The sequence below is a fragment of the Petaurus breviceps genome, unplaced genomic scaffold, assembly GCF_028583685.1.
Source record: "Petaurus breviceps papuanus isolate PSGF00001 unplaced genomic scaffold, PetGlider_PUasm1.0 38, whole genome shotgun sequence".
Classification (NCBI taxonomy): Eukaryota; Metazoa; Chordata; class Mammalia; order Diprotodontia; family Petauridae; genus Petaurus; species Petaurus breviceps.
The window spans coordinates 55146667-55218755 of NW_027186304.1; positions in this window are offsets into that span (position 1 = coordinate 55146667).

The following is a 72089-nucleotide window of genomic DNA, read 5'->3' on the forward strand; positions in this document are numbered from 1 at the left end:
TTAAAAAAATTTTAATCCTAGGAAATTAAAGGATTTGATATGTAGAGAAATGAGAAACTACCATTGGGAGAGTTCTCCAATTCATAAAATAAACACTATATACAACTATAAAATGAAAATAAATGATACATATATAATTAAAATGTATTGAGGAAGCAGTTCTGAGATTAGTTAATTAATTGAAAAATATGTTGAATTTTTATTAATTAATGAGACAATATCCAAATAAACCCTAGAGTATGGAATAATAAGATCAAATACAGTAGTAATGAGTCAAACAATATTCTTTTTTTTTTTTAAGCAATTGGGGTTAAGTAACTTGCTCAAGGTTACACAGCCAGTTATTTCTGGGTGTGGTGCTGAGTATCTGAGCCCAGATTTGATCCAGGTCATCCCGACACTGGAGCCGGTGCTCTTACTCACTGAGCCACCTGGCTGCCCCTAAGCAATTGGGGTTAAGTAACTTGCTCAAGGTTACATGGCCAGGTGTTTCTGGGTGGTGCTAAGTGTCTGAGCCCGGGATTCGATCTCCAGGTCTTCTCAACACTGGAGCTGGTGCTCTTACTCGCTGTGCTACCTGGCCGCCCCAGAGTCAAACAATATTCTGAGGGGTGATTTATAAGGGAATGTGGTCAATCCTAGGCAAGCCCCTCCCTTGACCTTGCTACATTGTTGTTACTTTAATATTTTTTATAGTCATCTGATCATTCTAGACTTTAGGCTTTCTGGCACTGTTCTTGTACATCATGGGGCACTGATTCATATTTACCTTTGCTTACCTTTCCAGAGGTTAAAGGAACCAGAGGAAGTCCTTCAGTACATTTTATAAGTTTTAAGGAAGAAAATACAAAAGAGTCACACAGGATAAGAAGGTATAAATGAAATGTAATCCTTCTATAAGCATTAAGTATTTGAATTGATGAAATTCTTTGAGGTGTAGAAGTAAGCAACCAGGGGTGGCTAGGTGGTTGCAGTGAGTAAAGCACCGGCCCCGGAGTCAGGAGGACCCGAGTTCGGTTCTGGCCGTAGACACTTAACACCCACACAAAAAAAAACTAGCCATGTAGTTACTTAACCCCAACTGCCCTCCAAAAGGCAAAAAAAAAAAAAAAAAAGTAAGCGCCCACCTCTGTTTTCATCTTTTGTCCGTGTCCTTTTAAAATCTGACTTCATCACAGAGTCAAATCAATCTCTTTTTAAATACTACTCTCACTATGTGCCAAGTACTAGGTGCTGGGTATACAACAACAAAAATGGATCACCCCTTGCTCTCAAAGAGCTTATAATCAATTAGAGGATACACACATGTAAATATGTACAGAATAAATTAAAAATGAATACAAGGTAGTTTAGAGAGGGTACTCTCAGTTGTGGGGGTGGAAGAGGGTGAAATCTCAAACAGATCCATGTAGAAACTGATGTGTGATCTGAATCCTAAAGGGTGACAGGTCAGGCATCACCCTGAAGAGAGTTCAGTGAGATCGAGATGAGGAGGGAAAGTATTCCAGGTAAAAGAGAGATGTTTGGCCAGTGCAGACAGAGGTAGGACATGGAAAGTCCTGGGTGAGAAACATTGAGAAATCCTGTTTAGCTAGAGCATCATATAAGGAAAGAATAGCAGTATGTCATGATGCTGGAAACATAGGCTTTGGTCAAGTGCTCTAAATGCCAAAAGAACAGGATTTTACAGGGAATCATTGGATTTTATCACTCATAATTGAATTGGTAGATTTTTTACTCTTGAATCTCCCATTCTTCATGAGTTATCTTCCTGTTAGGCTACAGAATCAAACATCTTTCTTCTCCGAACTTTTTGAAACAGATTTCACTAAAATATAAATTCTATTTAACCATGCCTACTGCTCCTCTTTGTGGCTATCATAAATTTAAAGGTGACATGATTATGTTTATCCAAAGTTACTCTCATTTTAATTTTACCAACCATTTCCTGCTTGTTTCTCAGAATTAAGTACCGAAGACCAATTCCTTCCTTTGCATCACTTAGTTTCTTAAAGATCATTAACAATGTTAGCCAAGTGCTTATCAGATGGTTTGCATTTTAGCCCAAAGAGAACTCCAATAGACTTCAAACTGATGAAGTAGCCTGTCACTGCAATGACATGTGTCAGAAATTTATCATCCATTTCTTTAAATTCATTGGGTGGATGTAATATGTGTCTATGATAGAACACTTTCTCTCATCTTTTATCTTCACCTTAGAGATCTCCATCAAAATCCCATGCATTTTCAGACTGGCAGGGCCATTGTACTTCTCTTTCTCTAATATCCATCTGTTTTCGAGCTCTATTCTTCCATTGCCATATTCTAGTTGTAAGTCTCATTTCACCACTGTCAGTGACACCCATGAGTTCACATTTACTCCATGTGTTGGAATTTAATTATTAGTTGCTTAATACTCGATGTATAAACATAGCTCTGAATGCTCATAGACCCAATTTCTCATTTTGGAACCTTGCAATTTTATATAGTTATCTGAAGCCATTCACAGGTATTTTTTTTCCACTTTGTTCACTGTTATTATCTCCTGAATAATCAGATGGAGGTCAATAGGTTTAATAAATGCAGTTAGGCTTTTTGTCTCATCTGGGATACATTTCCAGGAAGATCAAGGTAGTATGCAGTGAAAAGACTACTAAGTTTAGAGGCAGAAGAGTTCGTTTTGAATGCTGACACTTTAGCCTTAGGCAAGTCACTGTTTCTCTGGAACTCAGTTTCCTAGCCTGTAAAATGACCTTGAAGGCCCTTTCTAGCTCTTACATAAGATAGCATACCCCTAAATTGACTGTGTCACATTTACACATATTTGTCTTCATACTCCTTAGAAGGCATTAGCCACTAGATCAATCAATCTTTCTCCCAAAACTTTTTTTTTTTTTTTTTGGAGAGGGGAGGAATGGGAAAGGGAACAGTAGGAAGAAATGACAAGTTTGTTTTTAAATGTTGAATTTGAAGGGTTGTAAAGTTAATGGGATATAAGATCTTTTTTGCACATTAATAGGCTTCACTTGGAGCCTATTAAGGGAAGCTTGCTTAGGGGAGGCTTGCTTGTAAGAAGGCTTTCACACCTTTTGTTAATTTCTAATTAGGCACCGAATCAGGAAGGTTGCAATGCCCTCTGGCTCTAAAAAGGGTATATATACTCTGAGGTTAGCATTTTGCTTTGGGGCTCATTCATTGGAAGAGTATTCTTGTCATTTGACCAGATGAGACTCTGGGTAACCTTTAAGGAGCGCCCTAGCTTTGAAAAAACCAGGTGCTGGTGCTTTTCTCTCCAGTAACTATGTATGTATTGCTTTGATCAGACAGTTGGATCTGTCTGTTGATCTATGCTAATTTCTCAGACAGTGGGTTTTTATTTCTCTACTTGTATTTTCTCTATTTTCTTTGTTTGGATTTTCTCTGAAATTTAGGGTGTTGTTTTTTCCCCTGAACTAATGAATGTAGTTAAAAAAAAGATTGTTGACCCCTTGAACAGCTATCTTTCCTAATAAAGCAGATCTAAGAACCTGTACTAGCAGTCATCCTGGGTATGCCTGTGTGGTTGCTATTACAAGGGTTAATGGCACTTTTAAGTGAAAATATTGTAGGCATTCAGAACTCAGGAGATAAATTGGGCTTGGAGACTTGTATCTGAAAATCATTCACATAGAGATGATAGTTGAAGTTGTAAGAATAGATAAAAATTCTCAAGGAGAGAGTACATTGAGAAAATAGCAGAAGACTAAGGGCTGAATCTTAGAGAATGTTCATTATAAGAGGGAGGAAGGAAGACAATGAGCCATCTGAGAAAGAGAAAAAAAATAGAGACACCAAGTACATGCCAGGACAGAAGTGCCACAGAGGCCAACGATAACTGACATTTGTAAAGTACCTTAAAGTTTTCAAAGAATTTCAAATGCATTATCTTTTTTGACATTCAAAATAAACTGTTTAGTAGGTACCATTTTATATATGAGGAAACTGGATTTCAGAAAGTTTACACGATGTGTCCATGGTTAGTGAATGTAAGAAGCTTAATTGCAACTCAGGTCTTTCTAACTCCAAGTCCAGCACTCTAGATAAAATACCATAAAGGGAGAAATGTTTTTGTTCTGTACTTTTTGGAAGGGTATATGGAGACAAAAGTCTGGGAAATGTATTGTTGGCTGGAGAGGAATCTCCAGGTATCTCTAGGTTGCCCAACAAAAATTGGACATCTTTTATTTCAGTCCATCAATATATTCCTTTAAATGACTGCTTTGTGTGAAGTACTGCAATTGGAGGGGGAAAAGACATACAGGGCATGGTTCCTACCTTCAAATGGCTTCAGGTCTTCCCAACAAAAGTCATTTGATTTGTTTGTACAAACATTTTCAATTGAATGTAATCAAAATTATCCATTTTGCATTTCATGATGTTTTCTCTCTCTTGTTTGGCCATAAATTCTCCCATTCCCCATAAATCTGACAGGTAAACTATTCCTTGCTCTCCTAGTTTGGTAATAGTATCAGCCTTTATATCTAAATCGTGTACTCATTTTGACCTTATCTTGATATATGGTGTAAGATGTTGGTTTATGCCTCATTTATGCCATACTGCTTTCTAGTTTTCTCAGCAGTTTTTGTTAAACATCATTTGAAATAAATAATTTTCACTGTAGTGGTAATGAACAGGTAAGAAACAATAAGATAAAATGACATAGTGGAAAGAGAACTGGCTTTTGAGTCAGTGAACCTAAGATCAGATCTTTTTTCTGTTACTTCCGGTGTGACAGTTATTTAACCCTCCTAAGTCTCACTTTTCTCAAAGAAGAGAATTGAACTATAGGGTCCTTTCCAATTCTAAAACGATTTTATGAGTGGTGGTATAAAGTAGAAGAGATTTGGAATCAAGAGATGCTAGGTTAAAATCCTATCTTATTATCTGTTTTAGCTTGGATATGACATTAATCTATTTAGGACTGATTTTCCTCCTCTCTAAAATAAGTGGATTAGACTAGCTCAGGTTTTTAACCTGGAGTCGATAGGTCCATTCAGGGGTCTTTGGATATACTTCAGGGAGTCTGTGAATGTAGATGGGAAAATTACATCTTTCTTTCAATATAATTAATTGATTTCTTTTGTAAGCCATCATGTCTCAAAAGCTTATGGCAGTTTTAAGCTCTGATGGCTTAGAATGACACTAAGATTTTTTAGAACACCCTGTATTTTGTGTATTTAAAAGCATGCTGTTAAGAGGGGGTCCATTGATTTCATGAGATGATAAAATGGGTCCATGATACCCCCCAAAAAACATGAACAACACCTGGACTAGATGATTCCTGAGGTTCCTTCTAACTCTATTCTAACATGATTCCAATTTCAGTTCCCTTCCCTTGAGGGTTCCCCTCATCAGAAATAAGACATCCCCTCTATCTTAATAAGTGATCACTAGGAATATTTATCTACCTACTCTGAGGATATGCTCCCAGCTGAGGAAGTATAGTATAGACTTTCTGCCTCTAATTAACTTTTTTCATCTCTTGTTTAGTTTAATGTTATTTAAAAATAGTGTTTGTGGTTTAATCTTTTTTTTTAAGATCTTGCTACTAGACTTTTAAAATCTATTACTAGAAGCCAAGATAATTTGTCCATATAATTGTTCTTGAAACAGATATTATGCAAGATATTTTGCATTGGAAGAACTGTATTGTGCATCTGCTAACTTGTGGCCAAGACCAAAATGGACACTAGCTGATTAACAGAGTTATACCCTTTCCAGTGGTTGGATATGAGGCAACATGTGGCCTTACTCATGACTCAGAGAAGGTTGGAACTGAGATCTTTGTGGTTCCTATGGGCAAAAGGCCTGCTGAATAGGATGGGATGGTAATTTTTTTCAACTGTGCTGAGATAAGCTTTTCTTCCCTATCCTCTCTCTTCTCTCCCTCCTGCCCTAGCAACCTTTCCCCTTCCTCCCTGTTTTTGGGTGACCAATGGGATATGAAACATCTTGCCTTGCAAAATAATCTAGTAATAACTTTGCCTCTCTTGGATTTCTGCCTGTAGCTTTAATAGAAGGATGCATCACATCTTGACATTTATGTAAGTGCTCACCTTTTCAGTTCTATTCACATTTTAATTGGGTCAACTGATTTGTGAATCAGGCTATTTAGGAATGACTAGGACTGAGTCACTTGGATGGCTCAGGCCCTTCTTAGCTTAGTGTTCTAGATGTTAAATTTTCTTATATCCTTGAATTTGGCATCAGGAAGGAAAAAATTATTTTAATCATTAGAATTACTGTAAAATTAAAAGGTTTATTTTTTGTTTTGTTTTTTTTTTAAAGCAAGCACAGCTATGGTCAGCTTGAAGCAGGGTGACTGGTCTGAACTTGTTATTCTTAAAAAAAAAATGGTTCCTGTCTTATCCTTTTTATTACAACTCAGCTAGCAACAACTGTGTAGGCGGCAGGCTATACGAAATAAATATCTAACTTGGATTGTGCACAATTGGGTTCTGCTCCAAAGCACACTGCCTGCTCACTGAAACGGCTTGTGTCTCACAGTCACAGCAAAGAGGTAGAGCTTGCGAAATAGCAGGAAATCCTACAGGATTGCAGGGGAGGGAACTTGCTGCTTTGCAGGTCACCTCTCTGAAGAGAAGGTCCCTAGCTTTCCTCGGCTTCCCCATTCTAGTCCACAGCACAGATCCAGTTTCTTTTCATTTTCTTTCCTGGGGCATTTTTATCTCTCAAGTCCCCCCCCCACCCCCCTTCTCTGCCCCTCTTTTTCTCTTTCTCTTGTTTTTACAATCTACATGTAATGACTAATTGGCAGTGTTTTCCCAGATATTTTATGTTTCTCTTGCTCTGGTTACAAGCCGTCCTAACCCAGTAATATCCACAGGGACCTATAGACAGCCAACATTTCCAAATGATATACAGCATTCCCCTTTCTTTTAAAGTGTAAAACATTTACAAGAAAATTTACAAACACATTAAGAACATTTCCCTGGTTGGTCATTAGTGCTCTTCCCTCCCCCACTTCTATGGGGAACTAACACCTTTCACCCCGTTACCCACCCCCATCCCATCTCGCCCCCCTCTCGGGCTGCCTCCCTGCCCGCCCCCCACATCCCCCTTCCCCACTCCCCCCCCCCCCCCCCCCCCCGCCCCTGCCCCCAAGCAGCACACATTTCTGTTTGTGCCAGTGGGGCGGCTGGCGAGACCACAATTGCTCTGCCCCACAGATTGACGAGTCCTTAGATGCCGATTTACTGTAAATGGCAGCCACTCTGGAGCCGCCGCACATCTGGAGTGGAGTAAGCTTACTGAGAAACAGGGGCCAGCCTTGGCCGGAGCCAGTGGAACCGAAAGAGCAGCCGATGAAAGGCAGGCTCCCCCACCCCCACCCATCTCCGCCAACACTCCAACCCCAAGGCGCCCCACCATCCCCCCCAGCTCCCTCTTCCTCCCCCCTTCCTCCTCCCCTCAATCCCTGGGTAGATTTCCTAATGTAAACAGAGTGGACTGGGGAAGAACAGAGTCACTCTTTTGCTGAATGTTGTCATTTAATGTTCTTTATCTGTTTGAGGTCAAAATAGTGACTTAGAAAAACAGAAGCATTGCTTTGAATCGAAATAGCTAAAAAGCCATAGATGTTACTGTTATGGAGTCAGAGGGGCATAAAAAAAAGTAACTCCTGCTTTTGTGTTTACTTGTTCTACTTTATGGTAATTCGGTGGCTAATTTCATTATCTGCAGCCAAATTGGAAGCAAGCTGTTGTCTATGCTGATGGTGCCAAAGCTGATGCATTATTTTATACAGTAGGTGTAGGGCTTTTAAAATTCCAGTGAACCAAGTTCCTTAGCACTATGGCCTGCACTTCTGCTGTGGGGGATGAAGTCCAGGATTGCAAAATGTGCCTAATCTTTAATTTTCTTGAAGTGGAAGGAGACTCTTGCATTTCAGTGGACAGTGAGTGAGGGCATATTTTTCTATCCCCTGGTACATTGGGCCCTCATGTTTACTTCTGGGTTCACAGAGAATGGCTATGGGGGGCTAAAGGAAGGATTTTTCTAATCCACTTAGTTGGAAGTTTTTCCTCTCTTACTTCCAAAGGAATGGGAAATATTTACTTCATCCAGTTGCCAAATATAAGCTGTCCAAAGGGGTAGTCAGTATCTTTCCCCTTTTAACTTGATGTTTCCTCTCCACACTTTGTATCAGGGGATGAGATCTTAAACCTTTTGGTTCTGAACGTTTATTAAAGCAAAAATCAGCCAACTGTAAACCATGACAAAGTAATTTTGAACTGAATGGTAGAAGAAATAGACAATGGTGGGGGGGGGCTTATGTTGTCATCATCAATAATTAAAATGAAATATATGTATGGATATGTATATAGATATATAAATGTTTTTATGTATGTATATAGTTTTCAGTTTAGTCACAATCCATTTAAACTGTTGCGTCTAAGAAAATTTCAACTGACTGCATCATCCTTATATACTGGCAGATCTTCCCTAACACTCAAGTAGCAACTAGTCAGAAAAGCCAGTGAGATGTTCACATCTTTAAATGGAAATCAAGATGAGCCATGTATGCATATCTGAGGACAGAAGTTGGCAAAAAGACAGATCTTGAAAAGTGCTCTGATATCAGTGTAAGATTTCAATAGCGTAGCTTAATGAGGATTTGTCAAATTGCTTTCTGTTTTAAATGTCCTCTCATAGGACATCAGCTAATAATACTAATAGTTGGTACTTCAGTGGTGATCATATTTCAAGAAACTCAAAGTAATTTACACACATCATTACACTTCACAGATATTAGTGTGGGGGCAGGAAAGAGATGGGTATAGCCAATTCAACTGTATTCAATAGTTAATTATCCAGTTTGTGGATTATTAAGACCTCCCTCATCCCTCCCCAAATCTACCCTTTGGCCATTTTGCTCATTGTTTGGACCTTTACCAGACAGGCCAAAAGTAGGAGGAAAAACTTAAGTCAGTTTGTTTGGTTACTTTTTAGAAGCTCTGGATGAGGTTTCTTGGGGAAAATGAAACTGGGGGATCCTCGGTGTATGGAAATTCCATTGAAGATGATAAATTATTAGGAGTAACATCTTCATTTTACCATTCAATGATCTAAAGAACAATAAAATCCGATGACATCCCAAGGTTAGGTAGTAATCACCCTATTCACCAATCTAGGTGAACTGGAAAAGAAGCTACACGTCTGGGCTTTCAGCTCACTGCTCCCCAACACTTTTCTGGGACTCAGTTTCCTTCTAATCACGGTAATCACCACTAAATAAAGAATTTTTGAATTGGTATTGTGGAGGATTTCTCCTGTCCACGTGCTTTAATTTCATGTCGTTTTTACTCTGAATTGAAATGAAAATTTCGGATGCAGACATTATTGGTACTTCATAGAAGCATAAGGTTTGAAGGGATTTTGATAAATTCCTTATTTCTCCTCATATAGGAACCCATCAAAACCATTCCAGACAGATGAGAAACCACACTGTGGTACAACTCCATGTATTCAAATTGGATATGGATATAGGGGGAGAAAAGAACCATCCAGAAGAACCTTTCTCCAACATGATAAAAACATCAGGGGTTCAGAGACCTGGATTCTAGCTCCATTTTTACCCTGAGGTCAATCCTTTCAACTCAATTTTCTCGACTGTGAAATGAGGGATTATATTAGATTAACTCTAAAGTCTTCTAGCAGTGAAACTGTGTATTTATATACAGTACATCTAACAAATAAACTTATAGCATGGAGGTCTTCTTTAGCCCTGTTCCTGTGTAAATACATGTGTCAATTTAATAATATTGTAAAAAATATAATTTCTTCCATATAAAGATGGCATCAGTAATCCACCATAATATATACATTTTGAAATTCTTTTCCCCTGGTGCTGTTGGAAACTGATCTATCTAGGTATATCTTGCTTAGTTTCTCAATTCATTTTACATTCGTAATGTATCTACACTTTTCAAAGCTCTACAATAGGTGCTGAAAAGATTAAAGACGGTACAATTCTTGCCTATGAGGAGGTTTAATAATAGGTAAAAGACATATACAAATAAGTGTGTTCCTTGTGATTAAAAGTGTTCAGTAGTTCACTGGACTCCAAGGTAATGTATTAGCCTCAATGTTCTGCTGGAAGGCAGTGGCAAAGGGGCATTTCAGACATTTACTGAGAGAAATGAGGAAAGAGCACCTTGAGGGCGGGGTGAGAGGAATCAGACAGGGCATCAGAGAAGAAGGTGCACCTGAGTTTGGCCTTGAAGGAAGGAAGGGGTTTTAATAGGCAGAGATGGAAGGAATCTATAGAAGGAATAACTGATCTGAGCAAAAGCAGGGAGACTAGATAGGGCAGGATGAATATGAGGGGATGAGTGGTATAGCTTCGGCTAAAACATGATGAGCAAGTCAAGGGGAATGATGGTGTGAGTTAAGACCTGTAAGGAAGGTTGATAATAATATTTAAAGGATAAAGAATTTGTAAGTTAGTAGGAAGGAGGGGGCAGGGCACTTTAGTTTATTGCTCAGGACGGTGCCATGGTCAGAGCAGTGTGAATATAGGGAAGATTGCCCGACAGTGGGGTGAAGGATGGATGAAGGAGGAGGGTTTAAGTCTGTTCTTATAAAGCCAGGTTTCGTGAAGCTGGAATTGCACAAACCAGTCATAGATTTTGTACAAATGAGAGGGCCTGGAGAGGTGCTGCTATAAAAGTCAATACAGCTAAACAGTTGGGATTAACTGGAGAGCCAAACAAATAGGAGCTAAATAAGTGAGGTTTCACATCTGACTCTTCATGACCCTATTTGGGGTTTTCTTGGAAAAGATACTGGAGTGGTTTGCCATTTCCTTCTTCAGCTCATTTTTACAGATGAAGAAACTGAGGTAAACAGGGTTAAATGACTTGCCCAGGGTCACACAGCTACTGAGTGTCTGTACCACCTAGATGCCCTGATGTTTCCTAGATTGAATGAGGTATTTACTATAAAGAGTTTTTCAAAACCTTTAAACATTATGCAAATGTAAGCTACCACCATTGTCCTTATTATTACATGTCTAAAAAGAGAAAAAAAAAGATTGAGATGTTTTAGGAACTTTGAGTACTGTCTTCTTTCTTATGGTATAATAGTAACTGTTAAGGCAGCATTTTCTTCATCTGTGGATTCTGGAATGATGGAGGTACATTCTTTGACATACTTCTTTATATACACTGAATTTTTAGTAAATGTTTATGGAATCGATTTAAATTAAATCTAACTTTGACATTTGGCTGGTAAGGACAGGGAGAGGGACTGACTGGACTTGTGATTTCATTAATAAAGAGAACTCCCCAGTGAGGAACCTCAGTGATGCAGATTGGTACCTTCACTACAACAAAGGGAACTTAGAGAATTATCTAGAGCACTGAATGATTAGTTGACTTGTCAAGGGTCGGAGAGCTAATATATGTTTGAGATGGGACACACAGAGGTATCTGATTTGCTGATTTAATGAAATAATTGATGAAGATGAACCTTGTTTGACATAAAAAGGAATTGCATGGGTTTCACTTATTTGGAGAAGGACATAACTACAAGTCTGAAGTAGAGAGACATTATAGTAGATGGCTTTCAACAGCAAAGATGATTTGACATCATCTGGCACACTGTAGCAGTAAGACTCAATTCTGCTCATGGGAGCAAACATTTGGACAAAATTTTTATTTATTTTTCATGCTGTTGATTCATAGTTTTTCATAATAAATAATAAATAATTTTTGTTGGTGCCCATTTGAACTAGATTCAACTGCTGGCTTAGCACTATGGCTTTTTAATATCAGAGAGGGAACATGTTTACTGCCTGTTTACTCTGTGACCATATTCCAGTTCTCTTTAATGACATATACTATAATGTGGACAATGCAAGTTATACAAAGGCATGTGCCAGCAGCAAAATGATTCCTTTTTACCTGCGTTTTCCTGCCAGTGAATTTCCTGTCCATATGGATAACTCTCATGAAAAGAAGAGTTGCTGGAGATTTGCCATTGCTTACAATTCTACTCTGTTGGAAAAGATTGCTGTTTAGGACAAATGTAACATAAAAAGAAGTCTTTAGAAAATATCTCTTTAACCTCTGTTGAAGGATTGGAAAAGTTTGGGGATACATGGAAATCCAATGGAAATTTTGAGCCAATATCCTTTGTTAATATTGAATAATTGGCTGTCTGTTATATTAATTTTTAATAATAATGGGTGATGTGTTTGGGTATACAATGTGTTATGTAGGTGTTTGTCAATTAATCTGAGGGTTTTTTTTTTTTAACTTTCATGATTTTTTTTCCCAACTGAAAGTGTTCTCCACTAAAATTTACATCTGGTACATCATTATGTCCTCATGGACATATGGATTTAGAACTAGAATAGAACTATCCTAAAATAGAATGGACTATGTTGGGGGATAGTAGGTTCCCCTTCATTTAAGGTTTAAAAATGGAGGCTAAGTGCCCACTTGTCTGCTATGTTTTAGAAAGAAACTAGACTCGATGATCTCTTACCTCAGAACCTTTCCAAGTCTGAGATTCTGTAATTCTATAATTTGATGTTCTTGAAAGCTCTGCTCACAGAGTTGTTAGTTGTGGCAATTCACAAGCTGGAAAAGGTTTGAGTATATGTTCTATACTGGGGGCGAGGGGGGGAGGGGAGGAGCGATGTCCAAAGACATCTGAAGACTTAGCTAAGTTTGGAGACACTCATCATCACAATGTTGGTTATAAAGTGATGTTTTGGGTTGTGTTTTTTTTTTTTTCAGCCACAGTAGCTTAAGAAGATCACTCATCTTCCAAGGCCTAGAAGGTTTGTGATTTTCACCAATGGAGGGAGTTTTAACTCCAGTGAAATGACAGATTCCTGAAATATTAAGGAAGATAGCTATCTTGGAGGTATTGAATTAACTATGAAAGCTTATTTAATTTGAACATGTCTCTTTCAAACTATGACCTATATAGCCACAACGCACCTGGCTAAAATTTAAGCTGCCTTCGAAGACCTCAGGAAAAATAAGCATCTAACAGCATTCATTAGAAACTCTAGGTTTTTCCCTTCTATAAAAATTATATTTCTGGGTCATTCATGGAAGAACATTGAGACTATAGTAACAACTAAAATGTGTGTTAGAATACCTGACTCAACAACTTTTTCATTACTTCTAATCAAAATGTGTTTTTATATTTCTTCATTTGACATTTTAAAAATTTCACATATGAGTGCGCATCATTGACCAAGCTTTTGTAATAACTTGGTATATTTCAGTAGAAAAAGTTCATTGATTGTGGACCCCTTCCATTCAAACAGTATACTCTGCATTCCAGTATTCAGAATTCTACTCTATGTATATGTTCCCTAAAAATAAACCTTAAGATTGACCAAAGACATATGAAAACAACTAAGAGGAGAAAGCTGAAGGTAAGGAAAAAAGAAACCACAAAAATGTAACTATGGGTATAAAATAATATGGAGAAGACAATAAATTTTCAATATCCATAGCTTGGAAATAAGGAAAACCAAGGAAATTCTTATCATGACCAGAGTTTTAATAACAGTAAAAGAGCTCTTGTTCATAAACACTCTGGCCACAGACAAAAGAGACTTGATAAATCAATTTGTTAGTTCATCACTCTATGGATTCATTTTTTCTTTACAAGTGAATTAAATAGTACATGGAAGGAGAAGATAAATATTAAGATCTTGTATTCCTGTAGCTACACAGTGAACAATCCAAACAAATTAATAGCCATTGATTTTAATTAACTTTATTAAAGACAAACCCCCGTTATAAGAGGAATGTGTTTTTCATTAGTAATAACACCATACTATTATTCTTCCAGCAGTACACTGAGGCTATTACATTACTTTAGAGTCCAGTGAACTACTGAACTAATACTTCCCACTGCAAGCAGAGTAGAAGAAAAGCAGAAATGTTAAAAAAAATTCTCATGAAAGTAGCAGGAAATTATATAAAATAGTGATATTTTCACATCCTGTATTGGAAAAGTATTACTGTAATACCTTATAGGCTAAGCAATTCGTAATTCCCTCCCTCCTTGGTAGAAATGCTATCTTTACTAAATCCAATATGACCAAAGGGCCATTTTTGTTTAAGTCATTTGAACCACATCATCACAATGACCTTGATTCATCTGGTCAAGAACAGGATGTTTAAAGATGTTAAAAGAATTTTGAAAGTTTATTTCACTTATTTTAATTTTTCTAACTTACTAATCTCTCTAGCATATAGGGGAGGGCTTTGAGGGCAAGCTTGAGGTTAAAACAATTTAAAATGTCCTAAAAAATCTAGCCCTGGAGCAGCTCCTGGGAAGGGAATGTAGCAGAGGAGAGTATCGGCTAACCAGTTTTCTTTTCTAGTAAAAGTAAAAAAAATCAACACATTTTTAATCTACCATTTTTAAAAGAGAAATTTTGAATATAAAAATTTGGAGTAACATTCAGATTTTGTGCTATGAAAGAAGATCATTGATCTGTTTAACAAAAGTCACAGATTTTCATTTTCTCTTTTATATTTGGAAAGGTGCCAACTCTGGGTTCCTCTGCCTAGTGAAGAGGAGAGGTCTGCTTCTGCCCTCTCCTGCCTTGTCCTGTTCAGATGAGCCAAGCTTAACTGACTGCCTTGGCTTAACCTCTTCATTGTTATTCAGTTGTTTATGGTGTGTCTGACTTTTTGTGACCCCTTTTGGGATTTTCTTGGTAAAGATACTGGAGTGGTTTGCTATTTCCTTCTCTAGCTCATTTACACATGAGGAAAGTGGGGCAAACAGGGTTAAGCTAATAAGTGACTAAAGCCAGATTTGAACTCAGGTCTTCCTGACTCACGCCTAGTGCTCTATCCACTGTGTTACCTAGCTCCCCAAAACTAAGACTCCTTTGGGTGTCATGGTTCCACCATAAACTTTCATTACTTTACCATTTCAGCCTTATTTCACATTTCTACTCTTCATGAAGTCTATATTGCAGTCCAATTTGACTGTCTTCCGTGCCTTAAATAATTCTGTTGCTCTCTAGCAGAAGCCTACCTTTGTCCTTTATGTGCTCCATGGATGTCCCATCATTCTCCTCTGCACCTATTTTTGTTGTTCATTTGTTTTCAGTCACCTCTAACTCTTTGCAACCCCATTTGAAGTTTTCTTGGCAAAGACACTGGATTGCATTACCGTTTCCTTTTCCAGCTCATTTTATGGATGAGGAAATTAAGGCAAACAGGGTTGAGTGACTTATCCAGAGTCATACAGCTAGTGAGTGTCTGAGGCCGTATTTGAACTCATGAATATGAGTCCCATCACTCTCATCGGTTGAGACACCAAGCTCTCCTTTTACTATGGTTCTAATTTCAGGAAAGTAGATTTGTTATGAATCTTTTTTTTTCTTTTTAGAGAAGGAAAAGTGGGACAATTGGGATTAAGTGACTTGCCCAAGGTCACATGGCTAGTTTTGTGTTAAGTGTCTGAGACCGGATTTGAACTCAGGTCCTCCTGACTCCAGGGCCAGTGCTCTATTCACTGTGCCACCTAGCCACCCCTGTTATGGATCTTTAAAAAACCTGTGGCTGGACCTACAACTTTCAGAACATCAGAAACCCCTATGTAAATGGGAGGCATGATAATACAATAAAACTTATTACTCTTAAGTGTTACTTTCTTCCTCCCTGAGGATGATACCATTAGCCGACTATGATGTAATCTTTTGGCCAGTCACTTCATATCTCTGTGTCTTTGTTTCTTCATATCTGAACAGAAAGTGTGGGTGGGTAGGGGGGACAGGTTAGATTGCATGATCTCTAACGTCTCCTCTAGTTCAGAAATTCTGCAATTTTGTGGGAGCATGATGGATGCATAAGAGGCAAAGTTCTGTATGGTGTCCAAGGGGAAAATAGCATTACTAACTGGAGGGACTCTGGAAGACTTTAGAGAAGAGATGGTATTTATTTGAGTTGGGCTTTAGGACATGGCACCAGCCCCCTTCAGCAGAAGGGGGCTTTCATGAAAAGGGACCTCTAGGAAATTAGATCCTACAACCTAGTGCTATAGAGTTCCCGTAGCAGTAGCAGTCACCTAATGAAAAAAGCTCTGCTTTGGTCTTTCCTCAACCCCAGCCCCTTCCTAACTTTAAGATCCACCCTCTCAACTCTTCTCCCTCCTCCTATGAGAATACACTTGGGAGTAAATTTATTTAAGTAAATAGAAGAACTGTCTTTAGGGTCAACCTGGCAAACATGGGAAGAAGCTTTTTCATAGAGAATATTGAAGAAATGGAGTTCTTTCCCAATCCTGGAGATCACATTCAAGTCCAACATCAGAAAATTCAAGGCATCCTGGAAATCCCCAGAACTAGCTGTCAGATACTCACCCAATGCCTTGGACTGATTTTTTTTTTCAGTTGAAGGTAAGAGATTTTTTAAAATTTTTGTTCCCTGCTTACATTCCTTCTAATATATTGTTTGAAAACACAAGTTGCACTGAGTTGTTAGAGTTGACTCCGTGACTTTGAAGGAATAACAGGGGAAACTCCCACTAAACGTATAGTGGACATACGTTTCTAAAGTAGGGCAAAAAAATCAGGCCCCTTTTTCCTGTGGACACTGCTTTCTCCATGTTTAGCTGGAGAATGTTCAAATTCTCAAGCTACCAGTTTGAGCAAAGAGAGAATGCTATGCCCCATGCTTTCTGGGATGCTTTCTCTTTTGAATTGGGCTTGGAGGTTAATATCGATTTGGAATGTGTTGAACTTTTCTTCTCATGGTTTCCTCTTGTTTCAAATTACTTCACTTTTCCTAGATTTGACCTATCTTGTAAAGCAAGATAACACATGTAAAGTGCTTTGCAAACCTTAAAGTACCATGTAATACTAGCCATTAGCATTATAAAGAAGTTAATTTCATTGCTAGCTTTTTAAATTTCCTTTAAAGAACCTATAAAATGCATGTCTGCTTTTTAGGAAGCTACTATTGTTTATGCCATACCTTTCCAATTATTAACTGCTCCTCCAAAGGGTCCAAAGAGTCAGGTCTTGGAGTTGAAGTCAGGAAGACAGTTCAAATCTTTCCCACGGCACTTAGTATTTGTGTGACCATGGACAAGTCACTAAACCATTCTGAGTCTCAGGAAACTCTCTAAGACTTATCTGCAAATATATGGATGGATTTAGATTTATATCAGTGGAGAGAATTCCAGTGCCTTCAAAGTCACAGATCCTTAATATATCCCAATCTGTAATTTTTTTTAACACATAAATTGAACGGATTTTACATACAGACAGGCCAACTCCAAGCAAAGGTATTCTTTTACAGTTTTCTGCTAAAAACAGCTGGCTCCAATTCCATCTTTTTATGATTACTCAATGAATATTTGAGTTTGAACTCTTACCTAAAGTATTAATTCTCTCTATGGCACACTTGATAAGTGGTCATTTATATGTTGTTTGAATATGCTCCCCTGGAAAACCCCCAATAACATGGAACTCATGCACCATGGTAGCCCATTCTATTTTCAAGCAGCTTTAATTGCTAGTTTACCCTTCCCTATATTAAAATGAAATCTGTCTCCTTATATCTTCCACCCATTATTAGTTCTGCTTTTTCCTTTTGGGGCCATTATTTGTACATATTCATATATATCAGACCTTAAAATATCCAAGGACAGTTTCTGTGTATTCCTCCCTGTTCCACCCACTTTCTCCCCAGTTCTTTGTATCATGCCTCATATGACATCATCTGAGTCTTTTTGCATTCTAGTTATTCTCCTCTGGATGTGCCATTTGATACTCCTCCTACAGAATGGCAGCTAGAACCGACATATTTCAGATTAACTGCTTTGATTCTGGAAACCACATTTCCATTACTCAATATGGCAATGACAATGAATTGTTTATTCATCCTGAGTTTGTAGTCAATTAAAGTCCCTCATAGATTTTTTTTTAACCCCATAGAACAACACGAAGAATTCAGCTGTAAAAGGCCCTTTTCAGAGCTCTAACTTTGTTGTTCAGTCATTCAGTCCTGTGCAACTCTTCATGACCCTGTCAAGATTTTCTCAATAGAAATATTGGAATGGTTTGCCATTCAATGACCTAAGGTAAATGGAGATTAAATGACCTGTCCAGGGTCACACAACTGTTAATTGTCTGAAGCTGAATTGGAACTTGTCTTCTTGACTCTAAGAACAGTACTCTATCCACTGAGCCACTTAACCAACCACCTCTTAAACATCTCCTTCTGTTGTTATGTAGTCTCATGTCTGACTCTTTGTAACCTATTTAGGGTTTTCTTGGCAAAGATACTAGAGTGTTTTGCTATTTCTTCAGTCATTTTATAGATGAGGAAACTGAGGCAAATAGGGTTAATTTGTCCAGGGGAGCTCTAACTACAATGGGGTAAATGAGACTTTCCCTCCAGGATGCTAACATTAAAGGAGATAGGATTCTTCCCTAGGAAAAAAAATTAATTTCTCTCCCTATAGCAACCACCACCCCTAAACTTTTTATTTTGCTGCTTTACTGGCTTATACAACCATAGCATAACTGCTAGGCTGCTGCCCTTAGGGTTCAATCTCTATTGTGACCCTTTCCTAAGGTTTGCCCTCCCCTAGATTCTACAGGGGGTAAGGGCCAGACTCTGTGGAAATGGCTACTTAGTCCCTCTTCTAATATGCCTGAACTTGTGGTAAAATTGTTCTAGCTGGGCGTGGCTAGGTTGCATTGTGAATAGCGCACTAGCCCTGGAGTCAGGAGGACCTGAGTTCAAATCTGGCCTCAGACACTTAACACTTACTAGCTGTGTCACGTTGGGCAAATCACTTAACCCCAATTGCTCAGCCTTTCCCCCTCCAAAAAGCAAAACAAATAAGAAACCCAAAACCGTTCAGGTGAAAACATTTCTAATTATAGATCTGTTACCTTTGTATTTTTATCTTGTGATACTACCAGCTCTCATTCCTGAGTATTTCCATATTAATAAGGGATTTTTTTCATTGGATTGTGTTTCTAAACATTTTTTTCCTCCTTAGGCCACTATATTCAATTCACCAAACATTTATTAAGCAACTACTATATGCAAAATATTGTATAAGGTGCTAGGGGATACAACCACAGACACAATGGTCCTTGCCCTCTAGGAGCTTACATTTAAATGAATCCATGGGACATATATACAGTTAAGTATAATAATGCAGATCTGATCACGTCTCCCTTCTACTCAGTAAACTGCAGTGGCACCCTATTGCTTTGAGGTTCAACTGCAAAGCCCTCTGATATGGCATTTAAAGTCCTTCATAATCTATCTCCCTCTTACCATTCTAGTCCTACACTTTACTTTGAGGACAGTTAGGTGACACAGGGGATATAGCAATGGGCTTGGAATCATAAAGACTCATCTTCATGAGCTCAAATCCAGTTCCAAACGTCAGCTGTGACCTTGGACAAGTCACTTAATCCTGTTTGCCTTGTTCCTTATCTGTAAAAAGAGCTGGAGAAGGATTGACAAAAATTGATTGACAAAATTAGGGAGTGACCAATGGAGAGTTTAGGAAGAGATTATCTAGGAATGTTTGAAAAAGGAAAGAATACTGAGATGGGAGGATCATGGAAAGTTGCACAATGAATTATCAGTTGAGCAGAGACTGCAGGGGCGGGGAACCTGTGACCTCGAGGTGACATGTGGCCTTCTAGGACCTCAAGTGGAGTTCTAATTGTTCTGTGAAGTTTAGATTCAGTCAAAGGGCCACAATTGAGGACCTAGAGGGTCACATGTGGCCTTGAAGCCACAGGTTGCCCACTGCTTGTCACGAGTAAAAGCTAGGGCTAATGAACAAAGAGAGAAAAGGGCAAGACTGGGTTAAGGAGTGAAGTGCCCACCAGAAATTATACACCAAAGCCCCCTAAACCTGCCAGAAGGGGCCCCTACCAGGGTCTCTGGAAACCACCTGATAGGCCATAATAGTGAAGGAACTTTTCACATGTGTTGTTAGAAACATACCCTAGATACAAGTCTGTTCTTGTTAGGTACCCAAGACTTTACTAGAAATGGCACCCCCCACCTTGGAACCAAATTTTGTTGTTAGCAACATATTACACTATAAAAATGCATCTTTCAGGAGACTCGAGGCTGGCTTCCTTACTGGGGAGGCAGTCACCAGCTGGTTAATAAACACTCCTATCAAATTATAATTGGCTTGGTTGTCATGTCCATTTCAGTAGTAGACCAATGGGGTCCACAATGTAGAGTGTGTGAATTTTGGGGGAGGGGGTAAACACCTCTCGATTATTATTCATCCTGTTTTGGTTATACAATTTTAGTTGATTCTTGATTAAAGAAAATTTACTCAGAAAGAAATAGAATTTGAAAATCCTGCACACAAATACTTTTAGATATTTAAGACACTTATCAGACACAAGTAGAACACCAGTAACTTCTAATCCTTTCCAAATAAAATAACTGTTCAACTGGAGGAAAAGTTTACTTTAGTGCCATGACTAATTTTAATTAGGTTATTCACAATTTAGTTTATTTCCTAGAAACAAAATCATTTATAGGACAGTTTAGTAGATTCAGAAACCTATGTTAAGTTAAAAAAAAATTATGGTTTCGTCCTAGTGACAGGTTTACTGTGGATGGGGTTACTGTCTGATAGGGAGCAAATCAATAGTAGGTGCCATTCAGAGATGACATGAAGACATTAGGGTGTAGAAAAATTACTACTGTGGTACCCTTATCACGTTGATGAGTTCTTCCTGAAACCCTCCATTTTGCAGAAGGACCCCAGATCAGCCATCCCTTGTTCTCCAGGATTTGCTACCACCTGCCCCTTTCATGTGCTATCTCCTTCCATTAGGATGTAAGGTCCTTGAGGGCAGAAAATATTTTTTGAAGGGGGGAAAGCAAGGCAGTTGGGGTTGTGACTTGCTGAAGGTCATACATCTAGTAAGTGTCAAGTGTTTGAGGCTGGATTTGAACTTAGGTCCTTTTGACTCCAGGGCTGGTGCTCTATTCACTGTGCCACCTAGCTGCCGCAAGCATCTTTGTGCTTTTATGTGTGTCCCCAGTACTTAGTTCAGTGCCAGACAAATTGTTAACTTTTAACAAATGCTTATTGACTGACTGTTAGGCATGAATATGTAGCTACAAATGGTAGAGTGTTGTAACTGCTTCTGCTGGAGTCAGAACCTGCGTTCAGATCTTACCTTAGAGGAGATTAAGTAGGACAGTAGATAGAATGCTGGGCCCAGGAGTCAGTAAAAACCTGTGTTCAAGACCAACCTCATATTAGACTTCCTAGCTATGTGACTCAGGGAAAATTATTTGTGTCTGCCTCAATTTCCTCGATTATAAAATGGAGAATAATAGCACCTATCTCCCAGGGTAGTTGTGGGGATCAAAAGAGATAATATTTGTAAAACCTTTTAGCACAGTGCCTGGCACATTTTGTTGTTGTTGTGTTTGTCTTTTGTTTTTGAAGAGTTCCATGGCATCGGGGAGATGATGACATGACTTGCAGTTGACTTTGATTTAAGTGAGGGAGGACTGTGCAAGGTCACAAGCCTCACTTTCTCCTCCAGAGCCATCTGAGTCCAGTGACCAGATATTCATCAGGATGGCTGAAGGTGGCCCAGGATGCAATGGGAGACCCTGGCCCTTTTAGTCTAAGGCCTTTTCAGGTACTCACTTAGGGTGAGGCCATTCAGTGAACAGGCCTCTTTAAGAATCAAGTTAAGGTTGGGGGCATATAGTACATGTATAAGAATATACAAATTAAATACAAGATAATTAGGGAAAGGGGAACACAAGTAGTTGGGAAGATCTCGAAAGGTTTCATATTTAAGGTGTTGCCTGAGTTGCATTTTGAGGGACATAAAGGATTCTTTGAAGTAAAGGTAAGGAAGGACTGTGTTCTAAGTTTGGGAATACAAAAGCAGAAAAATCTGAGCTAACGTTGGGTGAGGACATTGGGGGAAGGCCTGTTTGTCTAGTCTGTAGAGTGTGGGAAAGGAGCAGTGTGCAAGACCTGGACTTTAAATTCAACCAGTCAATTTAACAGGCATTTATTAAGCACCTGCTATGTGACGGGTCCTCTGCTAAGTTCTGCCAATATAAAGAAAGGTAAATCCATCACCACAACAACAAGACCAACCAACCAAACCAAACCCAAGAAAAATCTCTACTGTCAAAGAGCTGTTTAGTAGATGGAGAGGAATGGGGAGAAACTTGAGTCAGGGCGACCCATTAGGAAGACATTGCATTAGTCTAGGTGAGAGGACTAAAGTGTTGACTTTGTGGGAATAGAGGAGGGGTTGGGTGTGAGAGATGTTGTGAAGGGAGAAATGCTAAGATTTAGTAACTAATTATATAAAGGAGGCAAGAAAATGAGAAGTCGAGGATAATGCTAAGGTTAAAAACCTAGGAGGCTAGAAAAATGGGAGTGCTTATGTAGAAATAGGAAGTTTGGTTAAAGGGTAGGTTTGGAGGAAAGGTAAGGCCTAGACCAAGGTTAGGGAACCGTGGCCCTCTAGGTCCTCAAGTGTGGCCCTTTGACTGAATCCAGACTTGTTTTGTGAAGTTTGGATTCAGTCAAAGGGTTGTACTTGAGGACCTAGAGGTCACATATGGTCTCTAGGCAGCAGGTTCCTCACCCCTGACCTAGACAAATAATAATGAATGATTCATTGTCACCTTGGAAGGCACTGTCTGGTAAAGCCTCTTAGGGAATTGTGCTATCTTGTAGTTTTGTTAACAGATTAGATAAAGACAAAGCCCATCATATCTGTAGATGATACAAGGTCAGAAGGGATACGTATTAATTTGAATGTCAGGGTTAGGATCCAAAAAGGTCTTTGCAGACATTAGTACAAATCTAGTAAGATAAAATCTAATTGTCATAAATACAAACACATCTCATACGTGTCCAGAAATCAGTGCCACAGGTGCAAGATGGGGGGAGATATAGCTAACAGATTTTGTGTACTATAAGTTCAGTATAGATCAATGAGGTGATATGGCAGCTCTCCTTTTCTCTCCTCTCCTTTAACCTTACACCCGAAAAAAAACAAACCCAAAATGAAACAAAGAAAGGAATAATGTCTAAGTATAGAAAGTATAGGCACTCAGCCCTGTACAGACTTAGTGTGAAGTACTGTGTTCAGTTGTAGGCATCTCATTTTAAGAATGACATTGATAAGTTGAAGGACCTATAGGAGCAGGTGGCTAGAAATTTGAAATTCCTTGAGGTTGCATCGTATCAACCAATCAATAAACATTTATTAGGCAGCTATTATTTTCTAGGCACTGTGCTAAGCACTGGGGATACAAAAAGAGGCAAAAGACAGTTTTGGTCCTGAAGGAACTTAAAATCTAACGGGGAAGAAAACATGCAAATAAACATATGCAAAGCCAGCTAAATAAGGGATAAATAGGAAATAATTAATGGAGAGAAGGCACTGGAATTAAGAGGGGTTGGGGAAGGCTCCCTGTAGAAGGTGGGACTTCAGCTGGAATTTGAAGGAAGTAAGGGAGGTCAATAGTCAGAGCAGGGAAGGAAAGCATTCCAGGCATAGAGGACGGCTGGAGAGAATGCCCAGAGCTGAGAGATGGAGTATCTTGTTAATGAAACAGCCAGGAAGACTATGTCACTGGGTCAAAGAGTATGTGTCAGGGAGTAAGGCATAAGAAGACTAGAAAGGTAGGAGGGGCTAGATTATAAAGGGCTTTGAATGCCAAACAGAGCATTTTGTATTTGCTCCTAGAGACAATAGGCAGTCACTATGGTTTATTGAATGGGGGAGAGGGGTGGTGACAGGATGGGACTTGTGTTTTAGAAAAATCACTTTAGTGACTGAATGATAGATTGGAGTGTGGAGAGACTTGGGCAGGTGTAATGTTAATGAGATAAAAGATCTTCCCACCCATTAATAGGCCTTACCTGTAGCCCATTAAGGGAAACTTGTTTAGAGGAGGTTTGCTTGTAGGAAGACTTTTATACCTTTTGTTAATTTATAATTAGGCACTGAGACATGAGGGTTGCGATACCATCTGGCTCTAAAAGGGGTATATATACTCTGAGGTTAGCATTTTGACTCACTCATTGGAAGAGTCTTCCTGTGATTTAACCAGATAAGACCTGTTAAGGATCTCTTCCACCCAACCCCCTTTGAAAAACCCAGATGTTGGTGCTTCTCTCTCTGGTAACTATGTATGTATTGCATTGGTCAGACAGTTGGATCTCTCTGTTGATCTGTGCTAATTTCTCAGACAGAAACCCTGTCTATTGGTATTTATTTTTCTTCTTGTATTTTCTCTATTTTATCTGTTTGTATTTTCTCTGAAGTTCAGTTCTGCTGCTGACTTTTCCTCTGAACTAGTGAATGTAATTTAAAAAGATTGTTGAGCCCTAAATAACTATCTTTCCTAGTAAAGCAGATCAAAGAATCTGTGCTAGTAGCCATCCTGTGTATGCCAGTGTGTTTGCAAACATCATCAGGCAAACCCATGAGCAGGCTATTAAAATAATCAAGGCATTAAGTGATGAGCATCTGTACTAGATTGGTGGTAGTGTCAGAGGAGAGAAGGGGGTGTATTTAAAAGAAATTGATAGGCTTTGGCAATAGCTTGGATATGAGGAGTGAGAGATAGGAAAAAATCCAGGATGATTCCTAGGATGCAAGTTTGAGGAACTGGGAAGATGGAATTGCCCTCTACAGTAATAAAAAAAAGGTGGCAGTGGTAAGGAGGGTTAAATTTAAGAAGTCTACTGGACATCCAGTTCAAGATATCAGAAAGGTAGTTGGAAATGCATGATTAGAGGTCAGCAGATAGATTAGGACAGTAAAAGCAGATTTGAGAATCATTAATAGAAACATGATAATTAAATCCATTGGAGCTGATAAGATCATGAAGTGAAGTAGAATAGAGATAGAAGAGAAGAGGGCCCAGGACAGGATCCTGATGGACACCTATAGTTAGAAGTCATGATTTGGAGGAAGATTCAGCAAAGCAAGCAGAGAAGGAGGGCTCCGATTGATAGGAGAGAAACCAGGAGAGAATGGTGTACTGCAAACCTAGAAAGTAGAGAGTATCAAGGAGGAGAGAGTAAGTCACAGTGTCAGTGGCTACTGAGAGGTCAAGGAGACTGGGGATTGAGAAAAAGCCATTGGATTTGGCGACTAAGAGATCATTAGTAACTTTGGAGAGGGCAGGTTGGGTGAAATGAAAAGGTCAGAAATAAGATGGCAAGGAGTTAAGAAGAGACCATTAGAATCAATGGAAATAACCAATGGTGTTTAGCCTAGAGAAGAAAAGACTTGGTAGTGGGAGGTAGAATATCATAGCTGTCTTCAAGTGAAAGGCTTTCTTATGGAAGACTGACTAGTCTTTTTCTGCATGGTCCTGGAAGAGCAATGTCTAGAAATTGAAAAGGATAGAATTTTAGCTTTGATATAAGGATGAACTTCCTGACAAAAGCAAAATGGACTTCTTTGTAAGGAAGCGGGATCCTCTTCATTAGAAGTTATTAAGCAAAGCATATATAGCTGCATGTGAGGTATCATATAAAAGAAATTCTTCTTTAAGTATGGTTTGAATCATAAGGTCTTTTAATTCCCTTCCATCTCAGAGATGCTGTGGGTTTTTTTTCTTGGTCCAAGTTGTTTGTTTTAGTTCCCTAGGAATCCTATAGTACAGAGATGTCAAACACACTGCCTAAGAGCCTCATGTGGCCCATAGCACTCCTGAGTGGAGCCCAAACCAGATTAAAATATGATTAGGAATTATGTAACAGAGCAAATGAGAATGCAATAAACCATAGATAATATTACCTTTTAAAACCAAGTCAAGATGCAGACTGCTGGGATCCTTATGTATGTAGTTTAGTGGGCCCTGTTTCTATTTGTTTGACACCTTTGCTATAGTAAATGAATCTTAGCTCTTGATTCCATAGTAAATTACATTTCAGCGTGTAGTAAATGATATAATTGTGACTGAGCTAATACACTCTTTAGAATCATGGATGGATTTTCACCAACACCTCTGTATGTCAGTTTCCTCCTCTGTAAAAGGAGAGAGTTAAATTAGATAATCTCTAAAGACCCCACCAGTGCTAAATCTTGTGAATCTGTTAATTTATAAAAGATGGAAACCAACTGGGAGACTTGCAGTTATTCAACGTCAAATTTTGGAGCTTAGTAATTTTGTTGTTGTTCAGTCATGTCTGACTTTTTGTGAGCCCATTTGGGGTTTTCTTGGCAAAGATATTGGAATGGTTTGTCATTTACTTCTCCAGCTCACTTGACAGATGAAGAAACTGATTGCAAACAGGGTTTAAATGACTTGCCCAGGGTCACACACCTAGCAAGTGTCTTAATCTAGATTTGAACTCAGGAAGAGGAATCTAACTCCTACTCCAGGACACTCTCGCTATCTACTGCACCACCTAGCTGTCCTTTAACTCAGTAATTAACACAGACACGATTGGTAGAATGCAATTGCTTTCTTTCTCATTGGTCTTTCTTCAACCTGATATTCACACTATTTTAGTAATTTCTTATAGATCTTCTGGAGACCTAGATTTTAACTGAGAATAATGCTGTAGCTGGAGGGTGGGAGGGTTGGGAGAGGCTGGGTACTGTTACTATCAGTCTCCAGAGAGCAGTGGATTGTGGGTAGTGGTATGTGGGGTTCTCAGAGGGCAGTATGAGGTGACTGACTCTAGTGGTGGTGATGTTTAGATTCCAGCATCTATGGGGCTGAATGAGGCAACTGTATCTAGTTGCTATTATTGTTCGGGCTAGAAAGAATCAGAAAACAGGGAAGGAGTGCCTAAAATAAAGTGATGATTTCTTAATTTTTCTGTAAGTGGAACCTAGTTAGTAACTGATTCTTGATCCACTAGGGGGAAAATATCATTCTTCAGTATGTGAAGTGAGGCCTTGAAGACCTCTTTCTATTTGCTCTGTGTAGATTGTAAAGATTTTTTTTCCCCCTTTCCAGAAAATGGATTGGATTTAGTGCCTGGACAAATTCCTGAGGAAAAGTCTTAGGCAACTGATACTAAAACTTTAGCTAAAAGAATTGTGTCCTAAAGTCCCCAAATATCAATTGGTCCTTTAAAATTTATTTTGTATATTTAAAATTATATGTAATTATTTCCTGTCACAATTAAATTTCAAGTATTAAACATCAACCTGGATTTACTTTAGGGTTATGTCTAAATTTATCTGGTCATGTGGAGACACAGCTTGAAGATGATCAAGTTTGTAATTCCTATTGCTTTTATTGATAATTCACTATGGGATTATAGTTAATGAAGGTGAACGATCATTTCTCAAAGGTATTATTTACCATTGATTCAAGGCATTATCTCACTGGGAGTTTCCTGCATCTATGAAATCACCCATCTGGTTCCTTGTCTCCCCCCCCATCCCCACCCTGCAAATGTATGCATTACTACATGATGCTATGTCTGCATATGTGGTACTCAACTTCTACAACATAAAATTGGCCACATCTTGTTCAGATTTTATAACAAAATACTTTAAATTCACATTAATTATCCTCATATCATGCAAAACTAGTCCCTGAAGTCAGGAAAGCACATTGGCAGGTTACATTTCTCTGAGGTAAAAAAGCAAAAGAAAATGAAATTATTCTAAAATCAAACATTTGAAAAATTCTATTAAAAGTAAGAGCTTCTATGAAAAAAGAAGGGCTTCTAAAAGGGAGACAGGTGAACAAACCTGCATTATGGTACTTTTAAAAAAGATAAACCTGACCATAAAGTACATTGTTTCATAAGAAGTGTCCATTTGAAAAGCTGTATCATTTTCTACGGTATAGCATGAGATCCTTAATTGTTCCGTCTCCTTCCACAGATAGAATGATTACTGGTGCTGGTTGGGGTTTTGCAAGGGATTAGTTGTATTGTTTTGAGACAGTCTGCTTGCTCTGTTTTGCTGACTTGCCCTTAGTTTCAAAGAAAAGGCTTGAATTCCTATTGGTTACTATTAACCTCGACCAAACCTATATGTTAGTTATGACTAAAGGCAGGATTTAGTAAAGACTTAGTAAGCTTATTTGTTGATAGTAACATGGTTCTGCTACCTAAGGTAGGAGTGTTATAAAACTCAGACGTTTGCTGGTGCACTGGGATCTCTGTCTAATAATATTGTCTAAGGAAGGATTAGTTAACAGCACTAAGATGAATATAAAATGCAGACATAGTGATATACTGGGACACTAGGGCCTTTGTCTAATAAAAATATTGTCTAAGGAAGGATGAACTTTTTAGTATGGTGAAGAGAGTGGAAAGTTTAGATGGATTAATAAATACTGTAAAGATGAAAAGGAAAAAAAGGATGTGCTTATCATAAACACTTTCTAAATCTTTGATTTTGAAATGTGGAAGTCTAAACTTGGCAATAATAAATAATCCATTGTTAGTAAATTTAGGTTAAATCACTACAGATAGTTTGCTTGGCTCCTTCAGCATTTGGAAATGGTATTTCTCACCTCCTCCACACTGGTCTTTTCTGTTGCTTGCCAAGTTCTTTAAGGAGGGAAAAATCTCTTAATTCTGGTTAGAGGTGTTTCAGAAGTTACATAAAGAGAAGCCTTGCAAGAACTTTACTTGCAAGAACATTAGCTCAGCAGTGTGGCTCACTTCTAAATAAGCTTTACTTCAGGAAGTATTTATGCTTGTCCTGTAGAACAGAGCTGCTAGTAAACACCCATGATTTAAAGGCCTTTCACACTGTGAGACCTCAGCATACCTAGCCCACTCCTTCATTATACTGCTTAAACAACTTAAGGATGTATAAAATAAATTTGCACTAAAAAACCACATTAACCTATATCAAAAAAGACAATACATTTCAAAAGGAAAAGTGGTGTTCTCAAATGAAATTTTTTTGCATCATTTTGTGTTTTTGCATATAAGCCTTTTTTTTGTTTTGAGTGAAAATCAAAATCAAATTGGCACATTGTAAAACCAATACTCCCATGTGGTCCAACACTTCTAATCCTAAAGTATAGACTGCTTTCATATATCAGAATTAAGAAAGGATCCTCCACTGGTTATTTTGATGAAATGCCAGATGTTATCATTTGACATAATAGCATCCTTGTAACTTGAATATGCTAAGTGTGTCAGTAGGGGGATTGAAAGCAATTGCACCGTCTCCTGGTTATTGAGGGACTTTCTACAAGCCCTTAGCCATTTAGTTTGGTTAGTCTTGTAACTATAGTTCCCAGGAACAAATTGCATAGGTGTATTCTGGTCCATTCAGGTAATAACAGAATCTCCTATTGCTTTATAGTTTGGGACCAAATCTCACATCCAGAAAGCGTACAAATTGGGGGAAAATTTCCTCATAAAATGAGTAGTCAGAGTAGAGAACTTGGCTTTGGCTTTCAGATTAATTGAGGTTATTGTTGAAGTGTTTGACCTTAAAAGCCAATTACAATCTGACCCTAACCTGTCTTTCTAGATCTAGACAAATTTCATATTATTTCCCATATACTTTCCCAAAGACACACACAATTCCCAATAATTGTCCTATTTACTGTTCCCATAGCAGTATATTCACATCTCCAGCTTCCATACATTTGTAAAAGCTCTCACAGCAGAGTTTTCTCTCCTGTCTTCCATTTCTGAGAAGTCCTAAAACCCTGGGCAGCTATGCAGCATAGTAAAATCTGGCCTCAGGTACTAGCTGTGTGACCCCAGACTAGTCACTTAACTCCATTTGCCTCGGTTTCCTTATCTGTAAAATGATCTGTAGAAGGAAATGGCAAACCAATCCATTTTTTTTTTTTTGCCAAGAATGAAGAGTCAAACACAAATGAACAACAACAGCAAAGCCCTTGTGGACATTTCAAGCACTACTTCCTACATATCATCCTTCCTGATGCCAGTGCCCCTCCTGCAACTACCTTGAATTTACCTTGTATGTATTTTCTATTGACCATACTGTGTATATGCATACAACAAAATGTAAGGTGCCTGATGGCAGAGACTCAATTTTTTTGTTGTTTATGTCTTCTGTTTTTGGTGTTTGTCACTTTTGAGAAAGGCCAAATTTCTTTCTCATGTGCTCCATTGATTTGGGGTGGGCAGCATTGCTCCTAACTATAAAGATAGAAAAACAGAATACCTTAATTTTTATAAGTGAAGTAGTTTTTCTGTATTTATAAATACAATATGGATTATCAGGGTCCAAATGTGGGCTACTTATTACTAGTAATAACATTTTTCTATGAAATTTCCAATATCTTGCTCATCCTTCTTCCCTAAAATTCTAGCAACATATATGGAAGTGGCGAATTAAGGTAGGAGCTGACCAAATCATATTACTTTGAGAAACAGGAACTTGTATCAGATATTCTGATTTATGCAAATATGCAAATACAGAAATTATCTGTGACTTTATCAGGGTGGGAAACTTTTTGGTGTGAGCTCCCTCCATCAACATATATTGCAACAGTCTGTGACCTAGATGATAAATGCTAGGAAGCTTCCTGAAGCATATAGTGAGAGGTGACAAAATTTACCCAAGTTCACACAGCTATGGAGATACATAAAATATGAATTCATGACTTACTGAATTGTTGAATGAACACATTCTCCAGTATACCATGCCTACCTCTGCTTTGATTGTTACAACTTATTAAAATCCAAATTTACTACTGTTATTTCTCCCTGACCCTTTCTTCCCTTTGTTATCTGTGCCTCTTCTGTTTTCCTAATCACAACCTCCTTCCTCATCTCCCCACCTCCGCTAACTCTTCCCTTTCCCCATCCCCTTGTTTATTTTGCTCTTGTTGCTTTAAGGAAATGCTTCTTGTTTAAAAGTTCCTTGTAGGGTACTTGGAAATCTTCAGAGGAAAGAACTACAATAAATAGTAAATACTTAGATTCATAAAGGTGAACACGATGCCATTGTAGTTTACTCTAGGCTACATGGACAACTAGATTTCCATAATATGTAGTATTTCTTATACTTCAAACCTCTGCATTTTGTAAAAATTAAAAAAAAAAAACCCTTAAGCCAAAAACCTGCCTGGTCACAGTACATTTTAAAGTATGCTGACAAAATGTTTTAAGAATAAATTGATCTTTCCCTATTCATTCATTCAGTATTTTTTAAAGTACCTACTCTATGTAAAGAACTGTGTTAAGTCTAAGATGAATAAAGCAGAGTTGCTACCCACAGAATTATCTGGGGTATATGCAATGAAGATTTATAAAACGTAGCCCCCAGAAAGCTATTTCCCCTTAAGTACTTTGCCTGCAATTGGAATATGCTGCCACCAGGTGGGCAGTGGTGCTGGGTACGGAACTATGTACGTCTGATTAGCCAAGAGGAATATTGTCATACTTTTCAGATACATCAATTGAAACAAAATAAATACTTAAACTAGGCAAGTGTAAACACTATAGAACAAAGTAGTTCTAAAAAATGTTACTAAAGAAAAAAAAATCTAGCTACACATTGCTACTATCTTCATTGATTTTTATATGAATCACCTAAATTTTCAGATTTAAGTCACTTTTCTTACAGCCATGTGCCCTGTGTTCCAAATATACTGGATTATTGACCATTTCTTGAAGGTGTCTTACAATATACTTCCTCTGTGCATTGCAGAGATGTCATGCCTTCCTAGAACGGACACAGTCCTCTCCAGCTCTTAGAACCCTTAGCTTCCTTCAAGGCTCATGGGCCACCCCCTCTGGTTTTCCTGGTCCTAGTTTTTTTTTTTTTAAATAAATTTTTATCGATTCTCTCCCCGCCCCCCGCAATTACAACTACTTCCCACGTATCCAGATTGAACCCTCCTTTGTAATAAAGAAAAACTATTAAGAGAGAACATCCAATGGAGAAATCTTCTCTGATAATATAAAGGGCGTTCTGTCCTTGTAGCCCCCCTCTTCTCTTCCCTGAACGAGGGTGTTTGTTTTGTTATTTATTCTCTAGAACCTTCATTGATTTTGTTTTTACTCAGAGTTCAGCTTCTTTTTGGGGATCTTTTCTTTTACAGTGTTGTAGTCATGGCTTATATTGTCCTTTTGATTCTCTTCATTTCACTTTGCATCAGATCATGCAAATCTTCCCATGTTTCTCTGAATTCCTCATTTGTAATTTCTTGATTCATTCACATGGAAGTTTCTTTTTGTCATTCCCCATGGTGTTCTTTGTTGTTTTGCTCTTTCCCCCTCAACTTTTCTTCCTTTTTCACATGTTGTATCTCTCACAAGCTCCTTGTAGGAAGTGTCTTTTCTTCATTCTTATCCCTGTGTTCCCAGTGGCTGGCATAATGCCTTGTACTCTACATGTTGAGAACTTAAGAAATAACAGTAGATAATATTTATGTAAATTATATTACCTCAGTTGATCCGCACAAGAGTCCTGTGAGGTACGTGTTATTGTTATTCTCATTGTTCAAATGGTGAAACTGAGGTTGAGAGATTTTGCCCAAATAACAATGAGTGTCTGAGGCTGCATTTGAACTCAGTCATTCCTACCTCCAAGACTAGCACTCTCTCTACTGTGCCACTTAGCTGTCTAACTATTTGTGTGACTTTGGTTGTTGATGAATTTATTTAGATGAGTAAGAACCAAGATTATGAGGAATCTGGGAAAACAACCTAATTTGAACTCTAGAACAGTTAGAAAACATGATTTTTATATATTTTTATTATTTTTTGGCAGGTAATTTAGTTTTGTGGGTCAGCAATTTTAAATCTGCAATCATAATCATTCACGCAACAACACTATCTTGGCTTTCTGGCTCAAATCAGACATGGTATCAGTTTAATCACTCCTTCATCTGTTATCTGGAGTCTCTTTGCTGGTCTGGCAGAGGACTTGTTTCGTGATCTCATAGCTCTTTTCTCCCTCTAACGAGAATGATCTAATGTATTCATCATGCTTCTATTGTATGGTCTTCTGGTTAGGCCTGTATCCATGGGGGGACAATGTGATAGCTCATCTCGCAATATAACATTTTATTTATTCATTCATGTATAATCCTGTTATAAAGTTTCTCAATCACTGTAGTAACTGCTGCTGCAATTCTGTGCTTAACTGAAGTCATCTGGAGCCTTTGTACCTATTTACTAAAGCATTTCATTTCACTTCATAAAATAGTTGGCCCCAACTTGGCAGTCCTTTCCCAAAGCAACTCCCCCCCCCCCAGTTCTAGCCAAAGGAAATTTTGCTGTAGAAAAGGCTTTGGGGTGAGGCTGCTTTTGTTGTATTTGATCAGTTCAGTTACCCAATTTACAACATGAGTTTGCTCCCTTCTGTTTGGACTCCTCAGATCTCCGAATGGGACTTAGGCCTATGGATTTACCTCCATTTCAGAGGACTAGCAGACAGTTCCCAGAATGCATGTTCCACAAGAACAACACCACATAGTCCCAGCTACTGTCAATTCCCAAGCACTTCTGAACACTCAGAAAGTGGGAAGCAGGATGAGGGAGGAAAAAAAAAATTCAGAACAGCAGCATTCTCCAGAGTTTGGGCGGGGAGTAGGAGAGTCCTGGAGACTACAGAGGAATAATAGTGTCTGGAAAATTAGGGAGAGCCTTCGGGACCCTTTGTGAAACAAGCCTCCCTGGGCTTGGAGGAGAACATGGTTGCTGCCAGGTATCTTCTCTGTGCTCTGGGGCCTTTTTTTGTATGCATGAATTCACAGCTGCTAAGGGCCAGACCGATTGGTCCATCCTCCCTGTTTTCTTACACAAAGGTATCACATTCAGGCTCTTTGCTCCTCTCCGGCCAACCGCACCCAGCTTTCTAAATGGGAGCTCTTTTCCCAAAGACAAATAGATGCATCACCTTCACAGCAAGAGGATAAGACTATATGACCAAGTTGAATGTGTGTGTTTTAAGGGAGAGAAATCCCAACTCCATCCCCACCCCACCCCCTAGTCCTTTCCTTTTAAATATTTTGGAGATCTGCTAGCGGTGGCCCTGGTGGCTGGAGTGGGGGAAAAGTAGGGGGAAGAAAAAATGGAGGGAGTAAAATAAGTGTCAAGGAATTCATTGTCTGTTCTCCACCTGTTGTTATTCTGGTCCCAATCAACCTGCTAGCCAGGCTGGAGCCAGTGGCCATCTGGAAACACTGCTCTGTTTATAAACTTGGCATGAAGCAGCACTCCCGGGCCCTGACCTCCCACACAAATCTGGAAACAATTAGAGCAAGATGATAGGCAGGCAGGCAGGCAGGGAAAGAGAAAGAGGGAGGGAGGGAAGGAGGGAGGAAGGGAGAAAGAAGAGAGAGGAGATTGTAGGGGAGGGGAGGACAAGCAGACTGAGCGTAGGGGGAACCCAAAAGGGAGGGCTGAAATCCAAATCTGTAGGACACAAATATTTATGCATGCCTAATTCTGCTGCCTCTCTGGTAATTAGCACTGTTGTCCCATTAAAGGGATACTTGAGACTCAAAGCCTTACTGCTTCTTCTCATCCTGGAACTCAGCCTTTCCAAGTTGTATTTGCTCATTACAAATCCCGCCTCCCTCCACCCCACTATCCCTTTCAATCTTCCAACACCAGGAATGATTTCTTTTCCTAGTTTCTTCAAGTCTTTATTATTATTACTGTTATTATTTTTGGTTTGCTTCTCTGTCGGTCAAAGCAATGTCCTTAGTCTCATACTTTTAAAAAATATTCTAATTACGTTTAGTGTGATTACTTTGGGGGTGTAATAAAGCAAGATACCACCCCTAGGTTTCCAAAACATACATACACACACACGCACACATACACATACAGATACATACCCACAAACCTCTTACACACTTATGAATAGCTGATTCATATTCTAATGAAGAATAAAGGGATGCAACATATTTTCAGCAATATTTTACAAAGAAAATGAAATTAAGGCAGAGCCCTCACCTGGTACAACTGCCATCTGGGTCATGATGGACAGTGAGCCCTACCTCTGAGAATGTGGGGGACAAGGATGTTTGGTTAAGATAACATTCATTTCAGTCCTGTGCATACACCTTTTCCCCAGAGAGGAAGCAGATACTGAATCGCCCTTACAGCTTTGAGCTTCACAGAACTTTTTCATCCAGTTTCCCCAGACCTCAAGAAAAAAATAGGCTTAGGAAGAAATTCCCTTGTCTGTCCTTTCATTGTAAGATGTGTGTGGTGAGGCTATATGGGGGAAGCCTTTTTTGGTCTCTGTAAAAAGCCATTATAAAAATTTAAGCCATTTTTATTAGTCTGAAATATATATTTTCAAAAGGTGCTTTTTTAAATCATTGGAAAGTCACAGCACATATCATTTGTCAAGAAGAAACAAAGAAATACATGTACGAGGGGGAGGATAATTCTTTAAAAAGATCACAAAGCAACATGTACACTGTAGTTAGATGTCATGTTTTTATGTTTGAGCAAACAGATTTGGGCTTCCAACATATATGCATTTTTTAAAGAAATGAATGAGTATCTTCCTTTTCTCTTTACTCATGAATCAAATACTCTTTTTTCTCCTCTAAAGTTTTGAAATTTGATCCCTTAAATCTGAATGGATACCATTTTCCTGCATAGACAGAGGTGTTTTTTTTGTTACTGAAATATTAATCTGTGGGAGTCACTGCCACCCCCATAATTGGCCCTAATTAACAAACTTACTTGCCAAAGAATGAATGAACTTGAAGATTCAGCTTCAAGGTGGTCCCTCTGGCTTTGTAAGGGAGCAAAGTAGAGGTGGAGCCAAGTGATAGACACTATGCTATTCTCTGGCTTTTGTCATAGTTGGAGCTGCTATAGACATATGTTTCAGTGCTGTTGATTTGATTCATTTCATTCCAAATGAAATTATTTGAAATTTTGATCCATCTCCTAGAAAAAACAGTATGGTGTAGAGGATAGTGAGATGGTCTTCGAGTCAGAAAGGCCTGGGTTTAAGTTTTGAGTCTGTTGCATGCTGGCTCTGTGACCCTGGGCAAATCACCTCACCTCTCAGTGTTGTCTAGAATCTCAGCTACAGAAAAAGTGCCTGTAGGGCACTAGGAGAGGGAGCTCCCTAAACCACAGAAATCATGGGTCTATTCCTTATCCCTTCCTTTAAAAAAAATCCCCTTACCCAAATCAAAATACCTTCTACTCTGCCATGAGTATCATAAGTGCTTTCTCCTCATATTTCTTTTTATGACTGGATCTTTCTATGCCCCTATTTCATTCTATCTTGCATGTAAATAGCTACAATATATTTCTTATCTTGTTTATTAAATAGGTAAACCCTTTAGGGGCAGGGACCGTATTAATAGTTTTATCCTTATTTTTCCAGCATCTAGCATACAGGCTTAATAAATATTTGATAATTTGAATTCAAGCTTTTCTAAGATCACAGAATTTGTATCTGGAAAGGACCTTAGGATATTTTTGGATCTAATCCACTCCTTAAACACAAGAGCAAACTGAGGCCTGCAGAGCTTAAGTAACTGGTCTAAGGTCACACAAGTAGTAGGTGGCATGACTGCAAGCCCTTCTGACACCCAATCTAACATTCTTTCCTCTACAGAAAGCTCCTCTTCTTTACTTAAACTCACACCCACAGTTTCTGGAAGACAGGTTGCTAAGATTCAATTTGAGAAACATTTAAGCCTATAGAATGAATGCTATAAAGTGACTTTAAAAAAATACAGAGAACCTCACAGGCAGCTGTGGAGCAGAGGCTAGAAGTGACTCTCCTCCAGGACCAAGAAACAAGCCTTTTCTTTATGTGGTTCTGGCTGCTCAGTAGCTATACTTCAGAGCAATGTAATGGGTTTTAATGTTCATAAAAATATTCAATCTGGTAAACCAATTTTTAGACTCTTACTTAGTCTTGTTGGAATTGGATTCATTTGAACTGTAATATAAAATATTGTGTTTACTTAACCCCTGTAAACTGATCTCCTTTGTCTTTGTGAACTTGCTGGGCAGCAAAGGACCCACATTCCTTCCACAGTTAATAAAATTTCATATTTTCCCTGTATTCATAAATTTAATTACAGTCAGACCTGGTTAATCTACATGAGTTTTGCAAGTTTCGTTTCATTCAAATTAAGAAGGGAAAAAAAGCCTTTTGACCAAAGGAGAAAAAAAAAAACTCACACACAATATAATAGTCTTCTGATTAAAAGACATCATTTGCAAATTCATTTTGCAAGCCCTTTTCCCTCTTAAAAAAAATCCCTGCTTGTATCTTTTTAATTTCCCAGACCTACAAATAACACAAGTATGGATTGACTAGGTTCTGATTGTACCCAAGATAATAGATGCAAACCAGTGCCTAAGCTTTTCCAATATTAAGAAAGAATACAAGCCAAATCCAAGTAGTTTTTTATACAGTTTTTATGCAAGACTCATATATCTCAGGAAATGTTGTACTCAGAAAAAAGTTAAATTCTCAGTTTCAGAATTCATCCTTTTTTATAATCTAACCAGTAGGTAACAAAAGACCTATCTATGATCAATTCCATTCCTTTCAAATGTGACTAGTAAGGGATCATTCTTTATTTTTTTCTTTCTTCCCTCCCTTTTTTTTTAAAAAAGTGAAAATCAATTGAATGACTATTAAATGCTTTGTTTTCTCTATGAGAAATAAATATAGCTTGCCATTCTCCAAAATATTTTCTTGTGTTTCATGTCTCCCCAGTAACTAAAATAATAAATGAAAACTGAATTCCCAAACCTATCTTGACAGTTTTTCTGAAATTAGTAGCATTTTCCATGTTAGCCTCTTGTTTCTTTTGATTTCTGTTCCTTCTAGATTTATTTATTAAAATGGTGTTTTAAAAGTATTCCTCTCTTTTGCCATTCAGATTTTTCCACTCTGATTTTTCATTGATTATTAGTTGCCTTCATCAAATTCAGATCACTCTTCATTTTTTAAACTTTGACATTCTCTTCCTTCTGCTTACTTTCCTCATCTCATCATGTGGGTGAGCCTACCTATGTAATAAATACTTCCTTAAAACCCATCCAGTTTTAAAATGAAGTATTTTAAGAATTCTATTACAATTTTTAGGAAGTTGATGTTGATATTCAGGGCTCCATTCTCAGTTGGCAGCAAGTATTACCATTAAAAAGCCCAGCAACTTTTTATGTTTATGACATTTTTTCTTCTCATATTTCTAAGAAGTAAATAATAGAGAAAATGTGATATGGTGGGAAGAGTGTCTGTTTGAATCCCACCTCTGACCTTTCTTACCTGTGGGACTTAAAGCAACTTGGGCTTCAGTTTCCTTATTTGTAAAATGAGGAGGGTAGATTAGATGGCCAGCTATTAGGATTTTTGTGACCACTTCTAGCTGTAGCACTATGATCCTAGAGGGGCATATGATTTTAATTGTTTATCCAAAATCACTTAGGAACAAATTGGTAGCATTATGGAGATTAAAAATTAGGATTTGCATGTAAGCCTCATGCTTAAAACTAGAAAGCATCTCAGTTTACTAGTAATTGTACACCAATGAAAACCTTAAATTCTGGGGGCAGGGAAACAAAACTTGTGAATTGCAAGACATCTAGTTTTAGAGTGGAAGGAACTTTAAGGTTTTCTAATTCAAGCATCATTTTACAGATGAAGGAACTAAGCTAAGAGGTAGTGTCTTGTTCATGATCAGATACTAGTAAGTTCCTGCATTAGGATTTGAACTCAGATCTTAACTCCAAGTCTGGGGCTCTATGTCTATTTTCTGTTTTCAATTTGTTTCCACAGCAAAGTATAGAGCTTCATTTAAAAGACGGCAAGCATATGTTTATAAGCTGGTCAGGTGACTGTTGTGTTGCTTTGGATCACTTTTTCATGCTGATTATTAAAAAAAAAAACTTTACTAAAATTTATTTGTAATATGTAGGGCCTAGAACTCAATAAAGAAGAATCAAATCTGTTAAGTTTAAAAGTCAAACTAATTTATGAGGTAGCAAGGGGAAATCAATTAAGAAGCATTTGTTATGCACCAACTAGGTGCTATAGAGGATAAAAGACAATGGTCCTTTTCTTGATGGGCTTATCTTCTTTTCTTTTTCCTGTCAGTTGAAAAATGGAGTCACAAAGTGGACAAACATTTTGCCAAGGACATACGATGCAGTGGCAACAAGTCCCAGTCTTTTTCTAATAGGAACACTTCCTTTTTAAATGGACATAGTATATTAAGCCCTCTTCTCACCTCAATCTTTTCTACTCCTATTCTATTTATGAAAAATGAAAATATTATGAAAATTTATGAAAATGCTAGAGGTTTAAAATAAGGCTATGTTTATGTAACTTTGGGTTTTCCACTATCCCCAATTATGATTCCTTCTATACCAGCAGAAAGGAAGCTCAGATAGGGTCTACTGATTTCAAAAGACCCCAATTATTGGACTAATAGGAATATTTTGAGGAGTCGCTGAGAGAAATTCAGTAAGTTTTATCACCAAAAGGGTGATTACCTGGTGATGAAATTTGACCTGCATTTTCAGGAACCATTTGCTATGTTATGGAGAGATTTTCCTGTGTTTTTGGATGGAATGTCCACACTGATGAACTCAAAGAGTTTTTGAATTTTCCAAACTAAGTATTCTTTTGTAACTTCTGCCCTTTGTTGCAAACTTAGAGTGCCTAGCACATACCAATGAAAGATGGTATACCACTTTTCCACTTTGTATCTGAAAAATCACCAGCAACTTGCTTTGCTAGAAATATAAAACATGAAAACTCTGCCTGATTTCCTAGAATCCCATCACTGGAAGGGACTAGCAAGAGACTATCTCTTACTTAAAACATCAATCTCTAACAAAAAGTCATCTCATTTTCATCTTGAATACCTATAGCGTAAGGGAACTTCCTGCTTATTTAATTTTTTTTTGATCACTGTACTTGTTTTATTGATTTTTAGTTTACAACATTCAGTTTCACAATCCCTTGAGTTCCAAATTTTTCTCCCTCTGTCTCCTTCCCCCTCCCCCGATGGAGGAATGCAATCCGATATAGGTTGTACGAATACCTTCACATTAAACATTAGTCAAGTTGTAAAAAAGAGTTATAACCAATGGAGTGAACAATGAGAAAGAAAGAACAAAACAAAACACAAAAGAGAGAGCAAGTAGTTTGCTTCAATCTTCATTCAGACTCTAGTTCTTTCTCTGGATGTGGATAGCCTTTCCATCATGAGTCTTTTGGAGTTGTCTTCCAACCTTTCATTGCTGAGAGGAGCCCAGTCTATCAGTTAGTCATCACAGATACAGTGGATTACTGGATTTATTAAAAAGTTCTTCCTTATAATGAACCATTACTGTCATTCTGTTCAATTCAACGAGCATTTATTAAGTGATTATTAGGTGCCAGGTGTTAGGCTAAGTTCTAGAAACACAAAATCAAAAATGAAGTAGTTCTTGCACGAAAATAAAACCACCAACCCAACATTTTTCTGAGGAGCGGGGAACAACACGGATAGGGAATATGCATAGTGATTTTGCTATGAGCTATGCTTTGGGGGATCAGAAAAGGTGACACCTGAGCTGGTACTTATAGGAAACCAGGGATTCTAGGAGGTGGGGATGAAGAGAAAGAACATTATAGGCATTAAGTTCAGGTTTGAAGGCAGGATATGGAAGTCTGAGTTTGGAGCAAGTATCTAGGCCAGTCTGCCTGGAATGTAAAAGACCTTTCCAGATCCTCTTTAATGCCAGTAACTTCTTATTTTCAGTATCTTCGATACCTTGTTTTTTTATAGTTGTTTGCATTTCCTTTTCTCTTTTAGACAGTGATTTTATTGAGAGTTGGGAATTTTTGCCTTTCTTCATATACTCAATGCTTTGCAAAGTAGCTGGCACAAGAGTAGGTGCTTAATAAATGCTTGTTGACTTGAATAATGACTCTTTATTTTGTGACATGGACCCATTTCACAGACTGGCAAAGACTATGGATTACTTCTCAGAATAATATTTTTTTAAAGTCAAAATCCAAATATATAGTTCTACATAGGAAACAAGTTATATTGAAATAAAGATGTACTTTTTTCCTTCCCAACTTCAAGTACGTGCTCTGTTCTCTAGAATACTTTTTCCAAGTTCTATTATCTCCTCACCTCTCTTCTCGTCTCTGCTCTCCATGCCAACAAATAGCCCCAGTTCCTTTTCCTCTTGACAGCTCTTCAATTATTTAACAAAGTTCATGTCCATAATAAAATTTCTGTTCTCCAGGCTAAAATCTCCCCTTTCCCTTCTTGGATTCTTGCAAGGCATGGTTTTGAATCTCCTCACCAACCTGCTCCCAATTCTACATATTTGTTCCAATTCAGCAATACTTCAAAACTATGTAGGTTGTAGCCTATATTAGAGAAGTATTATGAGATACTTTGGAACAAAATCAGTTTTTACTGTACTTACTACTGAGTACCATGTTGTTAAATAATATTAATTCCAAAAATCCAACCCTGATTCTTCATCATGGCAGGGAGGAAGTCTTGGGTTCTCAAAGCACAGAATAAGCTCTGATAGCACTTTGCCAATCTGGAAAGTTTTAGGCCCAGTGTTGCACTATTGTTTTAGGACCAGCTTAACTAAGTTATGAAAGACCTAGTGTTAGATCAGCCATGGGAGGATCAAGTTTTTGCCACAGCAATTCTGTAAGGCCATTCCAAATTTTGGTGCCTATCACAGTACTTTGCACAAATATAAACTGAATAAATGTTTATTGAGTTGAATTGAATTGGGTTACAGTCTATTTTGGGGGCGGGAGCACCCACATTGAGATAATACTGTCATCCAATGTAGTAAACCATTTTTCCTAGCTTCGTGTTGTCTGCAAATCTGATAGTTATGCTATGTATGCCTTCACCAAAGTTGTTGATAAAAATGTTGGACAGGTCAGACCAAGAATATATCACTGGCACACTCCAGTAGACACTCCAGTAGAAATCCATTGATTCAGCCATTCAATCAGGTATGAATTCACTTAGCTATATTATCATCTAGCCTATACCTCTTTCCATACTGTATGGATATTGGGAGACTTTGTCAGATGTCCAGCATCTTTATGTTGTAGTAACACAGTCAATAGTCAGTAAAAAATAGTTTAAGCACCTACTATGAGCCAGGTGCTATGCTATACTCCGGCAGAAGTGAAATGTGCTAACTTGGATATGACTCATTTTTAATGAACCTATGGTGGCTCATAGTGATCATTGCTCCTCTTCCAAATATTTGCAGAGCTCCTCCTTTAATAAGCAGCTTAGAATTTTTTCAGAAATTGACCAGAAGCTTTCCAGTCTATGGCTATGGGTTTCACCTTTTCCCTTTTCTTTTCTTTTTAGAAATTGGAACAATATTTTTTATCGTTAGTTCTGTGACTCTTTTCTAATTCTCTATGATTTTTCCAAGATTGTTAACTGTGTTTTTATGATCATATCTACAATTTCTTTTAGTATAACGACCAAGTCAGCTACTGTGGAAAGCAACGATTATGGCAAAGAAGGGAAAAAAGGACAGTATAATTCACAGGAGAAGATAACAGGACAGAGAGACATAAGCAATATGTGTGGACTCCTTTACCTTGTTACCTTGTTATGTCTATGTGTAGAAATCTGTAATCCTAAAATGGGAGAAACACGGTGAAGAATAGTCGGGCAAATTTAAAAGAAAGAAGGAACAGAAGTGATATCATGGATAGAATACCAGATCTCTTGGCTAATATGAAACAATGAATGTGGAATAGTGGGAATAACTCTGGATTATGAGTCAGAAGACAGGACCAGAGTTTAACTCTACAATTGCAAGGCATCTTTCAGAAGGTATAGTAAAGGATGTTAGAAGCTGTTTTTGGAATCTGGTTCAGAATAACTTGGAAGTACTGTTTGGTGAACTGTGGAAACTTTGGGAGAAAGCAATCCTGTCTTCTTAGAATTTATGATAGACGAGGAGGGGAAAGCTAAACAAGCCTAATATGAATTCAGTATCATACATTTCAAAAAGTTCAAGGAAAAGTGGGATCCTGTCAGCTCAAGAGTGATGGAGACAATCAAGAAAATAACAGACAATATAGTCACAAATTATCCTATTGAGGAAAAAAAAAAGAAACTGATGTGACTACAAAAAGAACTCTCCAAGGAGGTCATAATTTAGAAGGTCATATTCAAAATATACAAAGAGGGGACTATAAACAAGGATGAACCCCAAAGTGGCATGAGCCAGTAAGAATAATGAAGGAAAGGCTAAACCCACTATATAAACTGAAGACTGAAAAATGCTAAGATCAACAAAAAGGGCCTTTGTAGCAATTTGAAATGGAAAAAAAGTAACAATGAAGGGATAGGTCCACTTCTTGGGATATTTGGGATGATGGCAGCACATCACAGAGGGATGGCAGAACTATTCAACTTGTTTTACCTTTTTCTATCTAGGAGAATGTTCCTCCGATGAGAGAGGTGATGCCAAGATAAGTAAAGAGAAATTAAAAGAGAAGTGAAGCAATTATAAAACTAACTTAACTAACATCAATGAGTTCAAGTCATCTCATCCTGTGGAAGTACATTCTTGAGCAACTTACTTCTGCTCTTTGAGCCTCAGTTTCCCCATCCATCAAATGACAATGGTAATATTTGCCTAATCATTAAGCCTCCAGGAAGGTAAGTAATTATTTTATGAAGACGTATGGGTGCATTCATATGGTGTCTATCTTCTCTGCTATTTTCTCTTGTGAATTATTAGATGAGCCCACTTTTGTTCTCTAGATGTTCTGGGTTGGTAAGCATAGTATCTGAATTAGCAGGTATGTGGATGTGCTTCCCCTTCCCACTAATAGCATCTAAAGGATCTAATATATTGTATATTACATATATATAATATATATACTCTCTCTATATATTATATAGAGGATCTAATATCATGACTTGTTGGGAGTGGTAGTATTCCTTGGCCTTTTATTATTCAACAGAATCATTTTTGTGATGTTTTTAAAGTGGTAAGGATCACAGAGAAACAGTGCTGGCTACTGGTGAAAGATCCTTAATCCTGGTTTCCAATATAGTCTGAAATACTAACCCTATTCCCTTGTATACATTATTCTGGACACCTTTCTCTCCTTCCCCCCCCACTTTCTCCATGCTTCTCCTTTTCCCTTACTAGGCCTTACTACTAACTAGATACGGGATCTTGGGGAAATCATTTTACATCTCCTCTCAAAGTCTCATAAAATCAGCAAGTTGAGTGAAATGATTTCAAAGACTTCTTCCATCTCTAAAATTCTATGTCTTAGGCTTATATTTTCCTTTAGTCTTCCCTTAGCTTCTTCTCCCCCCCACCCCCCTCTACATCTTTTGACCATTTTCCTTCATTGACTGGCAAAGGGGAGAGAGGCACTTAGGGTTGGAGGTACTGGGAAGAATAGTTTTGGCTCCTTTTTTTTCTGGCCCTTTTAAGTACTGAGCCCAGGGCTTAATTCAGCTTGTTCCTCACTTTGCAGGATCAAGAGGATGAGAGGACCCTGGGGGCTGGGAATTAGGCCCACAGTTTGTATCCTGATATTAGTGAAAAAGTCAACTAGAGAAATTGTGCTGCTAATATTTCTTAGAAATGATATTATTAGCTTCTCTGACATATGATATAGTATTTACAATTATGGTAGGTATATTATAGGTATAATTGTAGGTATAAACCTATCTTTTTCAACTAGTCTTTTCTCATATGTTCCAAAGGAATGAAAATAATGTATTTTGCATACCATGATTTGGAAATTGGTTCATTTTTGTGTATACACAATTGGTCTGTGGAGTCTCAAGCTGCTCTCTTGATTAGAAATGGCAGGCATGAAGTTATGCAAACTTGTGACTAACTGAGGAGTTCCTGAAATATTGCTATTGAAGTAGGGGGAACAAAGGCCATGAGAGGCTGTTTGTAAATTACTTGCTCAGGATGGCTCAGCCTAGTTGTTCCATCTGTTTTTAATTAAGGTGCTACCTAGTTTAAAAGTGAGGCTAATTGTCGCACCAGAAGGTCAGTTGTCCTGCTCAAGGTCACACAGCAAATTAGTATTTCAGACTATATTGGAAACCAGGATTAAGGATCTTTCACCAGTAGCCAGCACTGTTTCTCTGTGATCCTAACCACTTTAAAAACATCACAAAAATGATTCTGTTGAATAATAATGAAAAAATATACTGAAGATGATGACACATATTCCATTATCATCATAGACCACAGATTTAAAGCAGAAAGAGACCTAAGGAGCCATTTAGTCTAATACCTTCATTTTACAGATGTGGAAACTGAGGCATAGCAACTATGACTTACCATAGTTCACACAGCTAATCACGGAACTCAAATTTTGCTTTTTTATGCATTCACTCTTGATTCCTAGTATAGTGCTCTTTCCAATACTCCACACTGCCTTGTGAATCTTGCAAGAATCTCTGAACAGAAAGGTCTAGGCCAGGAGTTCATAACATTTTTTTTTTGTATCATGGGCTACTTTGGTAGTTTGATAAAGCCCATCCCTTCTCAGAATAATATTTTCTTGCTTACATTCATAATTGAGGGGAAAGTTGAATTTCAGTTAGAGGTTAATGAAAATAAAGAGATATATTTTTTTCCACTCAAGTTCATGGACCTTCTGTAATCTATCTGTGAACCTCTTGGGAGTCCATGAACTCCAGGTTAAGAAACTTTGAACTGGGCTGAACAATATGGGAGGCTTTCATGTTTGCCCTAGAGTCTAAAAAGTTGATGTCTGACTCAGTTTTTCCCTTTAGGACCATGCCATAGATGTAAGGTAGCTCCTTAACATTAGGATCGAAATGATTCATTGGTCAAGAAAACATTTGCTCAGGTCCCCGTCAACTGAAAATCTGTGTCCTGGACCTCCCTTCTTTGGTGCTGGAGGGTTCTCTTTAAAGAAGGAAACTTTACTGTCAAGTGTATAATTCCATTTCCTCCCCCTATGGAAATTTCACTTCAGGTTATAGTAAATTTTGGTTATGTCTCAAAAGGGAGTATTGAGGACAAGTATAACAGACGTTACTTGTAATTCTAGGATCTATAATACATTATCACACATGTAACATTATATTTAACAAGTTCAACTTTATTACCACGAATGTATTAACATATCTTTGTGATATATGATAACATATATCATTTATGTTATCAGTTTGGATGCAATGAAGGAACCCTCTTAAAGTGGGCTAAGAACAAAGTAGGGGAAGCGCTTCCTCCAAAAATATAATAATGTGTTCACTTTGAATACGAAACCGTCCCATGACTCAAACCCTTCCACACAAACTGCTCTGCAATAATTATCCCCAAGCATCCTGTTTGAGAGCCAGTGTTAGCTCCATACAGAACTTTCCTTCTATTTTTCAGCAACATAGTATGAGGCAAAGGCCAAGGGTTAAAGGCAGGATCTGTCCAAAGTGTTTTTTGAAGAGGCCTGTTCACCGATATTTTTGAAGTGGCAGAAAGGAAGCACCGGGGCAGTGTCCTTCCTGTCTCTACTCAGCTTCCTGTATGCTTCCCTGATGGAATGTTAGTCAGCGGGACAGTTACAATTCATGCTAAGCCTCCCACGCCATCCTCTGCCTGGCTTGGATTTTTTGAGTCTGTACTATCTGTCCTCTAGTCGGTCCGGCTTTCTGACTACATGGTGAGTGTACAGGTGGCAGAGGAAGTATGCGTGAGGCTCCTTGCTGTGATTCAGTCAGGGAGTATGAAGGCTGATAGACCCAACTTTGAATACACCTGTCTAATTAAATGGGAGCAGACAGGATTGCATAACCCAGGAAGATTACAGTCTGTGAATGCCCCAGGATGAACCTTTTGTGGTTTAAAATTCAGAAACAACTATTTGCTTGCTGACTAATACATTTTTATTCACAAACACACACATAAACACACACATACACACAGAGCTCTAGTTCCCTTAATGATATATCCCCAATGTCATTTCACTTGTGCTACAGTGAAAACACAAGCTCCCTGCACAGCAATTAGACATAAAAAAAAATAAACATCATACAAAGTTGCATATCCGACTTCCTGTCAAAGTGGTAAACCTTAGGAGACGATATTTATTTTGGTGGTGCTGCTTTTGCTCAAAATATGTTCTAAACTCTTAGAAATCAGATTCTGAGTTATGTTATGAGCCATCAGAGAAATTCAGTTTCATTATTTTATGGGGCCTATTTTTTTAACTTGCTTGGAAACGAGGAAAGAGCATCATCCTTGTAGTCATAGGACCTAGATTTTTAATACCAGCTCTACCACTTCCTAGCTATGTGACCTCAGGAAATTAATTGGATTTCTCTGGATCTCACTTTCTTCATCTGCAAAATTAGGGGTTGGGATCTGTGTTCTCTTTAATACGTTTTTGTTTATTTCAATAAATATTTACCAATTACATATAAAAATTTTTAGTTTTCATTTTTAAAAATTTTGAGTTCAAAATTCTATCCTTCCCTCTGGCCCCTTCCCTACCACTGGAAAGACAAGCAATAAGATATCAATTATACATGTGAAGTCATGAAAATGTATTTTCATATTAGCCATGTTGCAAAAGAAAACACACAAACAAGAAAAATAACAAAAGTAAATTTAACCTTTTTTGACTGCCTTCTCTCCTACTGCAGAATCTTCATCATCTTGATCTCTCTGCAGCCCATGACACTGTCAACTGCCTTCTTCTCCTTGAAACTCTCTTCTCTCTGGTTTTTCGGAACACTACGCTGTTAAATCTCCTCCTTTCTGATCCCGCGTCCTTTGGTGGATGTTTATGCAAGACCAATCTACTAATCATGGGGATCCCATGGAGCACTGTCCTGGGCTTTGACAGCTGAATAGAGAATGGAGTAGAGTGGGGAGAGACTTGAAACAGTCTATTCCAGTAGTCCAAGTGAGGAGAGATGAGGACCTGTGCGAGGGTGGCAGCAGTGTCAGAGGAGAGAAAGAGGCATTTTTGAGAGATGCTGCAAAAGTGAAATCTCCAGGCCTTGGAAAGATTGACTGTGTGTGTGTGTGTGGGGGGGGGGGGGAGGGTAAAACATGAACCTCTTCTCCCTCTATACCATTTCACTTATTGATCTTATCAGTCCCCATGAATATCATCTCTATGCTGATCATTCTTAAATCTTTTTATCCAGCCCTAATCTCTCTGCTAGTCTCACATCTCCAGCTGCCGACACCTCAAACTCAACATATAAAAAAATGAATTAACTGTCTTTCTCCCCGATCTTCACCCTTCCAGACGACCCTATTACTATCTAAGGCAGCACTGTCCTACCAATCCCCCAGCTATGCAACCTAGGTATAGTTCTTGACAGCTCACTATGTTTTGTTCCCTGTATCCAATTTTTTCAAGACTTGGAGATTTCACTTCTGCAATGTCTCAAACATACCTCCTTCTATGCTTTGATGTTGCTGCCACCTTAGTACAGGCCTCTCTGATTTCCAAGGAAAGTTGACTGCAGGTAAGTGTTTTACAGTGCAAAGGGCGCTGGTTCTAGAGGCAGAGGACCTAGGTTCAAATCTAATCTCTGAATTCAAATCAAAGAGGGATGGCAATAAGAGTTTTAGAGGATCTAGATAGCCTATCTCATGTATTTTTCACAAAATAAAACCAACCTCAAATATGAAGAAAGGCATTTTCTTTTTTTTATATTCTATTGTATTTTTACTTTGTTAAATATTTCCTGATTACATATTAATCTGGTTCAGAACACTGGGGAGTATTGTAGGCCTCTGGGCATCAATGGTGGAGTGTACAGGGTATCGGATTTGAAGTCAGGAAGACCTGGGTTCAGGTCTAGCTCAGATACTTAACAACTGTGTGACCCTGCATAAATCATTTAACCTTACCATGCCTCAGTTTCCTCATCTGTAAAATGAAGGTGTTGAACTAAAAAGCCTCTAAAGTCCTTTCCAACTTAAAAACCCATAAGACATTAATAAAATTAGAATACTGGAATAAAATTAGACATTCAAGCACTATTACAAATTCAAATGTTAGTACAACAAAAAATAAGCATTTTCATAGAATATTGCAAAAATGGTGATAGGAGGTAAGTTGGAAACCATTTAGTCTGATTCCTATTTTTGCAAATGAGAAAATTAAATTCAAGTAACATGAGATACTCAAATTCTCAATGTGAGTGCTCAAGTTACACATGAGTAGAGTCAGGGTTTAATGCCATTTAAAAGCCATCTTCTCTATATAATCAGAAGAAATTATATTACTAAAGTCAGAGGCAGAAAAATTTGATTTTATCTGTGAATTTTTGAACCAATCCTAGCTGGAATAAGGGGAAAACAGCCAATCCAATAATGTCCTTAACAATCTTCAAGTGATATGATGACGATACTGATTTTCCAAAACAAATTTAAGTCTATTTCAATCAGACTAGCTGGTGCTTTGTACTTGTCTATCATGGAATTTTAAAGTTAGCAAAGACCATAATCCAAGCAACCCTAGTCATCTAACCCCTTCTTGCCACTTCTAGCAACAATGAATAAATTACTTTATAAAGTAGGATGTTCAATAATTGAACAGCTCTAATTGACAAAAAAATTGTTTGTTCCATGATATAATTCTCAAATCAGTTGATTGGTTTTAGAATCTAAAATACATTATAAATTTGTCTTGTCATTCAATGTAGCATTTTGAAATGAAATGACAGTTAATGATAAACATTTCAAATGGACATGCTTCCAAAAGTTTTATTAGAGTTCAATGATATATGGAATATAGCTAAAGATTATATAGATGGGAAACATGGTTTCATTGAAAGATCATGAGAGTAGGAGTTAGAAAATGTCATTCTATTCTCAGCTCTACTTTTTACTAACCATATGACCTTAGGGAAGTAATTTCATCTTGTAGTACCAACAGCGACAGTAAATATGCTAGCATAGTTCTCAATCACAAAATATAATAGACTCTCCATGTGGAAGACAGAAGCATAACATTCATTCAGACACCAGAAAACCAAATCCCCAAACAAGAAAGCTGAATCCATTATAGTAGCAAAGAAGTTAATACACCATAACACCACAGAGAACTACACCATCCTTTAGCCTTCCTACAAACAAACACTTACAAGCCTAACTGTCTCCCTGGGTGTGTCCCCCCCCTCCCCAACTCCAGCTCTAACTGCTTTGACTCCCAGCTTCCTGTGGGTTCTGCTCTATCCTTCAGCAAACTCCTCTCATGATAGGTTCCATGTGATTACATTCAGCCTGTTTCAGGACAGGGAAGATCTTCAAATCAGGGAAGGTCTTCAAATTTCCTTAGGCTTATTAAGGGGCAGGGAAGATCTTCAAATTCCCATTCCCATTACACATCTCTGAACTTTAGCTCCTATAGTTGTAAAATTGGGATAATAATACCCATTCTCTCTATTTTATAGGGTTATTGTCAGGATCAAATGAAATAATTTATATGAGCTTTGAAAACTAGAAAATTCTATATAAATGTACAACACTCCCTTTTTCTTTCCTTCCTTCCTTCGTTCCTCCCTTCGTTCGTTCGTTCCTTCCTTCCTTCCTTCTTCCCTTCCTTCCTTTCTAGAATACACAGAATGTTGTCTTTGGTTCAGAGGTTCAGAACACTATGGTGGAAAGACTGTGGAGCTGGTTTTCAGGAAAATTTGACTGATGCTGATTTTACTATGCAACCTTGGGCAAGTCACTTAAACTTTTTGAGTTTTGATTTTTCATCTATTAAGGGGGGGAGAGGTGGTTAATAATAGCAACAACAAAAAAAAACAGCAATTTAACTGATTTAGAATCTGTTCTTCTATTTGGCATTCAGTTTTGACTGAGTAGAGAGAATAACAAAAAAACAAAACTTTTACCTTTCCAGAGCAGAGCAAAGCAAAGCAGAGGCTTTTTAATTTTTTAAATCATTTTAATGTTATTGGTAAAGATATTCATGAGTTCATTAAATTTATAGCAATGCTTTAAGGTATAAGAAAATGCTTTCCTTAAATTAGCTCTAGTAGGTAAACAGTGGACTCACCATTCCTATATAATCCTAGAACTGGAAGGGATCTCAAAAGGTATCTAGTTCATCCCACACTTGGACAGGAATCCCTTCTACAATATGCATGACAAGTATCAGACACAAGATTTTGGTTTCTTGACCTTTGCTCTTTCTATACTGTCTTATCAACTTAGCAATTGTGTTTCAGTTGATCCCTCTATGACAATTAATTTTTTAATTGTTAAAGAATTGAAAAAATATAATTCAGTCTTTGAATGAATAAAGTCTATGGTTCTTAAAGACTCATCATTCCTAAGTACTGATATAATAATGTCAAGAAAATATTTTTAAGCAATCTTTAAATTATAAAATTTAAAGAAATTTCAACTTGAATTAACAGTATTTTCCCCTCAACTATAGAATGGAAGCACAGACATATAGACTCAGACTAAGAGGAAAGTAAAATTTCCTGCTAGAGGATGATTTATTGGGCGTCCCATGGGTCAGCCTGCCTGTGGCTAATGGCTTAGCATTCCTCTTTGCTTAAGGTGATAATTTATCTAGACCAGTTAATAGCCCATGGTCCTATAAAATGGCTGGATTGGGATTTTAACCTCATCCCATGAAGACTCTGAAGAGAGGCCCTTGGTTCACAATTGGGGGGATTTGTATGATTTTCTCTGTGTCCATATGTTGGTGTTCATTCCCTGATGTGAACCTAACCAGCTAGTTTACCTGAACAGGTTTGATGAAGGAGCAGAAGAAGCACAAGCGTTTTTCTATTTTCCCAATAAGCTCTAATTCACTTTTTAAGCCACTTGTGACCATTTCAATGACTTGGGGACAAAGTGTCTGATATCAGCATGAAATTCCATTTACAAATGTAGCTTCATTCTTTTGCCTTTTCTACTTAAGATCACAAGATTTAAAGCTGGAAGGAAACTTAGAGATCATCTAAATATAAGTTGATATCACAGGATTTAGAGTGATAAAAAGTGTAGATAGATCTAGATGAAAGTCCTGATTTTAAAGAACAAACTGATGCCTAAGAGAGGCTTAAGAGGCTTGACTGGCTAAGATGATATTTTAATTTCATTGTCCTGACTTCAAATCCAGTGTTTGGATTTTTTTCCCCCTACAACATATTTTCTAGTCCCTTTCTTTTACAAATTAGGAAAATGAGGCTCAGGAAGGTTAAGAAAATTACTTAGACAGATAGTAAGTGTTCAGAATTAAGTGTTATGAATTCAGGATTCCAACTTTACCCTCTGATTACAAACTATGGTTCTGTCTCTCATACCATGATACTTTGTTCTTTTCATTTTATTCATTTAAAAAATTTAAAAATAGTCTTGATCACCTTTCTTGCCTTCTTTTCAGAGATGGGGTGAGTATGGGCACCTGGTGTCATATATTTAATGTATTGGTTAGTTTTATAATTTTTTTTCTTCTTTTCCATTATTATTTGTTATAGGTAGCAGTGAACTTTCTGCTGCCTTGCAGAGAGGAAAAGAAGGACATATTAGAAAATATAGGTGATGTAAATACTAAAGATATCAATAAAATTTATTTAAAAAATAAAAAAAGAACCTTGGTGAGAAGAAAAGGAAGTGGGCTGTTAATGTAGCAAAAGTGATAGATAAAAGATGTACAGCCTAAGTGATCCACTAATACTTATAGAATATAAAAAGACATGATGGAGGGCAGCCAGGTGGCACAGTAAGAGCACTGGCCCTGGAGTCGGGAGACCGGGGAGCGGTTCCGGCCTCATATACTAAGCACCCACACAAAATAACTGGCAGTGTAACCTTGAGCAAGTTACTTAACCCCAATTTCTTAAAAAAATGAAAGACCTGATGGGGAGCCACTGACATGCCTGCTAGATATTTTAATGGGGTATTTACCAGAGGTATTGAATAAGAATCCCATGGGATGAGGGGTAGCTGGATTGATACACAGAGGGGTAGATACACAGGCACATTAATGAGATCTTTGGTACATGTAATCATTGAAGGAATCATATAAACATTAATTATAATTATTCATGCAGTTACAATCTCTTTTTAAAAAATTATATTTAATTTATGGAATAAAACAAGCATTTCTGTAATGTGGTACAATAAAAAAGATGAATGTAAATGAAACTGCAAATCTGATATTCACAACTTGCTATTTCTTTCAAATATATAACAAAATTATCACATAAATTTCTTTTTTTTCTCCCCCTAGCCCTAGAGATGGCTACCCTACACAAATATGTATGTATATGTATGTATGAACAACACATGAAATTATTCTATACATACTTCTATTTATAAGTTCTTTTTCTGCAGGGTGGCTAGGTGGTACAGTGAATAGAGCACCAGCCCCAGAGTCAGGAGAACTTGAGTTTAAATCCAGCCTCAGACACTTAACACAAAAAAACTAACTGTGTGACCTTGGGCAAGTCACTTAACCCCAATTGCCCTCCAAAAAGCAAAAAATAAAATAAGTTCTTTTTCTGGATGCAGATTGTGTCTTTCATCATCTGTCCTTTATATTTAATTTGAGCATTTATAATAGATAAAATAACTTGCCCAGTCATTCTTTTTTTTCATAGTTTGCCATTTTAATGCATTTCATTTTTTTCCATTTTTCAAATGCTTTATTAATTTCTGATTTACATCATTCATTTCCGCCAGATTTTGAGTTGCAAATTTTCTTCTCGTTTTTTCCCTACCCACCACCCCAAAATAGCAGTCCCACAGGATATCCCCTCCTCCAACCTTCTCTCTCCCATATTTTCTCCCATACCCCTTTTGATTTTTCCAGTAGGTCATGGTATATCTCTATTCCCCAGTGCCTGTATATCTTATTTCCTAATTCATGTAAAATAGTATTAATAATTGTATGTATATTTAAACATTTGATTTGAAAACTTTGAATTCCAGATTCATTCCCTTCCTCCCTTGTCTGGGAGATAAGCAGTTCAGTATAGGTTGTACATGTGTAGCTAATGCAAAACAATAACATAGTAGATATATTGCAAAAGACTATATTTCCTTCCCTCCTATCCCACCTCCCACTTGTTCTATTCTCTACTTTGATCCCGTCCCTTTTAAAAAGTGGGTGCTTCCAACTTCCCTCCCCCCCAGCCTACCCTCTCTTCCATCATGCCCCCTCTCATCCCCTTTCCCCCTACTCTCCCATAAGGTGAGATATCTTATTTAGCGTGTATTTCATTCCCCCCCCAAGCCAAATTTAATGAGAATAAGGTTGACCCATTCCCTTTTGCCTTCCTATTCTTCCCCTCCATTGTAACCATTTTCTCTTGCCTCTTCTTTACGGGATAGTTTACCCCATTCTGTCTCTTCCCATCTGCTCTCATTATATTACTCTCTCACCTCTTAATTTCACCTTTTTAGTATAATCCCTTCCTATAAAATTGGTCCTGTGCCCTCTATCTATAAACATATATACACATATTCACATATGTATTCATATGCCCATATACCCTCATATATAGACACACACACACACACACACACACACACATATATATATATAATTCTATTCCCTTCAACTATTTTTATACTGAGAAAAGTTTCATCAGTTACAATTATTGTTTTTCCATGTAGGAATGTTAATAGTTCAACTTTGATAAGTTCCTTATGATTTCTTTTCCCTGTTTACCTTCTCATGCTTCTCTTGCTTCTTGTATCTGAATGTCATATTTTCTATTCAACTCTGGTACTTTCAGCAAGAATGCTTGAAAGTCCTCTATTCCACTGAACCACCATATTTTCCCCTGAAACATGATACTCACTTTTGCTGGGTAGTTGATTCTTGGTTTTAATCCCAGCTCTGTTGACCTCTGGATATCATATTCCAAGCCCTTCGATCCCTCAGTGTAGAAGCTGCCAGATCCTGGGTTATCCTGATTGTGTTTCCACAATATTCAAATTGTTTCTTCCTGGATGCTTGTAATATTCTCTCCTTAATCTGGGAATTCCGGAACCTGGCTATAGTATTCCTAGGAGTTTTCTTTTTGGGATCTTTTTCAGGAGGTGATCGGTGGATTCTTTCAACCTCTCTTTTGCTCTCTGGTTCTAAAACATCAGGGCAGTTTTCTTTGAGAACTTCCTGGAGGATGATTTCTAGGTTCTTACTTTGGTCATGGCTTTCAGGTAGTCCAATAATTTTTAAATTATCTCTCCTGGATCTATTTTCCAGGTCAGTGGTTTTTCCCATGAGATATTTCACATTGCCTTCTATTCTTTCATTTGTTTGAATCTTTTTAACAGCATCTTGATTTCTCATAAAGTCATTAGCTTCCATTTGCTCCAATCTCATTCTGAAGCAATGATTCTCCTCAGTGAGCTTTTGAGGTTCTTTTTCCATCTGGCAAATTTGGCTTTATAAGGCATTCTCCTCCTCATTGCCATTTTGAGCCTCTTTTGCCAGTTGAGTTAGTCTATCTATTTTTTAAGGTGTTATTTTCCTCAGTCAGGCTGTTGACTCTCATTTCATAATTTTCTTGCATCGTTATCATTTCTCTTCCCAATTTTTCCTCCACTTCTCTTATCTGCTTCTTAAGGTCCTCTATGGCCTGTAACCAGCTTGCATTTTTCTTTGAAGCTTTTGGTGCAGGAGTTCTGACTTCACTGTCTTCCTCCTATTCCATGCTTTGCTCCTTTTTGTCCCCTAAATAGGAGTCTAATGTTGTAATCTTCTGTCTGCTTTGTTTCCTTTGCCTGGTCATGTCGCCCCTCAGTCACTTGACCCATGGGCTTTTTGCCACAGTAGGACTCTGCCACCACACAGGGTAGCTTTTGTCCCAAATGCTGGGGTTTTCTTAGCTGCTGGAGGTATTATATGGGTGCCCTCTCTGAGGCTTCCACACGCTCTGGCAAGCTGGACACATACCCCAAGACCTCCACCCTAGACTGCAATCCATATCCAAGTAGGTTAAAGCAAGAGCAATTACCCCTCAGACTGGTCACTTGGTCCCCCTACATTCTGCAGGCCAGGAGCTGAAGCTGCCACATGGAGCTGGCTGGCTGTGCGGGGTGTCTCAGTGGCTTCTCGCCCCAGGAGCAAAAGCTACACACTCCCACTTACTGGGTCCCAAAGTCCAGACTGCACTGACCTCTCACTTTGTCCTTCACATCTATGTGTTGATAGATCTGAAAACGGCTACAGATGCTGCTGATCTGGAGTCCCTCCGGCCGGCTGCTGGTCAGGTGCACCTTGCCCAGTCATTCTTAAAACAATATTGCTGTTATTGTACACAATGTTCTCTTGGTTCTACTCATTTTGCTTTTCATTATTTTGTGCAAGTCTTTCCATTTTCCCCCCTAAAATCATCAAGCTCATCCTTTCTTATAGCACAGTAATATTCCATCACAATCATATCACAACATATTCATTCCCCAATTGATGAGCATTTAAAAAATAAAGAGATTCTGTAGAGATGAGAAAGTATGCACATGGATCAGAAATGACCAATGAAATCTCTGTTACCTTGGGGTGCTGGTGGTCTTGTTGGTGGCAAGAGTATTGGTTATATTCCCCCCCCACTTATCTGATATTTTCTCCCTTTTGTACAAACTAGAAAAATTATCCCTTGGTATTTTCAAAATCAGGTCATCTCTGGGAGGGGTTGCACAGGTGTATACTTGGTCTCATTCTCATGTTTCTTAATTTGTATTCTCATGTGTCATCTCCAGTTTTCCATGTACTAAATTAGCAGCGAGGTGTTATATCCACATATAGTGAGTCTGCTTCAAATGCTTGATTGACAATACCCTGGGAGATTTCATACTCCCTGTAGCTATCATTGTAGTATCCTAAAGTACCAGGGATGTCTATAGACCTCTTTTCCAGGTGTTCCAAACAGCTGTCAATGAACCAGAAGGATGGTCTCTTGTAGGCTCACGTGTCCAACATTTTAACATCAACTGGTATACATCATCAGGACAACTGGAAGGCCTCTCAAGTCTTCTACCACTTCTTTCAAAATGTAAAACTTCAAGGTTTGTTCAAGCTGGGTATGGCTGTCGTACGAAAGTCATGACCTCCTACATCACAACACCAAAAGATCTTCCAGTCTTGGCTGGAGAAGAAGTTAAGATTAGCAGTTTTCCAGATCAGGGAAACAAAAATGTTGGAGTTTAAAATGTTGAGGCTTATAGGGGCTCAGGACCCCAAAATACCAACAAGCTAGGTCCTGCCACAATGAATTAGACCCAATCCTTCTTTCAGCCAAAGTAAAATAAAGCTTATTAAAAATCTACCATATTGGGTATGTGAGGATTTATATAAGGAATATATATATGTATATATATGCATATATATATACATTTATATAAGGAATGTGAGCATTTATATCACTTGTATAGACAAGTTGGCCAGAATGAATCTGAACCCAATTACAATCTCTTTAAAGATCTTCTATGTATTTTTTATATTGGTCTGTTTTTCTTCAGTCCAGAGTTTTCTTCCAAGGGTATTGAATAATGGGTAATGTAGGCCCCTCCCTTTCTCCTTTTTGGGGGGTTTTGTTTTTGACATTTTCCTTCATTTCAAAATCTTGCTGTGGCCACAAAATTTCCCTTGGCAGCTGGAATCCCATTGAAATTTAAGGGATTTTTTAAAAAGGAAAAATAAGATTTTATGAAAAAAAAACTTTTAGAGAATTAAACAGAAATTTGGTTAAAGTACTTTGTGTGTTTTATTCTGAGAAGCTGAAGGAAGTTCTGAAAAGCAGAATTTACAAAAACAATAGTTAGATTCAAAAACACTTGGGTCACTAATTTTAATCCAGAAACAAAGTTTTCTCAAACTTTCCTAGGATACTGCTGCCTCCATTTTAAAACTGGAAGAGAGAATTTTTGATGTTACTTGAAGAACTCTTTTGGCAATTCCCATTCTCTTAGAGGTCAGGGAGTAGAAGCTATTGTCTTTCCTCAAAATTCTTATATAGTGATTTTTGGGGGGTCAGGAGAAGGGGCAGGGCAAACCAACCAAGTCATCAAGGAAATCACATTTGTGGAATTTGGAGGTAAAGAAAAAGCAGCCTTAAATTCCTGGTGAGTGGCCAGTGGAAGATTAAGGAAAGGGAAGTTCAGTTATCCCTTTCACATTGCAGGGGGCTTAAGGGCATGGCACCCCCAGAGTCTGGAAAATCCACATAAAATTTTTTGGCTCTCCCTTTGTATCTGAGAAGTCTGATTTTTTTCTTTTTCATTTATGGAGTTTCTTCTATGGGTTTACAGTATTAAAAGATAAAAAATGTTGATATTAACCAATACTATACATATATTTTATGCATTTCTGAGTTCTTAAACTTTTTCTGTATTGTTTTCTGGATTTCATGTGTCATCTGTGATTTCTGAAAAACTCCCCCCAATTTCCCATTTAATTTCTTAAGTTGAACCATGATATATCGAAAAGACATTGAGGAAAGTCACAATGTGGAAGGGATAACTGTGTAGTTGAAAAGAGATGTTGAACAAAGCAGAGTGATAGATGTCAGATCATCAGGAAAACCAAAGAGGAAGTAGTGATAATAATAGTGTCTGGCATCTAGTGAGCAATTGACATCAATCATCCCTTTTGACTCCTATAATAACCTTTTGACACAGTAGGGCATTTTGTAGAAGAATTAACCAAATCGCAAGGAGGATAAATGACTCAGTCATGGCCACACAGCTAGTAAGCTTTGAACTCAAGAACCAAACCCAGAGTGTATTCCAAAGCTAGCACTCCAATGACTACTTCAGACTACACTCCATCATTTTTCCTGAAGAAATGAGGGATAACAGAGGATAAAGGCAGTTATGTAATGCACTTGATTAAGAGTGAGGAAGACCCGGATTCAAATCTGGTCTCAGACACTTACTAACTGTGTGACCCCGTCAAATCAATTAGTTTCTGTCTGCTTTCGTTTCCTCATCTGTGAAACAGGGCTAATAATAATAGCACCTACTTCTTAGGGTTGTTGTGAGGAAAAAATGAGATAGTATTTGTAAAGTTGTTTTACAAACCTTAAAATGCTAGATGTTTATTGTTCTTATTCTCTTGTTTCTGGGTTCAGAAGACTGCCTATAATGTGTGAACTTGTAAAATGCAATCAAATATTTCCTAAAGGACCCATATTCATGTTCTTTGAAAAGTCTAAGAAGGCTTCCTTCTGTCTTTTGGATGCTTATGATGCTACCATAAAATGAGAATTGAGACTGTTGGCTTCAGGTATATCCTAGCTTGGAACTAAGTTTTACAGGTTCCTCTATTTAATCTAGTATATGTAGCAATATCTTTCTTTTTGCAAAATCAAGATTTTTGCTCAGTAGTTGTACTCCAAGGACACCTCTCCAGACATAAAGTGAATATATAGATTTCTGTATCTGGTGACAAGTATGTAAGTATATAAACATCAAGCTATTTTCTCTGCCCAGCTACTTAGTTGATCCAAGTAGACCATATTTTATTTTAACACACAATCCAGGTCAGTTTCCTCTCTTTCTCTCATTTATTCTCTCCCACCCCTGTTGCTGAACTTAAACATTCTCATAACTTCTAGAAAGCTTTTCCTTTGTGACCAGTTCTCACATTGCAGCATGTCTCCAAGGATTGCATGCAATGCCTTCTCTACTGTTACTGAGCTGGAGTACAAGAATCTTTGAGTCTCTGGGGTGGTGTGACTCTCATGTGAATGATTTCAGTCATGCTTTCCCTTGTGTAGACTGTTCCTGAACAAATGATGCAATTCCCTTTGTGGGAGACAGATCTTCACTGACCACTGAACAGTCCTTGTAGCTCAGGAAATCATCTCTGCAAACACTGAATGGGGAAATCAGTCTAGTTGTCTGCAGTTCTGTTTGTCTAAAGCATTGGCAATATACTTTATAAGGTTCAACCACTTGTTTCTAATGCTGAAGTATAAAATTAAAACCTTTGCCTCCTATAACATTCTTGTTTATGGTCTGGGAGTCATGTGATGAGCCCCAAGTGACTTTTTATATATCACCAAGGAAAAATATATTGCAATTGCCTTGTGTGTTATCTGATGGCTGTTGCTTTTATTCTAAATAACCTTTATGTTGTTTCCATCCCTTTGGAGTTGAGGGTAGGTCACACGCAAGAGCGGTATTAGTTGTTGTTCCCCATGGCCTCAGTCTTTCTTCTCATCTGCCATGCCAGTAAGAGCCTTTTTTCAGCTCCAAGTTGGTGCAGGAGTAGTTTGGGGGCTCACTTTTGTTGAGAGCCCTGCCAGCCAGGTAGCCCCCTTCTACTGTCACCTTTGCATTGTCATTTATACCGTCCTTAGGTCTTGTCTTCCTCTTCCGTTATTTAATTAGAAAGATGAAATGAGCAGGATGCCAAGATTTGCTACCATATGCTAGATTCACTTCACCACTGTTTTTCAGGGTGTGGCAACAAAGTGAAAGTCATTATTAAGTCTTCTTCTTGTAAGAGAACAGATACCACTTATATGACTAGAAGATGGTAGGAACCCAGGACTCAGAGGGATGCTTTTAAGAGATCTTTGGGTGGTAGTTTGACTCCTGTTTTGCTTTCCAGTTCCTTGGAAGTATACTTAACTTTAGACTGTCATGTACGTGTCAGCAATGTCAATTTTTGAAGAACACAAGAACAGCAAGAACATGTAAATGAAAAAAATGTACTTGGCCAGTATTTCCCAAATCCCCCTTTCGATTATTGAAAATATTTGTGTTTTAATAATAACTCTTTCCCTCATGGTTCTGCTTCTCATTTGGCTGGATCCTGCAATGAAGTCATAATTTTATGTTTATGGTATTGCAACTAGTTGCCAACATGGAAATGCTTGTGATATCACTAATTCACAAGGGCTAGGCAAGTGAACTGAGTCAAAAAGAGCCACCGACCCTCCTTTCATCTCAAAGTGAGTTCTGTTTCAGCCTCCCATTTTGAGTTCAGTCCAAAATTAGTATCTTTTCCCAGTATAGTTTGTCAGTTCTAATGTGTTTCCTTAGAAGTTGGATCATCGTTTCTGGACCAGATTTGACTTGTGGTCTCTTAGGTCCCTGGAATTTTGGGGGGAATAGGGGAAAACTGGTTTCTGAGTTTATTTTCAGTTATGTGTGCTCTCTTCTCTAAAGCTACTTGTTGAGCACAGCTGGTCAAAATCTGACAAAGAATAGTATATATTAAGTGGAAAATATTTCAGTGAGGAAAAAATGAGTTTAAACATACTCTTCAAGAAGTACATTGAGAAAAAGTCAATGAAATTTCAAATATAAGCATAACCTACATGATGTTGCCCCAACTATCACTGTTTTATAATAACATCCTTAATACTTTATAACCAAACCCCAATATAAAGTTTTGAAATTCTGCTGAGATGTCATTAGACCAATGATTCATAACACTGTCCATTCATAACATTTACAGTGCTGTTCCTCTGGAAAAACTTATCCCATGTAAGGTTTTATAGAGTCAAAAGATCACAGTTTTAAAGGAACCTCAGAAGCCATTCACACCTAAACAGGAATCCCTTGAGCAGTGGTCATCTTGAAGACCCCTGTGAATACTGCCTTATTTCAAGAGGAATCTCATTCAGTGTTTGAATTTGTTGTTGATTTAATCATGATTGACTCTTCATGATCCTATTTGGGGTTATGTTGGCAAAGATACTGGAATGGTTTGCCATTTCCTTCTCCAGCTCATTTTACAGATGAACTGAGGCAAACCATGTTAAGTGACTTGCCCTTGGTTACACAGCTAGTAAGTGTCTGAGACTGGATTTGAACTCAGGTCCTGTTGACTCCAGGGCTGGTACTCTGTCCACTGTGCCACCTAGCTGCCCACAGTGTTTAAATAGTTTTAATTATTAGGACATTTTCCTTTTCTATCAATCTGAAATCTACTTAGGCAACTGCTATGCATTGATCTGAGTTCTTCCCTCTGTGGCTAAGTAAATTAAGTCTAATTCCTCTTCTATCTAACAGATTTTGAGATATTTGAAGATAGCTATCATTTCCCCATTTAGGCTTCTTTTATTCAGGTAAAGTTCAATCAGGGACCAACACACATTTATTAGGAACCATCTATGTGTCAGGCACCAGGAATGCAAAGACAAGAAAAAAAATGAAACAACATTTGCTCTCAAGAAGCTTATTTTCTACCAGGGTGATACAACACATCATTATATAAGTATATATAGAACGTATTTTATTTATAAATATTGTTTCCACAAATATCCTAGATAAACGATAGCTAGATAGACCCAGCCCACCCCTTTTCTTTCAACAACTGATCCTCATGTGGCACATTAAAAAAAAAAATCCACTCACCATCTCAATGTATACTCTAGGCTCACTCTGTTTTGTCAATATTCCTCCTGAAATGTAGCACCAAGATCCAAACTTAGTACTCCAGATGTGGTCTAAAAGAGACTGTCTTGCATTTCTTCTGGGTATTGCTTCTGTTCTGTTTAAGGCTGTCATGTTCAACATGCTGCCATGTTCAACAAGAAGTTCTTAAATTTTATTTTGTTTTTTAATTTATGGAATAAAACAAGCATTTCCATAACATAGCATAATAAAAAAGATGAAACTACATGAAACTACAAATACATTGTGTACAACATGCTATTTCTTTTAAATATATAAGATTATCATGTAAATTTCTTTTTTTTTCTCTGACTCCATCCTGAGACCATCATACGCAGCGCACACACACACACACACACACACACACACAATTATTCCATACACACTTCTCTTTGTCAGTTATTTCTCTAGATACAGATAGCATCCTTCTTCTCATGTCCTTTATAACTAATTTGGATATTTATAGCTTCTATAGTCTACTACAGCTCTCAGATATTTTTCACAATAAATTAGCATTTATATCTTCCCTATCCTTCATTTGTATAGCTGATTTTTTTGAGTGCAAGTATAGGAATTTATATTTATCCCTGTTAAATTTATCTTATTAAATTGAACATATCACTGTAGTCCATCAAAATCTATTTGGATCCAAATTCTGTCATCCAAAATATTAGCTGTTCTAACTAGCACCATGCCATTCATAAATGCAATAAACATACTTTGAAATTATTGATAAGTACCATGTTCATTCTACAGTTTACAAGGTACTTTCCTCCCAACAGCCCTGTGAGATCTATAGTATGTACATTATTACCACTATACAGATGAAGAAAATGAAGTTCAGGGATGTTAAGCGATTTGCCCATGGTCGAATAGTAAGTTTAGGAGCCAGAATTGGTTAACAAATAAAAAAAAGATGGAGGAAAAAAAAGGTGGAATAAAACAGAACTCAGGACACCCACAAAGGTTACATGACTTTCCTAAGGTCATACAAATGGTAAGCAGCAGATGTGAGATATGAACCAAGTCACTGAACTTGTCTCACGTAAACTTTAGCGCTCCCACAGTGCCTAGCACAGTACTCAGTATGCAGTAAGAGTCGATGTAAATGTTGAATAGAATTGATTGCTAGATTAAATTTTCATGTTGATACCAAAAGTGATTCGCTCTCCTCTTCTCATTTCATATGAAGGAGAACTTCCCAGGGGCTTCTCTTTGTATCTGCCAACTTAAAAAAAAAAAAAGGAAAAGAGAAAGGTAGTAGTGTACCTGACTTCTTCCAGCTCCTTTTAATGTACAATCAGCTCTGCTTTTCACCCAGGGTATCCATATGTTTTGGATGTCTCTGGTGTCTGTTGCTTTTTCAGTGAGCTGTTCCCACAAACGTCCTAGTCATCTTTATTAATGAAATAAGTTAGGCAAAGGATAAGATCTGGATCCAACTAGGGAGAAACCCATCTTTTTTCAGGAAAAAAAATTGTAATTAACAGGCCCATGAAAAATAGAACATCTACAGCATTACAGGCTCTGGACTTTAGCCTGATACAGGGTGTTTGTTAGTTTTACCAGTGAGGGGAGTTCCTCTTTAAACCATCTTGATGAAGGCGTGTGGGAAAGGTTACACTGAATTCGCCCTCACATAGGAATCACTTTAGAGCAAATAACAGTCCTGACATGAGAAAATGATTTTGAGGCATGAGAAAGCTGAAACATTGTTCAAGGACTTGTCAGATCTGTTTTCTGCATTCCCCTCTTCGTGTATTTTAGGTTAGGTAAAAACGGAGGGTTTGCAGGATCTCTTCTCTTCCCTGTGGGCTTACTTTAATCAAACTATCACATACTGTCTCCACTTTGCTGGGGTCTACATTACATGTAATTGGGGGTAATCAACATAAAGAACACTCAGGATGAAGTAGTTCAAAGCTGGACTTGGAACTGAGTGCACTATTTTTTCCCCTGTGTTGTTGTAATTTTGGTATTACATTGTGGATTGTAAATCTGCTTGCCAGCACACAAATCATCATATTCATTGGTTCTCTTTAGAAATCACTTCATTTTATATCCTAGGAAGGGTAGCCCATTAAAAATACCAAGACAGTCATCAGTAATCAGGTCGGTAGCAAGCATTTCTCATCAGGCCTCCCCTTGACAATAAGAGGCCGAGGCCGTTGCTCCAAAGACATAGCAGAATCAGGTCTAAGGTGACCTGCAGGGATAAAGCTTTGTGGCTGCTGCAGCCAGTTTGCCAAGGAAGATCTGTTTGCTGCTGCTTTCTCTGTTTGCTTCCGGAGTTATGAATGTGCTCAGTGCCTTCCTGTTATGTTTGTCTGCCTACGCCTAGAGTTTTTGAAGACTAACAAAGGGATTTGATTTCCACTTTGCAGAAGGACTCTCTGAGTCAAGTCCTTTTTAACTTCCTCACTAGGGCCAAATCAAAGGGGTCATTGCTGCCCCGTAGGGAAAGTATGTAAATGAGTGACAGGGCTCAACTCTGGCCCATGGTAAGGACTTTTAACCCAAAATGACTCTACCAGTTTGTGTCTGATCCTGGGTTGGAAGTGGGGTGAATGAGAATGTGTTGGTAGTTAACCAATGGCACTGTCACTGTATTTTGTATTTAATGATGACTAGAAAGCACTTGTGTGCAGTGCTTCCTATTAGGAGCTGAACACACAAGACCATTCCTGAGTTGGTATCATATTTTTAGAGGTGTATGGGAACCATCTTAGTTCCCATTTTAGAGGGAGGGGATTAGAGGCCATCTTGTTCAACAGAAAAGGAAACTGAGGCCCACAGATGTCAAATGCTTCCCCAAGGTCAAATACATAGTAGCAGAAGCAAGATTCCACTTTCCTATGCTGCCTTTCTTCATTGGCCTCCTTGTTGGCCATTTTCTGAGACATCTCTTCAAATAGCATAATAGCTTTTGAGACCAATACCGGTAATTGCTGCTGGGAAGTTAAGTTTCCGGTAGAAGTTTATTTCATGGGCCAATGCTACTGTGGAGTCAGAAGTAATTTGGTTTGGAGAACTGGCCGTATTTTTGAAAGTGGTTGCTGCAGATGATTTCAGATTTCAGATGAACTTTGCCAGATTGGAAAAAATATATATAAGACTTTAAGATCTATTACATACTTTCCTTACAATTGCTTAAGAAATGATTCAGTCAATTAAAGCTGTGTTTACATGAGATAAGTGTATCCAATTGTACTTTGTTATTTGCCCTAAGCTGTTTTCTCTCCCCACTCCGTTTTGGTTATCTGCTCCAGTTCTAATAAAATGGAGTGAAGGAATAAAGGCATAGTTATGTGTGGGTGTCATAGGTATAAATGATGCTTAATCAGTCTCTCAAGTAGTGGGAGGAGATGGAAGAAGACAGCTGCCCAGGGTGGTTTTCAAAGATTTTCATTGGGCATGGGGTATTAGAAGTCAGTACCTTTAAAAAAAGTTATTTGGTGAACATAGACTTAAGGTCTCTCTTTGTATCAGAGATGGTAGTTCCATCTTAGGTCAATTACCTTAAAATTGCTTTAAGAGTAGGCATTTTTCAGGGAGAAGAGAGAGAGAATGAAGGACACATGAAAAAGCAAATCTGGGGGGAGCTGTTCCTCAAAAAAGCTAGGGGCCTCAGGTTCATTTTAAGGATGATTTTCCAAGCATGCCTAAAACTCCCTTGACTCTTTTCATCCCAATGCTGTCCTCAACTAGCTAAGTGACTTTGAGCAATAATTTCCCTCCTCTTGTATCTTCATCTATGAGATGAGGAAACAACATAGAGCAGTGAGACCCAAAGCTCAGATTTTTAGTGGTTGCTATGCTGGAAAAGTCATTTAACCTCTTGGAGCCTCAGTTTCTCATCTGTAAAATGGAGATGATAATATATGCACAACTTTAAAGGATCACGGTGAGGAATGTTGAAGACTAGTTTACAAAATGAGATGGTTGCACTAGATAACATCTAAGGTGCCTTCCAGCATAAAATTTATATGTATGTTGAAATACCAGAAGATGGGAAGTCCGATGCTCAGACTGCTAGTTATGTGCTCCACTCTACTGAGAGGGTGGTACTTAGGAAAGACTAAGTGCTTCATGGTTCTTAGGGAGTGGGTGGCCTTTCATATTCTGTCTCTACTTTTCTCTAGGTGACCAGACTCCTTTAGTCTAAGTTTATCATGGATTTACCCAATCAAAATTTGTTTTGGAACCACCACCCACTAAAAAACTCCTCCTCCTCCTCAATTTATACTATTTAGCTGAGCCCTGGACAAGTCACCTTGGCATAAGGTTGCTGGCCAAGTGAATAGGGGATGTGCTTAACTGTATAACATTTTTAGCTTTTGCCTAGAACCCTTAAAAAGGAACACAAATAATATATAATAAAACAATTACAATGCACCTGCATTTGTATGGCTTCCCTCAGACCCAGGCTGCCCCTAACAATGTTACAGGCAAAGTCAAATGTGCCCCCAAATATATTTTAATGTCCTCCGCCACCTGTAAAAACACAAAGGCGTATGGGAATGACATAATTTTGACTCATGGCATCAGATGAAGAAGTCAGGAAGCCTGGATTCTTGAAATTCAAGACACGGACATGGGAGAACCCATGGTGCAGACAGGAATTCCTACAGCTTATGCTTCTCTGTTCAGGTGACCTTCCATTGGCCTGGACCCCTTATTGTTTGTCCTGACAGCTTGCTCATCACTCGTGCAATGACCTGAAAGGCAGGCCCCAGCAAGGAAAGCCTGATGACATTTTGCCCTCTTTGCACTCACTGTAATAAGGCACAGCCCTTTCTCTTGGCTGCAGCCTCTGGTCCCTGCTACATTGCCCACCTGCTCCAGCTGAGGTGAGGATCTGAACATCAAAGGGGTGGAGTTACATTCTCCCAACTCTTGCTCTCCAGAATCATTTCATTGTCTTCCTCTCTCAGCCCTCATAAACAGTGTTGGAAGGGATGTGGAAAACCATTCTACATTTTTCTCCCCTGATCAACTAGGAAACTGGGTGAATTACTTTTTCTCACTTTTCAGGAACTTCTTTTAGAGGATTAACCATGCCCTATAGCCAGACAGGCTGTTTTTTTTTTTTTTGCCTTAGCTCTGGGAAATTCTTTCGGTGACCTTCTTCTTCCTCACCCCCACTTCCCAAACACTTGTGCTTTCCAGGAGAGTTATTAAGGCAGAACAAGAAACAGACATCAGGAAGCCACCCCTAGCCCCCACCCCCAAGTCAGAGAACATGGAACATTTCCCTGAAATGTAGTCTCAGAACACTTCAGTTTCAAAGAACCCTTCTGGCATGAAGCTGGCCTTTAAAATGGAAGCATCGGCCCCTCCTGTGGAAATAGAAGCTTTTTGTTTAGATGGTTTTTTACTCACTAGACTCCACATTCTTATTTCTTCCACCTAGTGCCCGGAATACTTTCTTCTATGGACATCCATAGATTTATGATTTATCTCATGTGGATACTTCATCTATGGACCCATACCATAACCCCTCTGTTCCTTGGTAGATAATTTCGTTAGTTGCTGTGACTCTTCCCCTACAATGCAAATTCTGAAAATGAGCCTCTCTAATTCAGGCTCCATATTCTGCAGGAAACCTTTCTTGATTGCCCACCAGGGGAAAACACTTCCCCAGGAAAATGACTTTAGATTTCTTTTTGTATCTATTTTTATATATACCATTGTCTCCCCTGGTAGAATTTAACTTTCTTAAGGGCAAAAATGTTGCCCTTGCATCCCCAGGACCTAGCAAAAGGTCTGGATGTAGTAGGTACTTAATAAATGCTTGTGGGTTGATTGACTTCACTAGGCTGGTCTGATAACCATAAGTTTTGCTGGAGTAGGTAGGTGGTTCTGGAGTTTAAGACTCCATACCCTAAGCTTGAACCTTAAGCTTTTCCAGGTTCAGAGAACCTGTCATACCTTCTACTCCCCTGACTTAGCCTATTAACCTCCCCAGTCACATCCATGCCAGAATTCCTCATCAGAGAATTTCAGTAGAGGACTCTGAAAATATTATGAACACAAAGGATTGGTGAATGGAATTTATTGAACTGATCATATCATCTATGGGGATAAAGCATGTACTTAGTGCATTTGCACTTTATTATGACTTAGTGTGAATAAGCATACACCATATTATACACCTGTTATTTGTTGAAATGGTGGCAAATTGTCCTAGGAAATGTGGGGGAAGTGGTTAATTTTGTTTGGTTATCACATAGCAAGAGGGTTTATTGCTTGCATTGTAATTTTTACTTAAAATGCTTCTTTGATGTTTGCACAGCTCTGGGTCTAGTTCCTTCAACTGCTGATGAACTGATTTATTAAACCCATTTTCTTATAAGATAACAGACAAAATTATTAAAGGAAGAAATGAACAAAAATAAATAGCAATCACTAGAGAAGACCAGAACTTTTCTTTCACAAGCTGTTGAAAGAATCAGTCTGTTAGCCATAGACACCATACCAGCAAACCCCTTAATAAAGGCTGTATGAAAATCTGAAAAGGCAATGGGACAGCTTGCTTCTATGAAAGTACTGTAACCCCAGAACCCCAATAAATGGGAATCTATGGCATACTCTCCAGCTATTGTGCATCCAAAAACGATTATGGAAATTATCCTGGTAAGTCTCAATTACTTCCACATTGTTTGGCTTTATTCCAAGACTACTTTTCTTCCCACCCCTCTTCTGTCATGCTATTCTTTTCATATCCTGGTCTCCAAGGGGCTCCAACAGCATCCAAGAAAATGAGAAGATATAAATTTGGAGTAGGCATTTTTTCCCTCATAATTATCTCTTGCTCAGTCATCACCTTAGAAAGACTTCTTGGCTTGGGTTAAGGGGGTCAGTGGAAATCTTTGTATGGGTCAACTGCCCTTGTTCAACGATCAGTTTGATGAATTTTGTGGCCATGGTTATGACCTGTTTTGCCCATTGCTTTCCTCATTCTCCCTGTAAAAACAATTCTTCAAGCTTCCTATCATCCTCCTTGCTCTTAACCAATCTCTAAGGAAAATTCCAACTCTGAATTTTTCTTTCTAGTTCATTCATTCCAGTTTGTATTTCTAGAATTTTCGCTTTAGAATATTTTTTTCTTTTTGCAAGTTTTCATATCCTATGTATGCTAGCTGTTTGTACCACATAATTCATTCACCTGCTATTTGTTATCTGTAACTGTGCTAAGCATTATGAGAGATAAGCATGAAATAGTATGGAGGATGTAATGCTTTATGTCTTACATAGTTCTCTTCTTGTTAATTATCTTCTAAGACTAAGGATTTTCAAGATGGAAAATCGAACCTAAGAAAGGAGACAGTGAGGGTGCCATCAAAGGACTGGATTTAAAATCTGAGGATTTGGGTTCTGGCTCTGCCACTTACTTGCTGTGGGACCTTGGTCAAGTTCATGTATTTCTCTGGGTGTCAGCTTTCTTCTCTTTAAAATAAGAGGATTGAACTAGATGAGCTCTGATTGAAATTAGAAATCCAGTTTGAAATCAATGATCCTAAATCCTATCAGTCTACACTAAAGGAAATTGCATACGGGATTAACCATAAAAAGGAAGATTCTGCCCATGTAAAATAAAGAGTAAGATGGCCTCAGAGGCTCCATTTAGCTTTAGCTTTTGGTACTTTATAATCATTTTTCTATCCTCTTCACATGTGTATAACAGTCTATAAGGCGTTTTAGGATTCATCATCCCATTTGATTCTTACTGTAACTTTGTGAGTTGGGTAGGCACTTTTAGCCTTAGTTTACAGAGAGGGAAAGGAACTTAACTTTAAGGTTAGGGTTGTAGAAAATGAAGTGATTTGCCTAAAGTCACACAGACACATATAATTGCAGATAGCATGTGTAAAGGAAAAGCCAGAATACCACTGCAGGCCTTTAAATCCTTCTCTGCCATCCACTAACATTTGAAAAAGATAAGGGATAAAATTGAAATTGTTTGACAAGACTTTCCAAGTTGATAGGCCCTGGCTTTTTTGGTGAGGGATTCAGTAAGAGGAAGGTTGGCATTGGAGCAAGCAGTCTCCAGAATCAAGGTTTCCTCTAATTTTAAAAAATTGTCAGCAAATATCCATGTTCTATGAGCAGACAAATGGAAGATAATATATACTTAGAAAGAGGTAACCTAGTGACTTGTGGATGCGTCACCAATACCGGTAGCTTGGCTTTTCTGGTCTTATTTCAGCTCCCAAGGGGCAAATGTATGATTAGAGTTTCTTAGGGCTTGAATGGGCTGAAAATGGTCTCACTGGTTTGGATGCTCTCTGGGTATTTACTGAGGAGGTATCACAAGAACTGTTAGAAAACATTCTTTTTTTAAAAAAAATTTTTTTTTAATGCTTTATTAACTTCTGATTTACATCATTCATTTCCGCCAGATTTTGAGTTACAAATTTTCTCCCCGTTTTTCCCCCACCCATCCCCCCAAAACAGCAGTCCCACAGGATATCCCCACCTCTGATCTGCTCTCTCCCATATTTTTTCCCATACCCGTTTCAACTTTTCCAGTAGGGCATGGTGGATCTCTATATTTCCCAATTACATGTAAAACAATATTGATAATAGTATATATATATTTAAACATTTGATTTTAAAACTTTGAATTCCAGATTCATTCCCTTCCTCCCTTATCACCCACCCTTACTGGGAAGATAAGCAGTTCACTATAGGTTGTACATGTGTGGCTAATGCAAAACAATAACATAGCAGATATATTGTAAAAGACTGACTATATTTCCCTCCCTCCTATCCCACATCCCACTTGTTCTATTCTCTACTTTGATCCTGTCCCTTTTCAAAAGTGGGTGCTTCCAACTTCCCTCCCCCCCAGCCTGCCCTCCCTTCCATCATCCCCCCTCACATCCCCTCCCCCCCTATTCTCCTGGAGGGTGAGATCCCCTATTTAGTGTGTATTTCCCTCCCTCCTCAAGCCAGATTCAATAGGAATAAGGTTGACCCATTCCCTTTTGCCTTCCTATTCTTCCCCTCCATTGTAACCATTTTCCCTTGCCTCTTCTGTATGAGATAGTTGCCCCACTCTGTCTCTCCCCATCTCCTCTCATTATATCCCTCTCACCTCTTAATTTCACCTTTTAAGTATCATCCCTTCCTGTTAAATTGGTCCCGTGCCCTCTATCTATGTATACCTGTAAACATATATACACACACATTCACATATGTATTCATATGCCTGCATACACTCATATAAAGACACATATATATATATAATATATATATTTCTAATCCCTTCAACTACTGAGAAAAGTTTCTTAAGTTACAATTATTGTTTTTCCATGTAGGAATGTTAATAGTTCAACTTTGGCCAAGTGGCTCAGCAAGCAAGAGCACCGGCCTCAGTGCCGGGACGACCCGGATCAAATCCGGGCCCAGACACCCAGCACCACACCCAGAAACAACAACTGGCCGTGCAACCCCGAGCAAGCCACTCAACCCCAATTGCTTAAAAAAAAAAAAGTTCAACTTTGATAAGTTCCTTATGATTTCTTTTCCCTGTTTACCTTCTCATGCTTCTCTTGCTTCTTGTATCTGAATGTCAAATTTTCTATTCAGCTCTGGTTTTTTCAGCAAGAATGCTTGAAAGTCCTGTATTCCACTGAATGACCATATTTTCCCCTGAAACAGGATACTCAGTTTTGCTGGGTAGGTGACTCTTGGTTTTAATCCCAGCTCCCTTGACCTCCGGAATATCA